Raw genomic sequence first — 72,089 nt, 5'->3', positions numbered from 1 at the left:
CCGCTGCCTGACTGGCTCCAACCTTTATAGAACCCCTAGTCAGTGAAGCCCCGCCCCCTAATCAGGGCTCAGTTTCTCTCACAGCACCTAGCCCCTCCAAGCCTCTACACATACAGATACTACCAATACAAAAACACACACAAATACCTTCTCCTCCAACAGAACTCCCACTCAAACTCCCCTGTTCACAGCTCTGTTTGCTAGCTCCTGTGCCACTGCAGCTGTCTGTGCCGCTGCCTGACTGGCTGCTAGCTTTATAGGACCCCTAGTCAGTGAAGCCCCGCCCCTAATCAGGGCTCAGCTTCTCTCACAGCACCTAGCCCCTCCAAGCCTCTACACATACAGATAATACCAATACAAAAACACACACAAATACCTTCTCCTCCAACAGAACTCCCACTCAAACGCCCCTGTTCACAGCTCTGTTTGCTAGCTCCTGTGCCACTGCAGCTGTCTGTTCCGCTGCCTGACTGGCTGCTACCTTTATAGGACCCCTAGTCAGTGAAGCCCCGCCCCCTAATCAGGGCTCAGCTTCTCTCCCAGCACAAAGCCCCTCCAAGCCTCTACACACACAGATACTACCAATACAAAACCAAACACACACAAATACCTTCTCGTCCAACAGAACTCCCACTCAAACTCCCCTGTTTAGAGCTCTGTTTGCTAGCTCCTGTGCCGCTGCAGCTGTCTGTGCCGCTGCCTGACTGGCTGCTACCTTTATAGGACCCCTAGTCAGTGAAGCCCCGCCCCCTAATCAGGGTTCAGCTTCTCTCCAAGCACAAAGCTCCGCCAAACCCCGACACATACAGATACTACCAATAAAAAACCAAACACACACAAATACCATCTCCTCCAAAAGAATCAGTGAAGCCCCGCCCCCTAATCAGGGCCCAGCTTCTCTCCCAGCACAAAGCCCCTCCAAGCCTCTACATATACAGATACTACCAATACAAAAAAACACACAAATACCTTCTCCTCCAACAGAACTCCCACTCAAACTCCCCTGTTCACAGCTCTGTTTGCTAGCTCCTGTGCCACTGCAGCTGTCTGTGCCGCTGCCTGACTGGCTGCTACCTTTATAGGACCCCTAGTCAGTGAAGCCCCGCCCCTAATCAGGGATCAGCTTCTCTCCCAGCACAAAGCCCCTCCAAGCCTCTACATATACAGATACTACCAATACAAAAAAACACACAAATACCTTCTCCTCCAACAGAACTCCCACTCAAACTCCCCTGTTCACAGCTCTGTTTGCTAGCTCCTGTGCCACTGCAGCTGTCTGTGCCGCTGCCTGACTGGCTGCTACCTTTATAGGACCCCTAGTCAGTGAAGCCCCGCCCCCTAATCAGGGCTCAGCTTCTCTCCCAGCACAAAGCCCCTCCAAGCCTCTACACATACAGATACTACCAATACAAAAAACACACACAAATACCTTCTCCTCCAACAGAACTCCCACTCAAACGCCCCTGTTTAGAGCTCTGTTTGCTAGCTCCTGTGCCGCTGCCTGACTGGCTGCTACCTTTATAGGACCCCTAGTCAGTCAAGCCCCGCCCCCTAATCAGGGCTCAGCTTCTCTCCCAGCACAAAGCCCCTCCAAGCCTCTACACATACAGATAATACCAATACAAAAACACACACAAATACGTTCTCCTCCAACAGAACTCCCACTCAAACCCCCTCTTTACAGCTCTGTTTGCTAGCTCCTGTGCCACTGCAGCTGTCTGTGCCGCTGCCTGACTGGCTGCTCCCTTTCTAGGACCCCTAATCAGTGAAGCCCCGCCCCCTAATCAGGGCCCAGCTTCTCTCCCAGCACAAAGCCCCTCCAAGCCTCTACACATACAGATAATACCAATACAAAAACACACACAAATACCTTCTCCTCCAACAGAACTCCCACTCAAACTCCCCTGTTTACAGGTCTGTTTGCTAGCTCCTGTGCCGCTGCCTGACGGGCTGCTACCTTTATAGGACCCCTAGTCAGTGAAGCCCCGCCCCCTAATCAGGGCTCAGCTTCTCTCGCAGCACCTAGCCCCTCCAAGCCTCTACACATACAGATACTACCAATACAAAAACACACACAAATACCTTCTCCTCCAACAGAACTCCCACTCAAACTCCCCTGTTCACAGCTCTGTTAGCTAGCTCCTGTGCCGCTGCAGCTGTCTGTGCCGCTGCCTGACTGGCTGCTAGCTTTATAGGACCCCTAGTCAGTGAAGCCCCGCCCCCTAATCAGGGCTCAGCTTCTCTCCCAGCACAAAGCCCCTCCAAGCCTCTACATATACAGATACTACCAATACAAAAAAACACACAAATACCTTCTCCTCCAACAGAACTCCCACTCAAACTCCCCTGCTTACAGCTCTGTTTGCTAGCTCCTGTGCCGCTGCCTGACTGGCTGCTACCTTTATAGGACCCCTAGTCAGTGAAGCCCCGCCCCCTAATCAGGGTTCAGCTTCTCTCCCAGCACAAAGCCCCTCCAAGCCTCTACATATACAGATACTACCAATACAAAAACACACACAAATACCTTCTCCTCCAACAGAACTCCCACTCAAACGCCCCTGTTCACAGCTCTGTATGCTAGCTCCTGTGCCACTGCAGCTGTCTGTTCCGCTGCCTGACTGGCTGCTACCTTTATAGGACCCCTAGTCAGTGAAGCCCCGCCCCCTAATCAGGGTTCAGCTTCTCTCCAAGCACAAAGCTCCGCCAAACCCCGACACATACAGATAATACCAATACAAAAACACACACAAATACTTTCTCCTCCAACAGAACTCCCACTCAAACTCCCCTGTTTACAGGTCTGTTTGCAAGCTCCTATGCCGCTGCCTGACGGGCTGCTACCTTTATAGGACCCCTAGTCAGTGAAGCCCCGCCCCCTAATCAGGGCTCAGCTTCTCTCGCAGCACCTAGCCCCTCCAAGGCTCTACACATACAGATACTACCAATACAAAAACACACACAAATACCTTCTCCTCCAACAGAACTCCCACTCAAACTCCCCTGTTCACAGCTCTGTTTGCTGGCTCCTGTGCCGCTGCCTGACTGGCTGCTACCTTTATAGGACCCCTAGTCAGTGAAGCCCCGCCCCCTAATCAGGGCTCAGCTTCTCTCGCAGCACCTAGCCACTGCAAGCCTCTACACATACAGATACTACCAATACAAAAACACACACAAATACCTTCTCCTCCAACAGAACTCCCACTCAAACTCCCCTGTTCACAGCTCTGTTTGCTAGCTCCTGTGCCGCTGCCTGACTGGCTGCTACCTTTATAGGACCCCTAGTCAGTGAAGCCCCGCCCCCTAATCAGGGCTCAGCTTCTCTCGCAGCACCTAGCCACTCCAAGCCTCTACACATACAGATACTACAAATACAAAAACACACACAAATACCTTCTCCTCCAACAGAACTCCCACTCAAACTCCCCTGTTCACAGCTCTGTTTGCTAGCTCCTGTGCCGCTGCCTGACTGGCTGCTACCTTTATAGGACCCCTAGTCAGTGAAGCCCCGCCCCCTAATCAGGGCTCAGCTTCTCTCCCAGCACAAAGCCCCTCCAAGCCTCTACACATACAGATACTACCAATACAAAACCAAACACACACAAATACCTTCTCGTCCAACAGAACTCCCACTCAAACTCCCCTGTTTAGAGCTCTGTTTGCTAGCTCCTGTGCCGCTGCCTGACAGGCAGCTAGCTTTATAGGACCCCTAGTCAGTGAAGCCCCGCCCCCTAATCAGGGCTCAGCTTCTCTCCCAGCACAAAGCCCCTCCAAGCCTCTACACATACAGATACTACCAATACAAAAACACACACAAATACGTTCTCCTCCAACAGAACTCCCACTCAAACTCCCCTGTTTACAGGTCTGTTTGCTAGCTCCTGTGCCGCTGCCTGACTGGCTGCTACCTTTATAGGACCCCTAGTCACTGAAGCCCCGCCCCCAAACCAGGGCTCAGCTTCTCTCCCAGCACAAAGCCCCTCCAAGCCTCTACACATACAGATACTACCAATACAAAACCAAACACACACAAATACCTTCTCCTCCAACAGAACTCCCACTCAAACTCCCCTGTTTACAGCTCTGTTTGTTAGCTCCTGTGCCGCTGCCTGACTGGCAGCTAGCTTTATAGGACCCCTAGTCAGTGAAGCCCCGCCCCTAATCAGGGCTCAGCTTCTCTCACAGCACCTAGCCCCTCCAAGCCTCTACACATACAGATAATACCAATACAAAAACACACACAAATACCTTCTCCTCCAACAGAACTCCCACTCAAACGCCCCTGTTCACAGCTCTGTTTGCTAGCTCCTGTGCCACTGCAGCTGTCTTTTCCGCTGCCTGACTGGCTGCTACCTTTATAGGACCCCTAGTCAGTGAAGCCCCGCCCCCTAATCAGGGCTCAGCTTCTCTCCCAGCACAAAGCCCCTCCAAGCCTCTACACATACAGATAATACCAATACAAAAAAACACACAAATACCTTCTCCTCCAAAAGAACTCCCACTCAAACTCCCCTGCTTACAGCTCTGTTTGCTAGCTCCTGTGCCGCTGCCTGACTGGCTCCAACCTTTATAGAACCCCTAGTCAGTGAAGCCCCGCCCCCTAATCAGGGCTCAGTTTCTCTCACAGCACCTAGCCCCTCCAAGCCTCTACACATACAGATACTACCAATACAAAAACACACACAAATACCTTCTCCTCCAACAGAACTCCCACTCAAACTCCCCTGTTCACAGCTCTGTTTGCTAGCTCCTGTGCCACTGCAGCTGTCTGTGCCGCTGCCTGACTGGCTGCTAGCTTTATAGGACCCCTAGTCAGTGAAGCCCCGCCCCTAATCAGGGCTCAGCTTCTCTCACAGCACCTAGCCCCTCCAAGCCTCTACACATACAGATAATACCAATACAAAAACACACACAAATACCTTCTCCTCCAACAGAACTCCCACTCAAACGCCCCTGTTCACAGCTCTGTTTGCTAGCTCCTGTGCCACTGCAGCTGTCTGTTCCGCTGCCTGACTGGCTGCTACCTTTATAGGACCCCTAGTCAGTGAAGCCCCGCCCCCTAATCAGGGCTCAGCTTCTCTCCCAGCACAAAGCCCCTCCAAGCCTCTACACACACAGATACTACCAATACAAAACCAAACACACACAAATACCTTCTCGTCCAACAGAACTCCCACTCAAACTCCCCTGTTTAGAGCTCTGTTTGCTAGCTCCTGTGCCGCTGCAGCTGTCTGTGCCGCTGCCTGACTGGCTGCTACCTTTATAGGACCCCTAGTCAGTGAAGCCCCGCCCCCTAATCAGGGTTCAGCTTCTCTCCAAGCACAAAGCTCCGCCAAACCCCGACACATACAGATACTACCAATAAAAAACCAAACACACACAAATACCATCTCCTCCAAAAGAATCAGTGAAGCCCCGCCCCCTAATCAGGGCCCAGCTTCTCTCCCAGCACAAAGCCCCTCCAAGCCTCTACATATACAGATACTACCAATACAAAAAAACACACAAATACCTTCTCCTCCAACAGAACTCCCACTCAAACTCCCCTGTTCACAGCTCTGTTTGCTAGCTCCTGTGCCACTGCAGCTGTCTGTGCCGCTGCCTGACTGGCTGCTACCTTTATAGGACCCCTAGTCAGTGAAGCCCCGCCCCCTAATCAGGGCTCAGCTTCTCTCCCAGCACAAAGCCCCTCCAAGCCTCTACACACACAGATACTACCAATACAAAACCAAACACACACAAATACCTTCTCGTCCAACAGAACTCCCACTCAAACTCCCCTGTTTAGAGCTCTGTTTGCTAGCTCCTGTGCCGCTGCAGCTGTCTGTGCCGCTGCCTGACTGGCTGCTACCTTTATAGGACCCCTAGTCAGTGAAGCCCCGCCCCCTAATCAGGGCTCAGCTTCTCTCCCAGCACAAAGCCCCTCCAAGCCTCTACACACACAGATACTACCAATACAAAACCAAACACACACAAATACCTTCTCGTCCAACAGAACTCCCACTCAAACTCCCCTGTTCACAGCTCTGTTTTCTAGCTCCTGTGCCGCTGCCTGACTGGCTCCTACCTTTATAGGACCCCTAGTCAGTGAAGCCCCGCCCCCTAATCAGGGCTCAGCTTCTCTCGCAGCACCTAGCCCCTCCAAGCCTCTACACATACAGATACTACCAATACAAAAACACACACAAATACGTTCTCCTCCAACAGAACTCCCACTCAAACTCCTCTGTTTACAGCTCTGTTTGCTAGCTCCTGTGCCGCTGCCTGACGGGCTGCTACCTTTATAGGACCCCTAGTCAGTGAAGCCCCGCCCCCTAATCAGGGCTCAGCTTCTCTCGCAGCACCTAGCCCCTCCAAGCCTCTACACATACAGATACTACCAATACAAAAACACACACAAATACCTTCTCCTCCAACAGAACTCCCACTCAAACTCCCCTGTTCACAGCTCTGTTTGCTAGCTCCTGTGCCGCTGCCTGACTGGCTGCTACCTTTATAGGACCCCTAGTCAGTGAAGCCCCGCCCCCGAATCAGGGCTCAGCTTCTCTCGCAGCACCTAGCCACTCCAAGCCTCTACACATACAGATACTACCAATACAAAAACACACACAAATACCTTCTCCTCCAACAGAACTCCCACTCAAACTCCCCTGTTCACAGCTCTGTTTGCTAGCTCCTGTGCCGCTGCCTGACTGGCTGCTACCTTTATAGGACCCCTAGTCAGTGAATCCCCGCCCGCTAATCAGGGCTCAGCTTCTCTCCCAGCACAAAGCCCCTCCAAGCCTCTACATATACAGATACTACCAATACAAAAAAACACACAAATACCTTCTCCTCCAACAGAACTCCCACTCAAACTCCCCTGTTCACAGCTCTGTTTGCTAGCTCCTCTGCCACTGCAGCTGTCTGTGCCGCTGCCTGACTGGCTGCTACCTTTATAGGACCCCTAGTCAGTGAAGCCCCGCCCCTAATCAGGGCTCAGCTTCTCTCACAGCACCTAGCCCCTCCAAGCCTCTACACATACAGATAATACCAATACAAAAACACACACAAATACCATCTCCTCCAACAACTCCCACTCAAACTCCCCTGTTTACAGCTCTGTTTGCTAGCTCCTGTGCCGCTGCCTGACTGGCAGCTAGCTTTATAGGACCCCTAGTCAGTGAAGCCCCGCCCCCTAATCAGGGCCCAGCTTCTCTCCCAGCACAAAGCCCCTCCAAGCCTCTACACATACAGATAATACCAATACAAAAACACACACAAATACTTTCTCCTCCAACAGAACTCCCACTCAAACTCCCCTGTTTACAGGTCTGTTTGCTAGCTCCTGTGCCGCTGCCTGACGGGCTGCTACCTTTATAGGACCCCTAGTCAGTGAAGCCCCGCCCCCTAATCAGGGCTCAGCTTCTCTCGCAGCACCTAGCCCCTCCAAGCCTCTACACATACAGATACTACCAATACAAAAACACACACAAATACCTTCTCCTCCAACAGAACTCCCACTCAAACTCCCCTGTTCACAGCTCTGTTTGCTAGCTCTTGTGCCGCTGCCTGACTGGCTGCTACCTTTATAGGACCCCTAGTCAGTGAAGCCCCGCCCCTAATCAGGGCTCAGCTTCTCTCACAGCACCTAGCCCCTCCAAGCCTCTACACATACAGATAATACCAATACAAAAACACACACAAATACCTTCTCCTCCAACAGAACTCCCACTCAAACGCCCCTGTTTAGAGCTCTGTTTGCTAGCTCCTGTGCCGCTGCAGCTGTCTGTGCCGCTGCCTGACTGGCTGCTACCTTTATAGGACCCCTAGTCAGTGAAGCCCCGCCCCCTAATCAGGGTTCAGCTTCTCTCCAAGCACAAAGCTCCGCCAAACCCCGACACATACAGATACTACCAATAAAAAACCAAACACACACAAATACCATCTCCTCCAACAACTCCCACTCAAACTCCCCTGTTTACAGCTCTGTTTGCTAGCTCCTGTGCCGCTGCCTGACTGGCAGCTAGCTTTATAGGACCCCTAGTCAGTGAAGCCCCGCCCCCTAATCAGGGCTCAGCTTCTCTCCCAGCACAAAGCCCCTCCAAGCCTCTACACATACAGATACTACCAATACAAAAAACCACACAAATACCTTCTCCTCCAAAAGAACTCCCACTCAAACTCCCCTGTTCACAGCTCTGTTTGCTAGCTCCTGTGCCGCTGCCTGACTGGCTGCTACCTTTATAGGACCCCTAGTCAGTCAAGCCCCGCCCCCTAATCAGGGCTCAGCTTCTCTCCCAGCACAAAGCCCCTCCAAGCCTCTACACATACAGATAATACCAATACAAAAACACACACAAATACGTTCTCCTCCAACAGAACTCCCACTCAAACCCCCTCTTTACAGCTCTGTTTGCTAGCTCCTGTGCCACTGCAGCTGTCTGTGCCGCTGCCTGACTGGCTGCTCCCTTTCTAGGACCCCTAATCAGTGAAGCCCCGCCCCCTAATCAGGGCCCAGCTTCTCTGCCAGCACAAAGCCCCTCCAAGCCTCTACACATACAGATAATACCAATACAAAAACACACACAAATACCTTCTCCTCCAACAGAACTCCCACTCAAACTCCCCTGTTTACAGGTCTGTTTGCTAGCTCCTGTGCCGCTGCCTGACGGGCTGCTACCTTTATAGGACCCCTAGTCAGTGAAGCCCCGCCCCCTAATCAGGGCTCAGCTTCTCTCGCAGCACCTAGCCCCTCCAAGCCTCTACACATACAGATACTACCAATACAAAAACACACACAAATACCTTCTCCTCCAACAGAACTCCCACTCAAACTCCCCTGTTCACAGCTCTGTTAGCTAGCTCCTGTGCCGCTGCAGCTGTATGTTCCGCTGCCTGACTGGCTGCTAGCTTTATAGGACCCCTAGTCAGTGAAGCCCCGCCCCCTAATCAGGGCTCAGCTTCTCTCCCAGCACAAAGCCCCTTCAAACCTCTACACATACAGGAACTACCAATACAAAAACACACACAAATACCTTCTCCTCCAACAGAACTCCCACTCCAACTCCCCTGTTTACAGCTCTGTTTGCTAGCTCCTGTGCCGCTGCAGCTGTCTGTTCCGCTGCCTGACTGGCTGCTACCTTTATAGGATCCCTAGTCAGTGAAGCCCCGCCCCCTAATCAGGGTTCAGCTTCTCTCCCAGCACAAAGCCCCTCCAAGCCTCTACATATACAGATACTACCAATACAAAAAAACACACAAATACCTTCTCCTCCAACAGAACTCCCACTCAAACTCCCCTGCTTACAGCTCTGTTTGCTAGCTCCTGTGCCGCTGCCTGACTGGCTGCTACCTTTATAGGACCCCTAGTCAGTGAAGCCCCGCCCCCTAATCAGGGTTCAGCTTCTCTCCCAGCACAAAGCCCCTCCAAGCCTCTACATATACAGATACTACCAATACAAAAACACACACAAATACCTTCTCCTCCAACAGAACTCCCACTCAAACGCCCCTGTTCACAGCTCTGTATGCTAGCTCCTGTGCCACTGCAGCTGTCTGTTCCGCTGCCTGACTGGCTGCTACCTTTATAGGACCCCTAGTCAGTGAAGCCCCGCCCCCTAATCAGGGCTCAGCTTCTCTCGCAGCACCTAGCCACTCCAAGCCTCTACACATACAGATACTACCAATACAAAAACACACACAAATACCTTCTCCTCCAACAGAACTCCCACTCAAACTCCCCTGTTTAGAGCTCTGTTTGCTAGCTCCTGTGCCGCTGCCTGACGGGCTGCTACCTTTATAGGACCCCAAGTCAGTGAAGCCCCGCCCCCTAATCAGGGCTCAGCTTCTCTCGCAGCACCTAGCCCCTCCAAGCCTCTACACATACAGATACTACCAATACAAAAACACACACAAATACCTTCTCCTCCAACAGAACTCCCACTCAAACTCCCCTGTTCACAGCTCTGTTTGCTAGCTCCTGTGCCGCTGCCTGACTGGCTGCTACCTTTATAGGACCCCTAGTCAGTGAAGCCCCGCCCCTAATCAGGGCTCAGCTTCTCTCACAGCACCTAGCCCCTCCAAGCCTCTACACATACAGATACTACCAATACAAAAACACACACAAATACCTTCTCCTCCAACAGAACTCCCACTCAAACTCCCCTGTTCACAGCTCTGTTTGCTAGCTCCTGTGCCGCTGCCTGACTGGCTGCTACCTTTATAGGACCCCTAGTCAGTGAAGCCCCGCCCCTAATCAGGGCTCAGCTTCTCTCACAGCACCTAGCCCCTCCAAGCCTCTACACATACAGATACTACCAATACAAAAACACACACAAATACCTTCTCCTCCAACAGAACTCCCACTCAAACTCCCCTGTTCACAGCTCTGTTTGCTAGCTCCTGTGCCGCTGCCTGACGGGCTGCTACCTTTATAGGACCCCAAGTCAGTGAAGCCCCGCCCCCTAATCAGGGCTCAGCTTCTCTCGCAGCACCTAGCCCCTCCAAGCCTCTACACATACAGATACTACAAATACAAAAACACACACAAATACCTTCTCCTCCAACAGAACTCCCACTCAAACTCCCCTGTTCACAGCTCTGTTTGCTAGCTCCTGTGCCGCTGCCTGACTGGCTGCTACCTTTATAGGACCCCTAGTCAGTGAAGCCCCGCCCCCTAATCAGGGCTCAGCTTCTCTCGCAGCACCTAGCCCCTCCAAGCCTCTACATATACAGATACTACCAATACAAAAAAACACACAAATACCTTCTCCTCCAACAGAACTCCCACTCAAACTCCCCTCTTTACAGCTCTGTTTGCTAGCTCCTGTGCCACTGCAGCTGTCTGTGCCGCTGCCTGACTGGCTGCTCCCTTTCTAGGGCCCCTAATCAGTGAAGCCCCGCCCCCTAATCAGGGCCCAGCTTCTCTCCCAGCACAAAGCCCCTCCAAGCCTCTACACATACAGATAATACCAATACAAAAACACACACAAATACGTTCTCCTCCAACAGAACTCCCACTCAAACTCCCCTGTTTACAGGTCTGTTTGCTAGCTCCTGTGCCGCTGCAGCTGTCTGTTCCGCTGCCTGACTGGCTGCTACCTTTATAGGATCCCTAGTCAGTGAAGCCCCGCCCCCTAATCAGGGTTCAGCTTCTCTCCCAGCACAAAGCCCCTCCAAGCCTCTACATATACAGATACTACCAATACAAAAAAACACACAAATACCTTCTCCTCCAACAGAACTCCCACTCAAACTCCGCTGCTTACAGCTCTGTTTGCTAGCTCCTGTGCCGCTGCCTGACTGGCTGCTACCTTTATAGGACCCCTCGTCAGTGAAGCCCCGCCCCCTAATCAGGGTTCAGCTTCTCTCCCAGCACAAAGCCCCTCCAAGCCTCTACATATACAGATACTACCAATACAAAAAAACACACAAATACCTTCTCCTCCAACAGAACTCCCACTCAAACTCCCCTGTTCACAGCTCTGTTTGCTAGCTCCTGTGCCACTGCAGCTGTCTGTTCCGCTGCCTGACTGGCTGCTACCTTTATAGGACCCCTCGTCAGTGAAGCCCCGCCCCCTAATCAGGGTTCAGCTTCTCTCCAAGCACAAAGCTCCGCCAAACCCCGACACATACAGATACTACCAATAAAAAACCAAACACACACAAATACCTTCTCCTCCAACAGAACTCCCACTCAAACTCCCCTGTTCACAGCTCTGTTTGCTAGCTCCTGTGCCGCTGCCTGACTGGCTGCTACCTTTATAGGACCCCTAGTCAGTGAAGACCCGCCCCCTAATCAGGGCTCAGCTTCTCTCCCAGCACAAAGCCCCTCCAAGCCTCTACACATACAGATAATACCAATACAAAAACACACACAAATACGTTCTCCTCCAACAGAACTCCCACTCAAACTCCCCTGTTTACAGGTCTGTTTGCAAGCTCCTATGCCGCTGCCTGACGGGCTGCTACCTTTATAGGACCCCTAGTCAGTGAAGCCCCGCCCCCTAATCAGGGCTCAGCTTCTCTCGCAGCACCTAACCCCTCCAAGGCTCTACACATACAGATACTACCAATACAAAAACACACACAAATACCTTCTCCTCCAACAGAACTCCCACTCAAACTCCCCTGTTCACAGCTCTGTTTGCTAGCTCCTGTGCCGCTGCCTGACTGGCTGCTACCTTTATAGGACCCCTAGTCAGTGAAGCCCCGCCCCTAATCAGGGCTCAGCTTCTCTCACAGCACCTAGCCCCTCCAAGCCTCTACACATACAGATAATACCAATACAAAAACACACACAAATACCTTCTCCTCCAACAGAACTCCCACTCAAACGCCCCTGTTCACAGCTCTGTTTGCTAGCTCCTGTGCCACTGCAGCTGTATGTTCCGCTGCCTGACTGGCTGCTACCTTTATAGGACCCCTAGTCAGTGAAGCCCCGCCCCCTAATCAGGGCTCAGCTTCTCTCCCAGCACAAAGCCCCTCCAAGCCTCTACACATACAGATACTACCAATACAAAACCAAACACACACAAATACCTTCTCGTCCAACAGAACTCCCACTCAAACTCCCCTGTTGAGAGCTCTGTTTGCTAGCTCCTGTGCCGCTGCCTGACAGGCAGCTAGCTTTATAGGACCCCTAGTCAGTGAAGCCCCGCCCCCTAATCAGGGCTCAGCTTCTCTCCCAGCACAAAGCCCCTCCAAGCCTCTACACATACAGATACTACCAATACAAAAACACACACAAATACCTTCTCCTCCAACAGAACTCCCACTCAAACTCCCCTGTTTACAGCTCTGTTTGCTAGCTCCTGTGCCGCTGCCTAACTGGCTGCTACCTTTATAGGACCCCTAGTCACTGAAGCCCCGCCCCCAAACCAGGGCTCAGCTTCTCTCCCAGCACAAAGCCCCTCCAAGCCTCTACACATACAGATACTACCAATACAAAACCAAACACACACAAATACCTTCTCCTCCAACAGAAGTCCCACTCAAACTCCCCTGCTTACAGCTCTGTTTGCTAGCTCCTGTGCCGCTGCCTGACTGGCTGCTACCTTTATAGGACCCCTAGTCAGTGAAGCCCCGCCCCCTAATCAGGGTTCAGCTTCTCTGCCAGCACAAAGCCCCTCCAAGCCTCTACACATACAGATACTACCAATACAAAACCAAACACACAGAAATACCTTCTCCTCCAACAGAACTCCCACTCAAACTCCCCTGTTTAGAGCTCTGTTTGCTAGCTCCTGTGCCGCTGCAGCTGTCTGTGCCGCTGCCTGACTGGCTGCTACATTTATAGGACCCCTAGTCAGTGAAGCCCCGCCCCCTAATCAGGGTTCAGCTTCCCTCCAAGCACAAAGCTCCGCCAAACCCCGACACATACAGATACTACCAATAAAAAACCAAACACACACAAATACCATCTCCTCCAACAGAACTCCCACTCAAACTCCCCTGTTTACAGCTCTGTTTGTTAGCTCCTGTGCCGCTGCCTGACTGGCAGCTAGCTTTATAGGACCCCTAGTCAGTGAAGCCCCGCCCCCTAATCAGGGCTCAGCTTCTCTCCCAGCACAAAGCCCCTCCAAGCCTCTACACATACAGATAATACCAATACAAAAAAACACACAAATACCTTCTCCTCCAAAAGAACTCCCACTCAAACTCCCCTGCTTACAGCTCTGTTTGCTAGCTCCTGTGCCGCTGCCTGACTGGCTCCAACCTTTATAGGACCCCTAGTCAGTGGAGCCCCGCCCCCTAATCAGGGCTCAGTTTCTCTCACAGCACCTAGCCCCTCCAAGCCTCTACACATACAGATACTACCAATACAAAAACACACACAAATACCTTCTCCTCCAACAGAACTCCCACTCAAACTCCCCTGTTCACAGCTTTGTTTGCTAGCTCCTGTGCCACTGCAGCTGTCTGTGCCGCTGCCTGACTGGCTGCTACCTTTATAGGACCCCTAGTCAGTGAAGCCCCGCCCCCTAATCAGGGCTCAGCTTCTCTCCCAGCACAAAGCCCCTCCAAGCCTCTACACACACAGATACTACCAATACAAAACCAAACACACACAAATACCTTCTCGTCCAACAGAACTCCCACTCAAACTCCCCTGTTTAGAGCTCTGTTTGCTAGCTCCTGTGCCGCTGCAGCTGTCTGTGCCGCTGCCTGACTGGCTGCTACCTTTATAGGACCCCTAGTCAGTGAAGCCCCGCCCCCTAATCAGGGTTCAGCTTCTCTCCAAGCACAAAGCTCCGCCAAACCCCGACACATACAGATACTACCAATAAAAAACCAAACACACACAAATACCATCTCCTCCAACAACTCCCACTCAAACTCCCCTGTTTACAGCTCTGTTTGCTAGCTCCTGTGCCGCTGCCTGACTGGCAGCTAGCTTTATAGGACCCCTAGTCAGTGAAGCCCCGCCCCCTAATCAGGGCTCAGCTTCTCTCCCAGCACAAAGCCCCTCCAAGCCTCTACACATACAGATACTACCAATACAAAAAACCACACAAATACCTTCTCCTCCAAAAGAACTCCCACTCAAACTCCCCTGCTTACAGCTCTGTTTGCTAGCTCCTGTGCCGCTGCCTGACTGGCTCCTACCTTTATAGGACCCCTAGTCAGTGAAGCCCCGCCCCCTAATCAGGGCTCAGCTTCTCTCGCAGCACCTAGCCCCTCCAAGCCTCTACACATACAGATACTACCAATACAAAAACACACACAAATACCTTCTCCTCCAACAGAACTCCCACTCAAACTCCCCTGTTCACAGCTCTGTTTTCTAGCTCCTGTGCCGCTGCCTGACTGGCTCCTACCTTTATAGGACCCCTAGTCAGTGAAGCCCCGCCCCCTAATCAGGGCTCAGCTTCTCTCGCAGCACCTAGCCCCTCCAAGCCTCTACACATACAGATACTACCAATACAAAAACACACACAAATACGTTCTCCTCCAACAGAACTCCCACTCAAACTCCTCTGTTTACAGCTCTGTTTGCTAGCTCCTGTGCCGCTGCCTGACGGGCTGCTACCTTTATAGGACCCCTAGTCAGTGAAGCCCCGCCCCCTAATCAGGGCTCAGCTTCTCTCGCAGCACCTAGCCCCTCCAAGCCTCTACACATACAGATACTACCAATACAAAAACACACACAAATACCTTCTCCTCCAACAGAACTCCCACTCAAACTCCCCTGTTCACAGCTCTGTTTGCTAGCTCCTGTGCCGCTGCCTGACTGGCTGCTACCTTTATAGGACCCCTAGTCAGTGAAGCCCCGCCCCCGAATCAGGGCTCAGCTTCTCTCGCAGCACCTAGCCACTCCAAGCCTCTACACATACAGATACTACCAATACAAAAACACACACAAATACCTACTCCTCCAACAGAACTCCCACTCAAACTCCCCTGTTCACAGCTCTGTTTGCTAGCTCCTGTGCCGCTGCCTGACTGGCTGCTACCTTTATAGGACCCCTAGTCAGTGAATCCCCGCCCGCTAATCAGGGCTCAGCTTCTCTCCCAGCACAAAGCCCCTCCAAGCCTCTACATATACAGATACTACCAATACAAAAAAACACACAAATACCTTCTCCTACAACAGAACTCCCACTCAAACTCCCCTGTTTAGAGCTCTGTTTGCTAGCTCCTGTGCCGCTGCAGCTGTCTGTTCCGCTGCCTGACTGGCTGCTACCTTTATAGGATCCCTAGTCAGTGAAGCCCCGCCCCCTAATCAGGGTTCAGCTTCTCTCCCAGCACAAAGCCCCTCCAAGCCTCTACATATACAGATACTACCAATACAAAAAAACACACAAATACCTTCTCCTCCAACAGAACTCCCACTCAAACTCCCCTGCTTACAGCTCTGTTTGCTAGCTCCTGTGCCGCTGCCTGACTGGCTGCTACCTTTATAGGACCCCTCGTCAGTGAAGCCCCGCCCCCTAATCAGGGTTCAGCTTCTCTCCCAGCACAAAGCCCCTCCAAGCCTCTACATATACAGATACTACCAATACAAAAAAACACACAAATACATTCTCCTCCAACAGAACTCCCACTCAAACTCCCCTGTTCACAGCTCTGTTTGCTAGCTCCTCTGCCACTGCAGCTGTCTGTGCCGCTGCCTGACTGGCTGCTACCTTTATAGGACCCCTAGTCAGTGAAGCCCCGCCCCTAATCAGGGCTCAGCTTCTCTCACAGCACCTAGCCCCTCCAAGCCTCTACACATACAGATAATACCAATACAAAAACACACACAAATACCATCTCCTCCAACAACTCCCACTCAAACTCCCCTGTTTACAGCTCTGTTTGCTAGCTCCTGTGCCGCTGCCTGACTGGCAGCTAGCTTTATAGGACCCCTAGTCAGTGAAGCCCCGCCCCCTAATCAGGGCCCAGCTTCTCTCCCAGCACAAAGCCCCTCCAAGCCTCTACACATACAGATAATACCAATACAAAAACACACACAAATACTTTCTCCTCCAACAGAACTCCCACTCAAACTCCCCTGTTTACAGGTCTGTTTGCTAGCTCCTGTGCCGCTGCCTGACGGGCTGCTACCTTTATAGGACCCCTAGTCAGTGAAGCCCCGCCCCCTAATCAGGGCTCAGCTTCTCTCGCAGCACCTAGCCCCTCCAAGCCTCTACACATACAGATACTACCAATACAAAAACACACACAAATACCTTCTCCTCCAACAGAACTCCCACTCAAACTCCCCTGTTCACAGCTCTGTTTGCTAGCTCTTGTGCCGCTGCCTGACTGGCTGCTACCTTTATAGGACCCCTAGTCAGTGAAGCCCCGCCCCCTAATCAGGGCTCAGCTTCTCTCGCAGCACCTAGCCACTCCAAGCCTCTACACATACAGATACTACCAATACAAAAACGCACACAAATACCTTCTCCTCCAACAGAACTCCCACTCAAACTCCCCTGTTCACAGCTCTGTTTGCTAGCTCCTGTGCCACTGCAGCTGTCTGTGCCGCTGCCTGACTGGCTGCTACCTTTATAGGACCCCTAGTCAGTGAAGCCCCGCCCCTAATCAGGGCTCAGCTTCTCTCACAGCACCTAGCCCCTCCAAGCCTCTACACATACAGATAATACCAATACAAAAACACACACAAATACCTTCTCCTCCAACAGAACTCCCACTCAAACGCCCCTGTTTAGAGCTCTGTTTGCTAGCTCCTGTGCCGCTGCAGCTGTCTGTGCCGCTGCCTGACTGGCTGCTACCTTTATAGGACCCCTAGTCAGTGAAGCCCCGCCCCCTAATCAGGGTTCAGCTTCTCTCCAAGCACAAAGCTCCGCCAAACCCCGACACATACAGATACTACCAATAAAAAACCAAACACACACAAATACCATCTCCTCCAACAACTCCCACTCAAACTCCCCTGTTTACAGCTCTGTTTGCTAGCTCCTGTGCCGCTGCCTGACTGGCAGCTAGCTTTATAGGACCCCTAGTCAGTGAAGCCCCGCCCCCTAATCAGGGCTCAGCTTCTCTCCCAGCACAAAGCCCCTCCAAGCCTCTACACATACAGATACTACCAATACAAAAACACACACAAATACCTTCTCCTCCAACAGAACTCCCACTCAAACTCCCCTGTTTACAGCTCTGTTTGCTAGCTCCTGTGCCGCTGCCTAACTGGCTGCTACCTTTATAGGACCCCTAGTCACTGAAGCCCCGCCCCCAAACCAGGGCTCAGCTTCTCTCCCAGCACAAAGCCCCTCCAAGCCTCTACACATACAGATACTACCAATACAAAACCAAACACACACAAATACCTTCTCCTCCAACAGAAGTCCCACTCAAACTCCCCTGCTTACAGCTCTGTTTGCTAGCTCCTGTGCCGCTGCCTGACTGGCTGCTACCTTTATAGGACCCCTAGTCAGTGAAGCCCCGCCCCCTAATCAGGGTTCAGCTTCTCTGCCAGCACAAAGCCCCTCCAAGCCTCTACACATACAGATACTACCAATACAAAACCAAACACACAGAAATACCTTCTCCTCCAACAGAACTCCCACTCAAACTCCCCTGTTTAGAGCTCTGTTTGCTAGCTCCTGTGCCGCTGCAGCTGTCTGTGCCGCTGCCTGACTGGCTGCTACATTTATAGGACCCCTAGTCAGTGAAGCCCCGCCCCCTAATCAGGGTTCAGCTTCCCTCCAAGCACAAAGCTCCGCCAAACCCCGACACATACAGATACTACCAATAAAAAACCAAACACACACAAATACCATCTCCTCCAACAGAACTCCCACTCAAACTCCCCTGTTTACAGCTCTGTTTGTTAGCTCCTGTGCCGCTGCCTGACTGGCAGCTAGCTTTATAGGACCCCTAGTCAGTGAAGCCCCGCCCCCTAATCAGGGCTCAGCTTCTCTCCCAGCACAAAGCCCCTCCAAGCCTCTACACATACAGATAATACCAATACAAAAAAACACACAAATACCTTCTCCTCCAAAAGAACTCCCACTCAAACTCCCCTGCTTACAGCTCTGTTTGCTAGCTCCTGTGCCGCTGCCTGACTGGCTCCAACCTTTATAGGACCCCTAGTCAGTGGAGCCCCGCCCCCTAATCAGGGCTCAGTTTCTCTCACAGCACCTAGCCCCTCCAAGCCTCTACACATACAGATACTACCAATACAAAAACACACACAAATACCTTCTCCTCCAACAGAACTCCTACTCAAACTCCCCTGTTCACAGCTTTGTTTGCTAGCTCCTGTGCCACTGCAGCTGTCTGTGCCGCTGCCTGACTGGCTGCTACCTTTATAGGACCCCTAGTCAGTGAAGCCCCGCCCCTAATCAGGGCTCAGCTTCTCTCACAGCACCTAGCCCCTCCAAGCCTCTACACATACAGATAATACCAATACAAAAACACACACAAATACCTTCTCCTCCAACAGAACTCCCACTCAAACGCCCCTGTTCACAGCTCTGTTTGCTAGCTCCTGTGCCACTGCAGCTGTCTGTTCCGCTGCCTGACTGGCTCCTACCTTTATAGGACCCCTAGTCAGTGAAGCCCCGCCCCCTAATCAGGGCTCAGCTTCTCTCCCAGCACAAAGCCCCTCCAAGCCTCTACACACACAGATACTACCAATACAAAACCAAACACACACAAATACCTTCTCGTCCAACAGAACTCCCACTCAAACTCCCCTGTTTAGAGCTCTGTTTGCTAGCTCCTGTGCCGCTGCAGCTGTCTGTGCCGCTGCCTGACTGGCTGCTACCTTTATAGGACCCCTAGTCAGTGAAGCCCCGCCCCCTAATCAGGGTTCAGCTTCTCTCCAAGCACAAAGCTCCGCCAAACCCCGACACATACAGATACTACCAATAAAAAACCAAACACACACAAATACCATCTCCTCCAACAACTCCCACTCAAACTCCCCTGTTTACAGCTCTGTTTGCTAGCTCCTGTGCCGCTGCCTGACTGGCAGCTAGCTTTATAGGACCCCTAGTCAGTGAAGCCCCGCCCCCTAATCAGGGCTCAGCTTCTCTCCCAGCACAAAGCCCCTCCAAGCCTCTACACATACAGATACTACCAATACAAAAAACCACACAAATACCTTCTCCTCCAAAAGAACTCCCACTCAAACTCCCCTGCTTACAGCTCTGTTTGCTAGCTCCTGTGCCGCTGCCTGACTGGCTCCTACCTTTATAGGACCCCTAGTCAGTGAAGCCCCGCCCCCTAATCAGGGCTCAGCTTCTCTCGCAGCACCTAGCCCCTCCAAGCCTCTACACATACAGATACTACCAATACAAAAACACACACAAATACCTTCTCCTCCAACAGAACTCCCACTCAAACTCCCCTGTTCACAGCTCTGTTTTCTAGCTCCTGTGCCGCTGCCTGACTGGCTCCTACCTTTATAGGACCCCTAGTCAGTGAAGCCCCGCCCCCTAATCAGGGCTCAGCTTCTCTCGCAGCACCTAGCCCCTCCAAGCCTCTACACATACAGATACTACCAATACAAAAACACACACAAATACGTTCTCCTCCAACAGAACTCCCACTCAAACTCCTCTGTTTACAGCTCTGTTTGCTAGCTCCTGTGCCGCTGCCTGACGGGCTGCTACCTTTATAGGACCCCTAGTCAGTGAAGCCCCGCCCCCTAATCAGGGCTCAGCTTCTCTCGCAGCACCTAGCCCCTCCAAGCCTCTACACATACAGATACTACCAATACAAAAACACACACAAATACCTTCTCCTCCAACAGAACTCCCACTCAAACTCCCCTGTTCACAGCTCTGTTTGCTAGCTCCTGTGCCGCTGCCTGACTGGCTGCTACCTTTATAGGACCCCTAGTCAGTGAAGCCCCGCCCCCGAATCAGGGCTCAGCTTCTCTCGCAGCACCTAGCCACTCCAAGCCTCTACACATACAGATACTACCAATACAAAAACACACACAAATACCTACTCCTCCAACAGAACTCCCACTCAAACTCCCCTGTTCACAGCTCTGTTTGCTAGCTCCTGTGCCGCTGCCTGACTGGCTGCTACCTTTATAGGACCCCTAGTCAGTGAATCCCCGCCCGCTAATCAGGGCTCAGCTTCTCTCCCAGCACAAAGCCCCTCCAAGCCTCTACATATACAGATACTACCAATACAAAAAAACACACAAATACCTTCTCCTACAACAGAACTCCCACTCAAACTCCCCTGTTTAGAGCTCTGTTTGCTAGCTCCTGTGCCGCTGCAGCTGTCTGTTCCGCTGCCTGACTGGCTGCTACCTTTATAGGATCCCTAGTCAGTGAAGCCCCGCCCCCTAATCAGGGTTCAGCTTCTCTCCCAGCACAAAGCCCCTCCAAGCCTCTACATATACAGATACTACCAATACAAAAAAACACACAAATACCTTCTCCTCCAACAGAACTCCCACTCAAACTCCCCTGCTTACAGCTCTGTTTGCTAGCTCCTGTGCCGCTGCCTGACTGGCTGCTACCTTTATAGGACCCCTCGTCAGTGAAGCCCCGCCCCCTAATCAGGGTTCAGCTTCTCTCCCAGCACAAAGCCCCTCCAAGCCTCTACATATACAGATACTACCAATACAAAAAAACACACAAATACATTCTCCTCCAACAGAACTCCCACTCAAACTCCCCTGTTCACAGCTCTGTTTGCTAGCTCCTCTGCCACTGCAGCTGTCTGTGCCGCTGCCTGACTGGCTGCTACCTTTATAGGACCCCTAGTCAGTGAAGCCCCGCCCCTAATCAGGGCTCAGCTTCTCTCACAGCACCTAGCCCCTCCAAGCCTCTACACATACAGATAATACCAATACAAAAACACACACAAATACCATCTCCTCCAACAACTCCCACTCAAACTCCCCTGTTTACAGCTCTGTTTGCTAGCTCCTGTGCCGCTGCCTGACTGGCAGCTAGCTTTATAGGACCCCTAGTCAGTGAAGCCCCGCCCCCTAATCAGGGCCCAGCTTCTCTCCCAGCACAAAGCCCCTCCAAGCCTCTACACATACAGATAATACCAATACAAAAACACACACAAATACTTTCTCCTCCAACAGAACTCCCACTCAAACTCCCCTGTTTACAGGTCTGTTTGCTAGCTCCTGTGCCGCTGCCTGACGGGCTGCTACCTTTATAGGACCCCTAGTCAGTGAAGCCCCGCCCCCTAATCAGGGCTCAGCTTCTCTCGCAGCACCTAGCCCCTCCAAGCCTCTACACATACAGATACTACCAATACAAAAACACACACAAATACCTTCTCCTCCAACAGAACTCCCACTCAAACTCCCCTGTTCACAGCTCTGTTTGCTAGCTCTTGTGCCGCTGCCTGACTGGCTGCTACCTTTATAGGACCCCTAGTCAGTGAAGCCCCGCCCCCTAATCAGGGCTCAGCTTCTCTCGCAGCACCTAGCCACTCCAAGCCTCTACACATACAGATACTACCAATACAAAAACGCACACAAATACCTTCTCCTCCAACAGAACTCCCACTCAAACTCCCCTGTTCACAGCTCTGTTTGCTAGCTCCTGTGCCACTGCAGCTGTCTGTGCCGCTGCCTGACTGGCTGCTACCTTTATAGGACCCCTAGTCAGTGAAGCCCCGCCCCTAATCAGGGCTCAGCTTCTCTCACAGCACCTAGCCCCTCCAAGCCTCTACACATACAGATAATACCAATACAAAAACACACACAAATACCTTCTCCTCCAACAGAACTCCCACTCAAACGCCCCTGTTTAGAGCTCTGTTTGCTAGCTCCTGTGCCGCTGCAGCTGTCTGTGCCGCTGCCTGACTGGCTGCTACCTTTATAGGACCCCTAGTCAGTGAAGCCCCGCCCCCTAATCAGGGTTCAGCTTCTCTCCAAGCACAAAGCTCCGCCAAACCCCGACACATACAGATACTACCAATAAAAAACCAAACACACACAAATACCATCTCCTCCAACAACTCCCACTCAAACTCCCCTGTTTACAGCTCTGTTTGCTAGCTCCTGTGCCGCTGCCTGACTGGCAGCTAGCTTTATAGGACCCCTAGTCAGTGAAGCCCCGCCCCCTAATCAGGGCTCAGCTTCTCTCCCAGCACAAAGCCCCTCCAAGCCTCTACACATACAGATACTACCAATACAAAAAACCACACAAATACCTTCTCCTCCAAAAGAACTCCCACTCAAACTCCCCTGTTCACAGCTCTGTTTGCTAGCTCCTGTGCCGCTGCCTGACTGGCTGCTACCTTTATAGGACCCCTAGTCAGTCAAGCCCCGCCCCCTAATCAGGGCTCAGCTTCTCTCCCAGCACAAAGCCCCTCCAAGCCTCTACACATACAGATAATACCAATACAAAAACACACACAAATACGTTCTCCTCCAACAGAACTCCCACTCAAACCCCCTCTTTACAGCTCTGTTTGCTAGCTCCTGTGCCACTGCAGCTGTCTGTGCCGCTGCCTGACTGGCTGCTCCCTTTCTAGGACCCCTAATCAGTGAAGCCCCGCCCCCTAATCAGGGCTCAGCTTCTCTCGCAGCACCTAGCCACTGCAAGCCTCTACACATACAGATACTACCAATACAAAAACACACACAAATACCTTCTCCTCCAACAGAACTCCCACTCAAACTCCCCTGTTCACAGCTCTGTATGCTAGCTCCTGTGCCACTGCAGCTGTCTGTTCCGCTGCCTGACTGGCTGCTACCTTTATAGGACCCCTAGTCAGTGAAGCCCCGCCCCCTAATCAGGGTTCAGCTTCTCTCCAAGCACAAAGCTCCGCCAAACCCCGACACATACAGATAATACCAATACAAAAACACACACAAATACTTTCTCCTCCAACAGAACTCCCACTCAAACTCCCCTGTTTACAGGTCTGTTTGCAAGCTCCTATGCCGCTGCCTGACGGGCTGCTACCTTTATAGGACCCCTAGTCAGTGAAGCCCCGCCCCCTAATCAGGGCTCAGCTTCTCTCGCAGCACCTAGCCCCTCCAAGGCTCTACACATACAGATACTACCAATACAAAAACACACACAAATACCTTCTCCTCCAACAGAACTCCCACTCAAACTCCCCTGTTCACAGCTCTGTTTGCTAGCTCCTGTGCCGCTGCCTGACTGGCTGCTACCTTTATAGGACCCCTAGTCAGTGAAGCCCCGCCCCCTAATCAGGGCTCAGCTTCTCTCGCAGCACCTAGCCACTCCAAGCCTCTACACATACAGATACTACCAATACAAAAACACACACAAATACCTTCTCCTCCAACAGAACTCCCACTCAAACTCCCCTGTTCACAGCTCTGTTTGCTAGCTCCTGTGCCGCTGCCTGACTGGCTGCTACCTTTATAGGACCCCTAGTCAGTGAAGCCCCGCCCCCTAATCAGGGCTCAGCTTCTCTCCCAGCACAAAGCCCCTCCAAGCCTCTACACATACAGATACTACCAATACAAAACCAAACACACACAAATACCTTCTCGTCCAACAGAACTCCCACTCAAACTCCCCTGTTTAGAGCTCTGTTTGCTAGCTCCTGTGCCGCTGCCTGACAGGCAGCTAGCTTTATAGGACCCCTAGTCAGTGAAGCCCCGCCCCCTAATCAGGGCTCAGCTTCTCTCCCAGCACAAAGCCCCTCCAAGCCTCTACACATACAGATACTACCAATACAAAAACACACACAAATACGTTCTCCTCCAACAGAACTCCCACTCAAACTCCCCTGTTTACAGGTCTGTTTGCTAGCTCCTGTGCCGCTGCCTGACTGGCTGCTACCTTTATAGGACCCCTAGTCACTGAAGCCCCGCCCCCAAACCAGGGCTCAGCTTCTCTCCCAGCACAAAGCCCCTCCAAGCCTCTACACATACAGATACTACCAATACAAAACCAAACACACACAAATACCTTCTCCTCCAACAGAACTCCCACTCAAACTCCCCTGTTTACAGCTCTGTTTGTTAGCTCCTGTGCCGCTGCCTGACTGGCAGCTAGCTTTATAGGACCCCTAGTCAGTGAAGCCCCGCCCCTAATCAGGGCTCAGCTTCTCTCACAGCACCTAGCCCCTCCAAGCCTCTACACATACAGATAATACCAATACAAAAACACACACAAATACCTTCTCCTCCAACAGAACTCCCACTCAAACGCCCCTGTTCACAGCTCTGTTTGCTAGCTCCTGTGCCACTGCAGCTGTCTTTTCCGCTGCCTGACTGGCTGCTACCTTTATAGGACCCCTAGTCAGTGAAGCCCCGCCCCCTAATCAGGGCTCAGCTTCTCTCCCAGCACAAAGCCCCTCCAAGCCTCTACACATACAGATAATACCAATACAAAAAAACACACAAATACCTTCTCCTCCAAAAGAACTCCCACTCAAACTCCCCTGCTTACAGCTCTGTTTGCTAGCTCCTGTGCCGCTGCCTGACTGGCTCCAACCTTTATAGAACCCCTAGTCAGTGAAGCCCCGCCCCCTAATCAGGGCTCAGCTTCTCTCACAGCACCTAGCCCCTCCAAGCCTCTACACATACAGATACTACCAATACAAAAACACACACAAATACCTTCTCCTCCAACAGAACTCCCACTCAAACTCCCCTGTTCACAGCTCTGTTTGCTAGCTCCTGTGCCACTGCAGCTGTCTGTGCCGCTGCCTGACTGGCTGCTAGCTTTATAGGACCCCTAGTCAGTGAAGCCCCGCCCCTAATCAGGGCTCAGCTTCTCTCACAGCACCTAGCCCCTCCAAGCCTCTACACATACAGATAATACCAATACAAAAACACACACAAATACCTTCTCCTCCAACAGAACTCCCACTCAAACGCCCCTGTTCACAGCTCTGTTTGCTAGCTCCTGTGCCACTGCAGCTGTCTGTTCCGCTGCCTGACTGGCTGCTACCTTTATAGGACCCCTAGTCAGTGAAGCCCCGCCCCCTAATCAGGGCTCAGCTTCTCTCCCAGCACAAAGCCCCTCCAAGCCTCTACACATACAGATACTACCAATACAAAAAACCACACAAATACCTTCTCCTCCAAAAGAACTCCCACTCAAACTCCCCTGTTCACAGCTCTGTTTGCTAGCTCCTGTGCCGCTGCCTGACTGGCTGCTACCTTTATAGGACCCCTAGTCAGTCAAGCCCCGCCCCCTAATCAGGGCTCAGCTTCTCTCCCAGCACAAAGCCCCTCCAAGCCTCTACACATACAGATAATACCAATACAAAAACACACACAAATACGTTCTCCTCCAACAGAACTCCCACTCAAACCCCCTCTTTACAGCTCTGTTTGCTAGCTCCTGTGCCACTGCAGCTGTCTGTGCCGCTGCCTGACTGGCTGCTCCCTTTCTAGGACCCCTAATCAGTGAAGCCCCGCCCCCTAATCAGGGCTCAGCTTCTCTCGCAGCACCTAGCCACTGCAAGCCTCTACACATACAGATACTACCAATACAAAAACACACACAAATACCTTCTCCTCCAACAGAACTCCCACTCAAACTCCCCTGTTCACAGCTCTGTATGCTAGCTCCTGTGCCACTGCAGCTGTCTGTTCCGCTGCCTGACTGGCTGCTACCTTTATAGGACCCCTAGTCAGTGAAGCCCCGCCCCCTAATCAGGGTTCAGCTTCTCTCCAAGCACAAAGCTCCGCCAAACCCCGACACATACAGATAATACCAATACAAAAACACACACAAATACTTTCTCCTCCAACAGAACTCCCACTCAAACTCCCCTGTTTACAGGTCTGTTTGCAAGCTCCTATGCCGCTGCCTGACGGGCTGCTACCTTTATAGGACCCCTAGTCAGTGAAGCCCCGCCCCCTAATCAGGGCTCAGCTTCTCTCGCAGCACCTAGCCCCTCCAAGGCTCTACACATACAGATACTACCAATACAAAAACACACACAAATACCTTCTCCTCCAACAGAACTCCCACTCAAACTCCCCTGTTCACAGCTCTGTTTGCTAGCTCCTGTGCCGCTGCCTGACTGGCTGCTACCTTTATAGGACCCCTAGTCAGTGAAGCCCCGCCCCCTAATCAGGGCTCAGCTTCTCTCGCAGCACCTAGCCACTCCAAGCCTCTACACATACAGATACTACCAATACAAAAACACACACAAATACCTTCTCCTCCAACAGAACTCCCACTCAAACTCCCCTGTTCACAGCTCTGTTTGCTAGCTCCTGTGCCGCTGCCTGACTGGCTGCTACCTTTATAGGACCCCTAGTCAGTGAAGCCCCGCCCCCTAATCAGGGCTCAGCTTCTCTCCCAGCACAAAGCCCCTCCAAGCCTCTACACATACAGATACTACCAATACAAAACCAAACACACACAAATACCTTCTCGTCCAACAGAACTCCCACTCAAACTCCCCTGTTTAGAGCTCTGTTTGCTAGCTCCTGTGCCGCTGCCTGACAGGCAGCTAGCTTTATAGGACCCCTAGTCAGTGAAGCCCCGCCCCCTAATCAGGGCTCAGCTTCTCTCCCAGCACAAAGCCCCTCCAAGCCTCTACACATACAGATACTACCAATACAAAAACACACACAAATACGTTCTCCTCCAACAGAACTCCCACTCAAACTCCCCTGTTTACAGGTCTGTTTGCTAGCTCCTGTGCCGCTGCCTGACTGGCTGCTACCTTTATAGGACCCCTAGTCACTGAAGCCCCGCCCCCAAACCAGGGCTCAGCTTCTCTCCCAGCACAAAGCCCCTCCAAGCCTCTACACATACAGATACTACCAATACAAAACCAAACACACACAAATACCTTCTCCTCCAACAGAACTCCCACTCAAACTCCCCTGTTTACAGCTCTGTTTGTTAGCTCCTGTGCCGCTGCCTGACTGGCAGCTAGCTTTATAGGACCCCTAGTCAGTGAAGCCCCGCCCCTAATCAGGGCTCAGCTTCTCTCACAGCACCTAGCCCCTCCAAGCCTCTACACATACAGATAATACCAATACAAAAACACACACAAATACCTTCTCCTCCAACAGAACTCCCACTCAAACGCCCCTGTTCACAGCTCTGTTTGCTAGCTCCTGTGCCACTGCAGCTGTCTTTTCCGCTGCCTGACTGGCTGCTACCTTTATAGGACCCCTAGTCAGTGAAGCCCCGCCCCCTAATCAGGGCTCAGCTTCTCTCCCAGCACAAAGCCCCTCCAAGCCTCTACACATACAGATAATACCAATACAAAAAAACACACAAATACCTTCTCCTCCAAAAGAACTCCCACTCAAACTCCCCTGCTTACAGCTCTGTTTGCTAGCTCCTGTGCCGCTGCCTGACTGGCTCCAACCTTTATAGAACCCCTAGTCAGTGAAGCCCCGCCCCCTAATCAGGGCTCAGCTTCTCTCACAGCACCTAGCCCCTCCAAGCCTCTACACATACAGATACTACCAATACAAAAACACACACAAATACCTTCTCCTCCAACAGAACTCCCACTCAAACTCCCCTGTTCACAGCTCTGTTTGCTAGCTCCTGTGCCACTGCAGCTGTCTGTGCCGCTGCCTGACTGGCTGCTAGCTTTATAGGACCCCTAGTCAGTGAAGCCCCGCCCCTAATCAGGGCTCAGCTTCTCTCACAGCACCTAGCCCCTCCAAGCCTCTACACATACAGATAATACCAATACAAAAACACACACAAATACCTTCTCCTCCAACAGAACTCCCACTCAAACGCCCCTGTTCACAGCTCTGTTTGCTAGCTCCTGTGCCACTGCAGCTGTCTGTTCCGCTGCCTGACTGGCTGCTACCTTTATAGGACCCCTAGTCAGTGAAGCCCCGCCCCCTAATCAGGGCTCAGCTTCTCTCCCAGCACAAAGCCCCTCCAAGCCTCTACACACACAGATACTACCAATACAAAACCAAACACACACAAATACCTTCTCGTCCAACAGAACTCCCACTCAAACTCCCCTGTTTAGAGCTCTGTTTGCTAGCTCCTGTGCCGCTGCAGCTGTCTGTGCCGCTGCCTGACTGGCTGCTACCTTTATAGGACCCCTAGTCAGTGAAGCCCCGCCCCCTAATCAGGGTTCAGCTTCTCTCCAAGCACAAAGCTCCGCCAAACCCCGACACATACAGATACTACCAATAAAAAACCAAACACACACAAATACCATCTCCTCCAAAAGAATCAGTGAAGCCCCGCCCCCTAATCAGGGCCCAGCTTCTCTCCCAGCACAAAGCCCCTCCAAGCCTCTACATATACAGATACTACCAATACAAAAAAACACACAAATACCTTCTCCTCCAACAGAACTCCCACTCAAACTCCCCTGTTCACAGCTCTGTTTGCTAGCTCCTGTGCCACTGCAGCTGTCTGTGCCGCTGCCTGACTGGCTGCTACCTTTATAGGACCCCTAGTCAGTGAAGCCCCGCCCCTAATCTGGGATCAGCTTCTCTCCCAGCACAAAGCCCCTCCAAGCCTCTACATATACAGATACTACCAATACAAAAAAACACACAAATACCTTCTCCTCCAACAGAACTCCCACTCAAACTCCCCTGTTCACAGCTCTGTTTGCTAGCTCCTGTGCCACTGCAGCTGTCTGTGCCGCTGCCTGACTGGCTGCTACCTTTATAGGACCCCTAGTCAGTGAAGCCCCGCCCCCTAATCAGGGCTCAGCTTCTCTCCCAGCACAAAGCCCCTCCAAGCCTCTACACATACAGATACTACCAATACAAAAAACACACACAAATACCTTCTCCTCCAACAGAACTCCCACTCAAACGCCCCTGTTTAGAGCTCTGTTTGCTAGCTCCTGTGCCGCTGCCTGACTGGCTGCTACCTTTATAGGACCCCTAGTCAGTCAAGCCCCGCCCCCTAATCAGGGCTCAGCTTCTCTCCCAGCACAAAGCCCCTCCAAGCCTCTACACATACAGATAATACCAATACAAAAACACACACAAATACGTTCTCCTCCAACAGAACTCCCACTCAAACCCCCTCTTTACAGCTCTGTTTGCTAGCTCCTGTGCCACTGCAGCTGTCTGTGCCGCTGCCTGACTGGCTGCTCCCTTTCTAGGACCCCTAATCAGTGAAGCCCCGCCCCCTAATCAGGGCCCAGCTTCTCTCCCAGCACAAAGCCCCTCCAAGCCTCTACACATACAGATACTACCAATACAAAACCAAACACACACAAATACCTTCTCCTCCAACAGAACTCCCACTCAAACTCCCCTGTTTACAGGTCTGTTTGCTAGCTCCTGTGCCGCTGCCTGACGGGCTGCTACCTTTATAGGACCCCTAGTCAGTGAAGCCCCGCCCCCTAATCAGGGCTCAGCTTCTCTCGCAGCACCTAGCCCCTCCAAGCCTCTACACATACAGATACTACCAATACAAAAACACACACAAATACCTTCTCCTCCAACAGAACTCCCACTCAAACTCCCCTGTTCACAGCTCTGTTAGCTAGCTCCTGTGCCGCTGCAGCTGTCTGTGCCGCTGCCTGACTGGCTGCTAGCTTTATAGGACCCCTAGTCAGTGAAGCCCCGCCCCCTAATCAGGGCTCAGCTTCTCTCCCAGCACAAAGCCCCTCCAAGCCTCTACATATACAGATACTACCAATACAAAAAAACACACAAATACCTTCTCCTCCAACAGAACTCCCACTCAAACTCCCCTGCTTACAGCTCTGTTTGCTAGCTCCTGTGCCGCTGCCTGACTGGCTGCTACCTTTATAGGACCCCTAGTCAGTGAAGCCCCGCCCCCTAATCAGGGTTCAGCTTCTCTCCCAGCACAAAGCCCCTCCAAGCCTCTACATATACAGATACTACCAATACAAAAACACACACAAATACCTTCTCCTCCAACAGAACTCCCACTCAAACGCCCCTGTTCACAGCTCTGTATGCTAGCTCCTGTGCCACTGCAGCTGTCTGTTCCGCTGCCTGACTGGCTGCTACCTTTATAGGACCCCTAGTCAGTGAAGCCCCGCCCCCTAATCAGGGTTCAGCTTCTCTCCAAGCACAAAGCTCCGCCAAACCCCGACACATACAGATAATACCAATACAAAAACACACACAAATACTTTCTCCTCCAACAGAACTCCCACTCAAACTCCCCTGTTTACAGGTCTGTTTGCAAGCTCCTATGCCGCTGCCTGACGGGCTGCTACCTTTATAGGACCCCTAGTCAGTGAAGCCCCGCCCCCTAATCAGGGCTCAGCTTCTCTCGCAGCACCTAGCCCCTCCAAGGCTCTACACATACAGATACTACCAATACAAAAACACACACAAATACCTTCTCCTCCAACAGAACTCCCACTCAAACTCCCCTGTTCACAGCTCTGTTTGCTAGCTCCTGTGCCGCTGCCTGACTGGCTGCTACCTTTATAGGACCCCTAGTCAGTGAAGCCCCGCCCCCTAATCAGGGCTCAGCTTCTCTCGCAGCACCTAGCCACTGCAAGCCTCTACACATACAGATACTACCAATACAAAAACACACACAAATACCTTCTCCTCCAACAGAACTCCCACTCAAACTCCCCTGTTCACAGCTCTGTTTGCTAGCTCCTGTGCCGCTGCCTGACTGGCTGCTACCTTTATAGGACCCCTAGTCAGTGAAGCCCCGCCCCCTAATCAGGGCTCAGCTTCTCTCGCAGCACCTAGCCACTCCAAGCCTCTACACATACAGATACTACAAATACAAAAACACACACAAATACCTTCTCCTCCAACAGAACTCCCACTCAAACTCCCCTGTTCACAGCTCTGTTTGCTAGCTCCTGTGCCGCTGCCTGACTGGCTGCTACCTTTATAGGACCCCTAGTCAGTGAAGCCCCGCCCCCTAATCAGGGCTCAGCTTCTCTCCCAGCACAAAGCCCCTCCAAGCCTCTACACATACAGATACTACCAATACAAAAACACACACAAATACGTTCTCCTCCAACAGAACTCCCACTCAAACTCCCCTGTTTACAGGTCTGTTTGCTAGCTCCTGTGCCGCTGCCTGACTGGCTGCTACCTTTATAGGACCCCTAGTCACTGAAGCCCCGCCCCCAAACCAGGGCTCAGCTTCTCTCCCAGCACAAAGCCCCTCCAAGCCTCTACACATACAGATACTACCAATACAAAACCAAACACACACAAATACCTTCTCCTCCAACAGAACTCCCACTCAAACTCCCCTGTTTACAGCTCTGTTTGTTAGCTCCTGTGCCGCTGCCTGACTGGCAGCTAGCTTTATAGGACCCCTAGTCAGTGAAGCCCCGCCCCTAATCAGGGCTCAGCTTCTCTCACAGCACCTAGCCCCTCCAAGCCTCTACACATACAGATAATACCAATACAAAAACACACACAAATACCTTCTCCTCCAACAGAACTCCCACTCAAACGCCCCTGTTCACAGCTCTGTTTGCTAGCTCCTGTGCCACTGCAGCTGTCTTTTCCGCTGCCTGACTGGCTGCTACCTTTATAGGACCCCTAGTCAGTGAAGCCCCGCCCCCTAATCAGGGCTCAGCTTCTCTCCCAGCACAAAGCCCCTCCAAGCCTCTACACATACAGATAATACCAATACAAAAAAACACACAAATACCTTCTCCTCCAAAAGAACTCCCACTCAAACTCCCCTGCTTACAGCTCTGTTTGCTAGCTCCTGTGCCGCTGCCTGACTGGCTCCAACCTTTATAGAACCCCTAGTCAGTGAAGCCCCGCCCCCTAATCAGGGCTCAGTTTCTCTCACAGCACCTAGCCCCTCCAAGCCTCTACACATACAGATACTACCAATACAAAAACACACACAAATACCTTCTCCTCCAACAGAACTCCCACTCAAACTCCCCTGTTCACAGCTCTGTTTGCTAGCTCCTGTGCCACTGCAGCTGTCTGTGCCGCTGCCTGACTGGCTGCTAGCTTTATAGGACCCCTAGTCAGTGAAGCCCCGCCCCTAATCAGGGCTCAGCTTCTCTCACAGCACCTAGCCCCTCCAAGCCTCTACACATACAGATAATACCAATACAAAAACACACACAAATACCTTCTCCTCCAACAGAACTCCCACTCAAACGCCCCTGTTCACAGCTCTGTTTGCTAGCTCCTGTGCCACTGCAGCTGTCTGTTCCGCTGCCTGACTGGCTGCTACCTTTATAGGACCCCTAGTCAGTGAAGCCCCGCCCCCTAATCAGGGCTCAGCTTCTCTCCCAGCACAAAGCCCCTCCAAGCCTCTACACACACAGATACTACCAATACAAAACCAAACACACACAAATACCTTCTCGTCCAACAGAACTCCCACTCAAACTCCCCTGTTTAGAGCTCTGTTTGCTAGCTCCTGTGCCGCTGCAGCTGTCTGTGCCGCTGCCTGACTGGCTGCTACCTTTATAGGACCCCTAGTCAGTGAAGCCCCGCCCCCTAATCAGGGTTCAGCTTCTCTCCAAGCACAAAGCTCCGCCAAACCCCGACACATACAGATACTACCAATAAAAAACCAAACACACACAAATACCATCTCCTCCAAAAGAATCAGTGAAGCCCCGCCCCCTAATCAGGGCCCAGCTTCTCTCCCAGCACAAAGCCCCTCCAAGCCTCTACACATACAGATACTACCAATACAAAACCAAACACACACAAATACCTTCTCCTACAACAGAACTCCCACTCAAACTCCCCTGTTTAGAGCTCTGTTTGCTAGCTCCTGTGCCGCTGCAGCTGTCTGTGCCGCTGCCTGACTGGCTGCTAGCTTTATAGGACCCCTAGTCAGTGAAGCCCCTCCCCCTAATCAGGGCTCAGCTTCTCTCCCAGCACAAAGCCCCTCCAAGCCTCTACATATACAGATACTACCAATACAAAAAAACACACAAATACCTTCTCCTCCAACAGAACTCCCACTCAAACTCCCCTGTTCACAGCTCTGTTTGCTAGCTCCTGTGCCACTGCAGCTGTCTGTTCCGCTGCCTGACTGGCTGCTACCTTTATAGGACCCCTAGTCAGTGAAGCCCCGCCCCCTAATCAGGGTTCAGCTTCTCTCCAAGCACAAAGCTCCGCCAAACCCCGACACATACAGATACTACCAATAAAAAACCAAACACACACAAATACCATCTCCTCCAACAACTCCCACTCAAACTCCCCTGTTTACAGCTCTGTTTGCTAGCTCCTGTGCCGCTGCCTGACGGGCTGCTACCTTTATAGGACCCCTAGTCAGTGAAGCCCCGCCCCCTAATCAGGGCTCAGCTTCTCTCGCAGCACCTAGCCCCTCCAAGCCTCTACACATACAGATACTACCAATACAAAAACACACACAAATACCTTCTCCTCCAACAGAACTCCCACTCAAACTCCCCTGTTCACAGCTCTGTTTGCTAGCTCCTGTGCCGCTGCCTGACTGGCTGCTACCTTTATAGGACCCCTAGTCAGTGAAGCCCCGCCCCCTAATCAGGGCTCAGCTTCTCTCGCAGCACCTAGCCACTCCAAGCCTCTACACATACAGATACTACCAATACAAAAACACACACAAATACCTTCTCCTCCAACAGAACTCCCACTCAAACGCCCCTGTTCACAGCTCTGTTTGCTAGCTCCTGTGCCACTGCAGCTGTCTTTTCCGCTGCCTGACTGGCTGCTACCTTTATAGGACCCCTAGTCAGTGAAACCCCGCCCCCTAATCAGGGCTCAGCTTCTCTCCCAGCACAAAGCCCCTCCAAGCCTCTACACATACAGATAATACCAATACAAAAAAACACACAAATACCTTCTCCTCCAAAAGAACTCCCACTCAAACTCCCCTGCTTACAGCTCTGTTTGCTAGCTCCTGTGCCGCTGCCTGACTGGCTCCAACCTTTATAGAACCCCTAGTCAGTGAAGCCCCGCCCCCTAATCAGGGCTCAGTTTCTCTCACAGCACCTAGCCCCTCCAAGCCTCTACACATACAGATACTACCAATACAAAAACACACACAAATACCTTCTCCTCCAACAGAACTCCCACTCAAACTCCCCTGTTCACAGCTCTGTTTGCTAGCTCCTGTGCCACTGCAGCTGTCTGTGCCGCTGCCTGACTGGCTGCTAGCTTTATAGGACCCCTAGTCAGTGAAGCCCCGCCCCTAATCAGGGCTCAGCTTCTCTCACAGCACCTAGCCCCTCCAAGCCTCTACACATACAGATAATACCAATACAAAAACACACACAAATACCTTCTCCTCCAACAGAACTCCCACTCAAACGCCCCTGTTCACAGCTCTGTTTGCTAGCTCCTGTGCCACTGCAGCTGTCTGTTCCGCTGCCTGACTGGCTGCTACCTTTATAGGACCCCTAGTCAGTGAAGCCCCGCCCCCTAATCAGGGCTCAGCTTCTCTCCCAGCACAAAGCCCCTCCAAGCCTCTACACACACAGATACTACCAATACAAAACCAAACACACACAAATACCTTCTCGTCCAACAGAACTCCCACTCAAACTCCCCTGTTTAGAGCTCTGTTTGCTAGCTCCTGTGCCGCTGCAGCTGTCTGTGCCGCTGCCTGACTGGCTGCTACCTTTATAGGACCCCTAGTCAGTGAAGCCCCGCCCCCTAATCAGGGTTCAGCTTCTCTCCAAGCACAAAGCTCCGCCAAACCCCGACACATACAGATACTACCAATAAAAAACCAAACACACACAAATACCATCTCCTCCAAAAGAATCAGTGAAGCCCCGCCCCCTAATCAGGGCCCAGCTTCTCTCCCAGCACAAAGCCCCTCCAAGCCTCTACACATACAGATACTACCAATACAAAACCAAACACACACAAATACCTTCTCCTACAACAGAACTCCCACTCAAACTCCCCTGTTTAGAGCTCTGTTTGCTAGCTCCTGTGCCGCTGCAGCTGTCTGTGCCGCTGCCTGACTGGCTGCTAGCTTTATAGGACCCCTAGTCAGTGAAGCCCCTCCCCCTAATCAGGGCTCAGCTTCTCTCCCAGCACAAAGCCCCTCCAAGCCTCTACATATACAGATACTACCAATACAAAAAAACACACAAATACCTTCTCCTCCAACAGAACTCCCACTCAAACTCCCCTGTTCACAGCTCTGTTTGCTAGCTCCTGTGCCACTGCAGCTGTCTGTGCCGCTGCCTGACTGGCTGCTACCTTTATAGGACCCCTAGTCAGTGAAGCCCCGCCCCTAATCAGGGCTCAGCTTCTCTCACAGCACCTAGCCCCTCCAAGCCTCTACACATACAGATAATACCAATACAAAAACACACACAAATACCTTCTCCTCCAACAGAACTCCCACTCAAACGCCCCTGTTCACAGCTCTGTTTGCTAGCTCCTGTGCCACTGCAGCTGCCTGTTCCGCTGCCTGACTGGCTGCTACCTTTATAGGACCCCTAGTCAGTGAAGCCCCGCCCCCTAATCAGGGTTCAGCTTCTCTCCAAGCACAAAGCTCCGCCAAACCCCGACACATACAGATACTACCAATAAAAAACCAAACACACACAAATACCATCTCCTCCAACAACTCCCACTCAAACTCCCCTGTTTACAGCTCTGTTTGCTAGCTCCTGTGCCGCTGCCTGACGGGCTGCTACCTTTATAGGACCCCTAGTCAGTGAAGCCCCGCCCCCTAATCAGGGCTCAGCTTCTCTCGCAGCACCTAGCCCCTCCAAGCCTCTACACATACAGATACTACCAATACAAAAACACACACAAATACCTTCTCCTCCAACAGAACTCCCACTCAAACTCCCCTGTTCACAGCTCTGTTTGCTAGCTCCTGTGCCGCTGCCTGACTGGCTGCTACCTTTATAGGACCCCTAGTCAGTGAAGCCCCGCCCCCTAATCAGGGCTCAGCTTCTCTCGCAGCACCTAGCCACTCCAAGCCTCTACACATACAGATACTACCAATACAAAAACACACACAAATACCTTCTCCTCCAACAGAACTCCCACTCAAACTCCCCTGTTCAGAGCTCTGTTTGCTAGCTCCTGTGCCGCTGCCTGACTGGCTGCTACCTTTATAGGACCCCTAGTCAGTGAAGCCCCGCCCCCTAATCAGGGCTCAGCTTCTCTCCCAGCACAAAGCCCCTCCAAGCCTCTACACATACAGATACTACCAATACAAAAACACACACAAATACTTTCTCCTCCAACAGAACTCCCACTCAAACTCCCCTGTTTACAGGTCTGTTAGCTAGCTCCTGTGCCGCTGCCTGACTGGCTGCTACCTTTATAGGACCCCTAGTCACTGAAGCCCCGCCCCCAAACCAGGGCTCAGCTTCTCTCCCAGCACAAAGCCCCTCCAAGCCTCTACACATACAGATACTACCAATACAAAACCAAACACACACAAATACCTTCTCCTCCAACAGAACTCCCACTCAAACTCCCCTGTTTACAGCTCTGTTTGTTAGCTCCTGTGCCGCTGCCTGACTGGCAGCTAGCTTTATAGGACCCCTAGTCAGTGAAGCCCCGCCCCTAATCAGGGCTCAGCTTCTCTCACAGCACCTAGCCCCTCCAAGCCTCTACACATACAGATAATACCAATACAAAAACACACACAAATACCTTCTCCTCCAACAGAACTCCCACTCAAACTCCCCTGTTCACAGCTCTGTTTGCTAGCTCCTGTGCCACTGCAGCTGTCTTTTCCGCTGCCTGACTGGCTGCTACCTTTATAGGACCCCTAGTCAGTGAAGCCCCGCCCCCTAATCAGGGCTCAGCTTCTCTCCCAGCACAAAGCCCCTCCAAGCCTCTACACATACAGATAATACCAATACAAAAAAACCCACAAATACCTTCTCCTCCAACAGAACTCCCACTCAAACTCCCCTGTTCACAGCTCTGTTTGCTAGCTCCTGTGCCACTGCAGCTGTCTGTGCCGCTGCCTGACTGGCTGCTAGCTTTATAGGACCCCTAGTCAGTGAAGCCCCGCCCCCTAATCAGGGCTCAGCTTCTCTCCCAGCACAAAGCCCCTTCAAACCTCTACACATACAGATACTACCAATACAAAAAAACACACAAATACCTTCTCCTCCAACAGAACTCCCACTCAAACTCCCCTGCTTACAGCTCTGTTTGCTAGCTCCTGTGCCGCTGCCTGACTGGCTGCTACCTTTATAGGACCCCTAGTCAGTGAAGCCCCGCCCCCTAATCAGGGTTCAGCTTCTCTCCCAGCACAAAGCCCCTCCAAGCCTCTACATATACAGATACTACCAATACAAAAACACACACAAATACCTTCTCCTCCAACAGAACTCCCACTCAAACGCCCCTGTTCACAGCTCTGTATGCTAGCTCCTGTGCCACTGCAGCTGTCTGTTCCGCTGCCTGACTGGCTGCTACCTTTATAGGACCCCTAGTCAGTGAAGCCCCGCCCCCTAATCAGGGTTCAGCTTCTCTCCAAGCACAAAGCTCCGCCAAACCCCGACACATACAGATAATACCAATACAAAAACACACACAAATACTTTCTCCTCCAACAGAACTCCCACTCAAACTCCCCTGTTTACAGGTCTGTTTGCAAGCTCCTATGCCGCTGCCTGACGGGCTGCTACCTTTATAGGACCCCTAGTCAGTGAAGCCCCGCCCCCTAATCAGGGCTCAGCTTCTCTCGCAGCACCTAGCCCCTCCAAGGCTCTACACATACAGATACTACCAATACAAAAACACACACAAATACCTTCTCCTCCAACAGAACTCCCACTCAAACTCCCCTGTTCACAGCTCTGTTTGCTAGCTCCTGTGCCGCTGCCTGACTGGCTGCTACCTTTATAGGACCCCTAGTCAGTGAAGCCCCGCCCCCTAATCAGGGCTCAGCTTCTCTCGCAGCACCTAGCCACTGCAAGCCTCTACACATACAGATACTACCAATACAAAAACACACACAAATACCTTCTCCTCCAACAGAACTCCCACTCAAACTCCCCTGTTCACAGCTCTGTTTGCTAGCTCCTGTGCCGCTGCCTGACTGGCTGCTACCTTTATAGGACCCCTAGTCAGTGAAGCCCCGCCCCCTAATCAGGGCTCAGCTTCTCTCGCAGCACCTAGCCACTCCAAGCCTCTACACATACAGATACTACAAATACAAAAACACACACAAATACCTTCTCCTCCAACAGAACTCCCACTCAAACTCCCCTGTTCACAGCTCTGTTTGCTAGCTCCTGTGCCGCTGCCTGACTGGCTGCTACCTTTATAGGACCCCTAGTCAGTGAAGCCCCGCCCCCTAATCAGGGCTCAGCTTCTCTCCCAGCACAAAGCCCCTCCAAGCCTCTACACATACAGATACTACCAATACAAAACCAAACACACACAAATACCTTCTCGTCCAACAGAACTCCCACTCAAACTCCCCTGTTTAGAGCTCTGTTTGCTAGCTCCTGTGCCGCTGCCTGACAGGCAGCTAGCTTTATAGGACCCCTAGTCAGTGAAGCCCCGCCCCCTAATCAGGGCTCAGCTTCTCTCCCAGCACAAAGCCCCTCCAAGCCTCTACACATACAGATACTACCAATACAAAAACACACACAAATACGTTCTCCTCCAACAGAACTCCCACTCAAACTCCCCTGTTTACAGGTCTGTTTGCTAGCTCCTGTGCCGCTGCCTGACTGGCTGCTACCTTTATAGGACCCCTAGTCACTGAAGCCCCGCCCCCAAACCAGGGCTCAGCTTCTCTCCCAGCACAAAGCCCCTCCAAGCCTCTACACATACAGATACTACCAATACAAAACCAAACACACACAAATACCTTCTCCTCCAACAGAACTCCCACTCAAACTCCCCTGTTTACAGCTCTGTTTGTTAGCTCCTGTGCCGCTGCCTGACTGGCAGCTAGCTTTATAGGACCCCTAGTCAGTGAAGCCCCGCCCCTAATCAGGGCTCAGCTTCTCTCACAGCACCTAGCCCCTCCAAGCCTCTACACATACAGATAATACCAATACAAAAACACACACAAATACCTTCTCCTCCAACAGAACTCCCACTCAAACGCCCCTGTTCACAGCTCTGTTTGCTAGCTCCTGTGCCACTGCAGCTGTCTTTTCCGCTGCCTGACTGGCTGCTACCTTTATAGGACCCCTAGTCAGTGAAGCCCCGCCCCCTAATCAGGGCTCAGCTTCTCTCCCAGCACAAAGCCCCTCCAAGCCTCTACACATACAGATAATACCAATACAAAAAAACACACAAATACCTTCTCCTCCAAAAGAACTCCCACTCAAACTCCCCTGCTTACAGCTCTGTTTGCTAGCTCCTGTGCCGCTGCCTGACTGGCTCCAACCTTTATAGAACCCCTAGTCAGTGAAGCCCCGCCCCCTAATCAGGGCTCAGTTTCTCTCACAGCACCTAGCCCCTCCAAGCCTCTACACATACAGATACTACCAATACAAAAACACACACAAATACCTTCTCCTCCAACAGAACTCCCACTCAAACTCCCCTGTTCACAGCTCTGTTTGCTAGTTCCTGTGCCACTGCAGCTGTCTGTGCCGCTGCCTGACTGGCTGCTAGCTTTATAGGACCCCTAGTCAGTGAAGCCCCGCCCCTAATCAGGGCTCAGCTTCTCTCACAGCACCTAGCCCCTCCAAGCCTCTACACATACAGATAATACCAATACAAAAACACACACAAATACCTTCTCCTCCAACAGAACTCCCACTCAAACGCCCCTGTTCACAGCTCTGTTTGCTAGCTCCTGTGCCACTGCAGCTGTCTGTTCCGCTGCCTGACTGGCTGCTACCTTTATAGGACCCCTAGTCAGTGAAGCCCCGCCCCCTAATCAGGGCTCAGCTTCTCTCCCAGCACAAAGCCCCTCCAAGCCTCTACACACACAGATACTACCAATACAAAACCAAACACACACAAATACCTTCTCGTCCAACAGAACTCCCACTCAAACTCCCCTGTTTAGAGCTCTGTTTGCTAGCTCCTGTGCCGCTGCAGCTGTCTGTGCCGCTGCCTGACTGGCTGCTACCTTTATAGGACCCCTAGTCAGTGAAGCCCCGCCCCCTAATCAGGGTTCAGCTTCTCTCCAAGCACAAAGCTCCGCCAAACCCCGACACATACAGATACTACCAATAAAAAACCAAACACACACAAATACCATCTCCTCCAAAAGAATCAGTGAAGCCCCGCCCCCTAATCAGGGCCCAGCTTCTCTCCCAGCACAAAGCCCCTCCAAGCCTCTACACATACAGATACTACCAATACAAAACCAAACACACACAAATACCTTCTCCTACAACAGAACTCCCACTCAAACTCCCCTGTTTAGAGCTCTGTTTGCTAGCTCCTGTGCCGCTGCAGCTGTCTGTGCCGCTGCCTGACTGGCTGCTAGCTTTATAGGACCCCTAGTCAGTGAAGCCCCTCCCCCTAATCAGGGCTCAGCTTCTCTCCCAGCACAAAGCCCCTCCAAGCCTCTACATATACAGATACTACCAATACAAAAAAACACACAAATACCTTCTCCTCCAACAGAACTCCCACTCAAACTCCCCTGTTCACAGCTCTGTTTGCTAGCTCCTGTGCCACTGCAGCTGTCTGTGCCGCTGCCTGACTGGCTGCTACCTTTATAGGACCCCTAGTCAGTGAAGCCCCGCCCCTAATCAGGGCTCAGCTTCTCTCACAGCACCTAGCCCCTCCAAGCCTCTACACATACAGATAATACCAATACAAAAACACACACAAATACCTTCTCCTCCAACAGAACTCCCACTCAAACGCCCCTGTTCACAGCTCTGTTTGCTAGCTCCTGTGCCACTGCAGCTGTCTGTTCCGCTGCCTGACTGGCTGCTACCTTTATAGGACCCCTAGTCAGTGAAGCCCCGCCCCCTAATCAGGGTTCAGCTTCTCTCCAAGCACAAAGCTCCGCCAAACCCCGACACATACAGATACTACCAATAAAAAACCAAACACACACAAATACCATCTCCTCCAACAACTCCCACTCAAACTCCCCTGTTTACAGCTCTGTTTGCTAGCTCCTGTGCCGCTGCCTGACGGGCTGCTACCTTTATAGGACCCCTAGTCAGTGAAGCCCCGCCCCCTAATCAGGGCTCAGCTTCTCTCGCAGCACCTAGCCCCTCCAAGCCTCTACACATACAGATACTACCAATACAAAAACACACACAAATACCTTCTCCTCCAACAGAACTCCCACTCAAACTCCCCTGTTCACAGCTCTGTTTGCTAGCTCCTGTGCCGCTGCCTGACTGGCTGCTACCTTTATAGGACCCCTAGTCAGTGAAGCCCCGCCCCCTAATCAGGGCTCAGCTTCTCTCGCAGCACCTAGCCACTCCAAGCCTCTACACATACAGATACTACCAATACAAAAACACACACAAATACCTTCTCGTCCAACAGAACTCCCACTCAAACTCCCCTGTTTAGAGCTCTGTTTGCTAGCTCCTGTGCCGCTGCCTGACAGGCAGCTAGCTTTATAGGACCCCTAGTCAGTGAAGCCCCGCCCCCTAATCAGGGCTCAGCTTCTCTCCCAGCACAAAGCCCCTCCAAGCCTCTACACATACAGATACTACCAATACAAAAACACACACAAATACGTTCTCCTCCAACAGAACTCCCACTCAAACTCCCCTGTTTACAGGTCTGTTTGCTAGCTCCTGTGCCGCTGCCTGACTGGCTGCTACCTTTATAGGACCCCTAGTCACTGAAGCCCCGCCCCCAAACCAGGGCTCAGCTTCTCTCCCAGCACAAAGCCCCTCCAAGCCTCTACACATACAGATACTACCAATACAAAACCAAACACACACAAATACCTTCTCCTCCAACAGAACTCCCACTCAAACTCCCCTGTTTACAGCTCTGTTTGTTAGCTCCTGTGCCGCTGCCTGACTGGCAGCTAGCTTTATAGGACCCCTAGTCAGTGAAGCCCCGCCCCTAATCAGGGCTCAGCTTCTCTCACAGCACCTAGCCCCTCCAAGCCTCTACACATACAGATAATACCAATACAAAAACACACACAAATACCTTCTCCTCCAACAGAACTCCCACTCAAACGCCCCTGTTCACAGCTCTGTTTGCTAGCTCCTGTGCCACTGCAGCTGTCTTTTCCGCTGCCTGACTGGCTGCTACCTTTATAGGACCCCTAGTCAGTGAAGCCCCGCCCCCTAATCAGGGCTCAGCTTCTCTCCCAGCACAAAGCCCCTCCAAGCCTCTACACATACAGATAATACCAATACAAAAAAACACACAAATACCTTCTCCTCCAAAAGAACTCCCACTCAAACTCCCCTGCTTACAGCTCTGTTTGCTAGCTCCTGTGCCGCTGCCTGACTGGCTCCAACCTTTATAGAACCCCTAGTCAGTGAAGCCCCGCCCCCTAATCAGGGCTCAGTTTCTCTCACAGCACCTAGCCCCTCCAAGCCTCTACACATACAGATACTACCAATACAAAAACACACACAAATACCTTCTCCTCCAACAGAACTCCCACTCAAACTCCCCTGTTCACAGCTCTGTTTGCTAGCTCCTGTGCCACTGCAGCTGTCTGTGCTGCTGCCTGACTGGCTGCTAGCTTTATAGGACCCCTAGTCAGTGAAGCCCCGCCCCTAATCAGGGCTCAGCTTCTCTCACAGCACCTAGCCCCTCCAAGCCTCTACACATACAGATAATACCAATACAAAAACACACACAAATACCTTCTCCTCCAACAGAACTCCCACTCAAACGCCCCTGTTCACAGCTCTGTTTGCTAGCTCCTGTGCCACTGCAGCTGTCTGTTCCGCTGCCTGACTGGCTGCTACCTTTATAGGACCCCTAGTCAGTGAAGCCCCGCCCCCTAATCAGGGCTCAGCTTCTCTCCCAGCACAAAGCCCCTCCAAGCCTCTACACACACAGATACTACCAATACAAAACCAAACACACACAAATACCTTCTCGTCCAACAGAACTCCCACTCAAACTCCCCTGTTTAGAGCTCTGTTTGCTAGCTCCTGTGCCGCTGCAGCTGTCTCTGCCGCTGCCTGACTGGCTGCTACCTTTATAGGACCCCTAGTCAGTGAAGCCCCGCCCCCTAATCAGGGTTCAGCTTCTCTCCAAGCACAAAGCTCCGCCAAACCCCGGCACATACAGATACTACCAATAAAAAACCAAACACACACAAATACCATCTCCTCCAAAAGAATCAGTGAAGCCCCGCCCCCTAATCAGGGCCCAGCTTCTCTCCCAGCACAAAGCCCCTCCAAGCCTCTACACATACAGATACTACCAATACAAAACCAAACACACACAAATACCTTCTCCTACAACAGAACTCCCACTCAAACTCCCCTGTTTAGAGCTCTGTTTGCTAGCTCCTGTGCCGCTGCAGCTGTCTGTGCCGCTGCCTGACTGGCTGCTAGCTTTATAGGACCCCTAGTCAGTGAAGCCCCTCCCCCTAATCAGGGCTCAGCTTCTCTCCCAGCACAAAGCCCCTCCAAGCCTCTACATATAGAGATACTACCAATACAAAAAAACACACAAATACCTTCTCCTCCAACAGAACTCCCACTCAAACTCCCCTGTTCACAGCTCTGTTTGCTAGCTCCTGTGCCACTGCAGCTGTCTGTGCCGCTGCCTGACTGGCTGCTACCTTTATAGGACCCCTAGTCAGTGAAGCCCCGCCCCTAATCAGGGCTCAGCTTCTCTCACAGCACCTAGCCCCTCCAAGCCTCTACACATACAGATAATACCAATACAAAAACACACACAAATACCTTCTCCTCCAACAGAACTCCCACTCAAACGCCCCTGTTCACAGCTCTGTTTGCTAGCTCCTGTGCCACTGCAGCTGTCTGTTCCGCTGCCTGACTGGCTGCTACCTTTATAGGACCCCTAGTCAGTGAAGCCCCGCCCCCTAATCAGGGTTCAGCTTCTCTCCAAGCACAAAGCTCCGCCAAACCCCGACACATACAGATACTACCAATAAAAAACCAAACACACACAAATACCATCTCCTCCAACAACTCCCACTCAAACTCCCCTGTTTACAGCTCTGTTTGCTAGCTCCTGTGCCGCTGCCTGACGGGCTGCTACCTTTATAGGACCCCTAGTCAGTGAAGCCCCGCCCCCTAATCAGGGCTCAGCTTCTCTCGCAGCACCTAGCCCCTCCAAGCCTCTACACATACAGATACTACCAATACAAAAACACACACAAATACCTTCTCCTCCAACAGAACTCCCACTCAAACTCCCCTGTTCACAGCTCTGTTTGCTAGCTCCTGTGCCGCTGCCTGACTGGCTGCTACCTTTATAGGACCCCTAGTCAGTGAAGCCCCGCCCCCTAATCAGGGCTCAGCTTCTCTCGCAGCACCTAGCCACTCCAAGCCTCTACACATACAGATACTACCAATACAAAAACACACACAAATACCTTCTCCTCCAACAGAACTCCCACTCAAACTCCCCTGTTCAGAGCTCTGTTTGCTAGCTCCTGTGCCGCTGCCTGACTGGCTGCTACCTTTATAGGACCCCTAGTCAGTGAAGCCCCGCCCCCTAATCAGGGCTCAGCTTCTCTCCCAGCACAAAGCCCCTCCAAGCCTCTACACATACAGATACTACCAATACAAAAACACACACAAATACTTTCTCCTCCAACAGAACTCCCACTCAAACTCCCCTGTTTACAGGTCTGTTTGCTAGCTCCTGTGCCGCTGCCTGACTGGCTGCTACCTTTATAGGACCCCTAGTCACTGAAGCCCCGCCCCCAAACCAGGGCTCAGCTTCTCTCCCAGCACAAAGCCCCTCCAAGCCTCTACACATACAGATACTACCAATACAAAACCAAACACACACAAATACCTTCTCCTCCAACAGAACTCCCACTCAAACTCCCCTGTTTACAGCTCTGTTTGTTAGCTCCTGTGCCGCTGCCTGACTGGCAGCTAGCTTTATAGGACCCCTAGTCAGTGAAGCCCCGCCCCTAATCAGGGCTCAGCTTCTCTCGCAGCACCTAGCCCCTCCAAGCCTCTACACATACAGATAATACCAATACAAAAACACACACAAATACCTTCTCCTCCAACAGAACTCCCACTCAAACGCCCCTGTTCACAGCTCTGTTTGCTAGCTCCTGTGCCACTGCAGCTGTCTTTTCCGCTGCCTGACTGGCTGCTACCTTTATAGGACCCCTAGTCAGTGAAGCCCCGCCCCCTAATCAGGGCTCAGCTTCTCTCCCAGCACAAAGCCCCTCCAAGCCTCTACACATACAGATAATACCAATACAAAAAAACACACAAATACCTTCTCCTCCAAAAGAACTCCCACTCAAACTCCCCTGCTTACAGCTCTGTTTGCTAGCTCCTGTGCCGCTGCCTGACTGGCTCCAACCTTTATAGAACCCCTAGTCAGTGAAGCCCCGCCCCCTAATCAGGGCTCAGTTTCTCTCACAGCACCTAGCCCCTCCAAGCCTCTACACATACAGATACTACCAATACAAAAACACACACAAATACCTTCTCCTCCAACAGAACTCCCACTCAAACTCCCCTGTTCACAGCTCTGTTTGCTAGCTCCTGTGCCACTGCAGCTGTCTGTGCCGCTGCCTGACTGGCTGCTAGCTTTATAGGACCCCTAGTCAGTGAAGCCCCGCCCCTAATCAGGGCTCAGCTTCTCTCACAGCACCTAGCCCCTCCAAGCCTCTACACATACAGATAATACCAATACAAAAACACACACAAATACCTTCTCCTCCAACAGAACTCCCACTCAAACGCCCCTGTTCACAGCTCTGTTTGCTAGCTCCTGTGCCACTGCAGCTGTCTGTTCCGCTGCCTGACTGGCTGCTACCTTTATAGGACCCCTAGTCAGTGAAGCCCCGCCCCCTAATCAGGGCTCAGCTTCTCTCCCAGCACAAAGCCCCTCCAAGCCTCTACACACACAGATACTACCAATACAAAACCAAACACACACAAATACCTTCTCGTCCAACAGAACTCCCACTCAAACTCCCCTGTTTAGAGCTCTGTTTGCTAGCTCCTGTGCCGCTGCAGCTGTCTGTGCCGCTGCCTGACTGGCTGCTACCTTTATAGGACCCCTAGTCAGTGAAGCCCCGCCCCCTAATCAGGGTTCAGCTTCTCTCCAAGCACAAAGCTCCGCCAAACCCCGACACATACAGATACTACCAATAAAAAACCAAACACACACAAATACCATCTCCTCCAAAAGAATCAGTGAAGCCCCGCCCCCTAATCAGGGCCCAGCTTCTCTCCCAGCACAAAGCCCCTCCAAGCCTCTACACATACAGATACTACCAATACAAAACCAAACACACACAAATACCTTCTCCTACAACAGAACTCCCACTCAAACTCCCCTGTTTAGAGCTCTGTTTGCTAGCTCCTGTGCCGCTGCAGCTGTCTGTGCCGCTGCCTGACTGGCTGCTAGCTTTATAGGACCCCTAGTCAGTGAAGCCCCTCCCCCTAATCAGGGCTCAGCTTCTCTCCCAGCACAAAGCCCCTCCAAGCCTCTACATATACAGATACTACCAATACAAAAAAACACACAAATACCTTCTCCTCCAACAGAACTCCCACTCAAACTCCCCTGTTCACAGCTCTGTTTGCTAGCTCCTGTGCCACTGCAGCTGTCTGTGCCGCTGCCTGACTGGCTGCTACCTTTATAGGACCCCTAGTCAGTGAAGCCCCGCCCCTAATCAGGGCTCAGCTTCTCTCACAGCACCTAGCCCCTCCAAGCCTCTACACATACAGATAATACCAATACAAAAACACACACAAATACCTTCTCCTCCAACAGAACTCCCACTCAAACGCCCCTGTTCACAGCTCTGTTTGCTAGCTCCTGTGCCACTGCAGCTGTCTGTTCCGCTGCCTGACTGGCTGCTACCTTTATAGGACCCCTAGTCAGTGAAGCCCCGCCCCCTAATCAGGGTTCAGCTTCTCTCCAAGCACAAAGCTCCGCCAAACCCCGACACATACAGATACTACCAATAAAAAACCAAACACACACAAATACCATCTCCTCCAACAACTCCCACTCAAACTCCCCTGTTTACAGCTCTGTTTGCTAGCTCCTGTGCCGCTGCCTGACGGGCTGCTACCTTTATAGGACCCCTAGTCAGTGAAGCCCCGCCCCCTAATCAGGGCTCAGCTTCTCTCGCAGCACCTAGCCCCTCCAAGCCTCTACACATACAGATACTACCAATACAAAAACACACACAAATACCTTCTCCTCCAACAGAACTCCCACTCAAACTCCCCTGTTCACAGCTCTGTTTGCTAGCTCCTGTGCCGCTGCCTGACTGGCTGCTACCTTTATAGGACCCCTAGTCAGTGAAGCCCCGCCCCCTAATCAGGGCTCAGCTTCTCTCGCAGCACCTAGCCACTCCAAGCCTCTACACATACAGATACTACCAATACAAAAACACACACAAATACCTTCTCCTCCAACAGAACTCCCACTCAAACTCCCCTGTTCAGAGCTCTGTTTGCTAGCTCCTGTGCCGCTGCCTGACTGGCTGCTACCTTTATAGGACCCCTAGTCAGTGAAGCCCCGCCCCCTAATCAGGGCTCAGCTTCTCTCCCAGCACAAAGCCCCTCCAAGCCTCTACACATACAGATACTACCAATACAAAAACACACACAAATACTTTCTCCTCCAACAGAACTCCCACTCAAACTCCCCTGTTTACAGGTCTGTTTGCTAGCTCCTGTGCCGCTGCCTGACTGGCTGCTACCTTTATAGGACCCCTAGTCACTGAAGCCCCGCCCCCAAACCAGGGCTCAGCTTCTCTCCCAGCACAAAGCCCCTCCAAGCCTCTACACATACAGATACTACCAATACAAAACCAAACACACACAAATACCTTCTCCTCCAACAGAACTCCCACTCAAACTCCCCTGTTTACAGCTCTGTTTGTTAGCTCCTGTGCCGCTGCCTGACTGGCAGCTAGCTTTATAGGACCCCTAGTCAGTGAAGCCCCGCCCCTAATCAGGGCTCAGCTTCTCTCACAGCACCTAGCCCCTCCAAGCCTCTACACATACAGATAATACCAATACAAAAACACACACAAATACCTTCTCCTCCAACAGAACTCCCACTCAAACGCCCCTGTTCACAGCTCTGTTTGCTAGCTCCTGTGCCACTGCAGCTGTCTTTTCCGCTGCCTGACTGGCTGCTACCTTTATAGGACCCCTAGTCAGTGAAGCCCCGCCCCCTAATCAGGGCTCAGCTTCTCTCCCAGCACAAAGCCCCTCCAAGCCTCTACACATACAGATAATACCAATACAAAAAAACCCACAAATACCTTCTCCTCCAACAGAACTCCCACTCAAACTCCCCTGTTCACAGCTCTGTTTGCTAGCTCCTGTGCCACTGCAGCTGTCTGTGCCGCTGCCTGACTGGCTGCTAGCTTTATAGGACCCCTAGTCAGTGAAGCCCCGCCCCCTAATCAGGGCTCAGCTTCTCTCCCAGCACAAAGCCCCTTCAAACCTCTACACATACAGGAACTACCAATACAAAAACACACACAAATACCTTCTCCTCCAACAGAACTCCCACTCCAACTCCCCTGTTTACAGCTCTGTTTGCTAGCTCCTGTGCCGCTGCAGCTGTCTGTTCCGCTGCCTGACTGGCTGCTACCTTTATAGGATCCCTAGTCAGTGAAGCCCCGCCCCCTAATCAGGGTTCAGCTTCTCTCCCAGCACAAAGCCCCTCCAAGCCTCTACATATACAGATACTACCAATACAAAAAAACACACAAATACCTTCTCCTCCAACAGAACTCCCACTCAAACTCCCCTGCTTACAGCTCTGTTTGCTAGCTCCTGTGCCGCTGCCTGACTGGCTGCTACCTTTATAGGACCCCTAGTCAGTGAAGCCCCGCCCCCTAATCAGGGTTCAGCTTCTCTCCCAGCACAAAGCCCCTCCAAGCCTCTACATATACAGATACTACCAATACAAAAACACACACAAATACCTTCTCCTCCAACAGAACTCCCACTCAAACGCCCCTGTTCACAGCTCTGTATGCTAGCTCCTGTGCCACTGCAGCTGTCTGTTCCGCTGCCTGACTGGCTGCTACCTTTATAGGACCCCTAGTCAGTGAAGCCCCGCCCCCTAATCAGGGTTCAGCTTCTCTCCAAGCACAAAGCTCCGCCAAACCCCGACACATACAGATAATACCAATACAAAAACACACACAAATACTTTCTCCTCCAACAGAACTCCCACTCAAACTCCCCTGTTTACAGGTCTGTTTGCTAGCTCCTGTGCCGCTGCCTGACTGGCTGCTACCTTTATAGGACCCCTAGTCACTGAAGCCCCGCCCCCAAACCAGGGCTCAGCTTCTCTCCCAGCACAAAGCCCCTCCAAGCCTCTACACATACAGATACTACCAATACAAAACCAAACACACACAAATACCTTCTCCTACAACAGAACTCCCACTCAAACTCCCCTGTTTAGAGCTCTGTTTGCTAGCTCCTGTGCCGCTGCAGCTGTCTGTGCCGCTGCCTGACTGGCTGCTAGCTTTATAGGACCCCTAGTCAGTGAAGCCCCGCCCCCTAATCAGGGCTCAGCTTCTCTCCCAGCACAAAGCCCCTTCAAACCTCTACAGATACAGGAACGACCAATACAAAAACACACACAAATACCTTCTCCTCCAACAGAACTCCCACTCAAACTCCCCTGTTTACAGCTCTGTTTGCTAGCTTCTGTGCCGCTGCAGCTGTCTGTTCCGCTGCCTGACTGGCTGCTACCTTTATAGGACCCCTAGTCAGTGAAGCCCCGCCCCCTAATCAGGGTTCAGCTTCTCTCCCAGCACAAAGCCCCTCCAAGCCTCTACATATACAGATACTACCAATACAAAAAACCACACAAATACCTTCTCCTCCAACAGAACTCCCACTCAAACTCCCCTGCTTACAGCTCTGTTTGCTAGCTCCTGTGCCGCTGCCTGACTGGCTGCTCCCTTTCTAGGACCCCTAATCAGTGAAGCCCCGCCCCCTAATCAGGGCCCAGCTTCTCTCCCATCACAAAGCCCCTCCAAGCCTCTACACATACAGATAATACCAATACAAAAACACACACAAATACCTTCTCCTCCAAAAGAACTCCCACTCAAACTCCCCTGCTTACAGCTCTGTTTGCTAGCTCCTGTGCCGCTGCCTGACTGGCTGCTACCTTTATAGGACCCCTAGTCAGTGAAGCCCCGCCCCCTAATCAGGGCTCAGCTTCTCTCGCAGCACCTAGCCCCTCCAAGCCTCTACACATACAGATACTACCAATACAAAAACACACACAAATACCTTCTCCTCCAACAGAACTCCCACTCAAACTCCCCTGTTCACAGCTCTGTTTGCTAGCTCCTGTGCCGCTGCTTGACTGGCTGCTCCCTTTCTAGGACCCCTAATCAGTGAAGCCCCGCCCCCTAATCAGGGCTCAGCTTCTCTCCCATCACAAAGCCCCTCCAAGCCTCAACACATACAGATAATACCAATACAAAAACACACACAAATACCTTCTCCTCCAAAAGAACTCCCACTCAAACCCCCCTGTTTACACCTCAGTTTGCTAGCTCCTGTGCCGCTGCAGCTGTCTGTGCCGCTGCCTGACTGGCTGCTCCCTTTATAGGACACCTAGTCAGTGAAGCCCCGCCCCCTAATCAGGGCCCAGCTTCTCTCCCAGCACAAAGCCCCTCCAAGCCTCTACACATACAGATAATACCAATACAAAAACACACACTAATACCTTCTCCTCCAACAGAACTCCCACTCAAACTCCCCTGTTCACAGCTCTGTTTGCTAGCTCCTGTGCCGCTGCCTGACTGGCTGCTACCTTTATAGGACCCCTCGTCAGTGAAGCCCCGCCCCCTAATCAGGGCTCAGCTTCTCTCGCAGCACCTAGCCCCTCCAAGCCTCTACACATACAGATACTACCAATACAAAAACACACACAAATACCTTCTCCTCCAACAGAACTCCCACTCAAACTCCCCTGTTTAGAGCTCTGTTTGCTAGCTCCTGTGCCGCTGCAGCTGTCTGTGCCGCTGCCTGACTGGCTGCTAGCTTTATAGGACCCCTAGTCAGTGAAGCCCCTCCCCCTAATCAGGGCTCAGCTTCTCTCCCAGCACAAAGCCCCTCCAAGCCTCTACATATACAGATACTACCAATACAAAAAAACACACAAATACCTTCTCCTCCAACAGAACTCCCACTCAAACTCCCCTGTTCACAGCTCTGTTTGCTAGCTCCTGTGCCACTGCAGCTGTCTGTGCCGCTGCCTGACTGGCTGCTACCTTTATAGGACCCCTAGTCAGTGAAGCCCCGCCCCTAATCAGGGCTCAGCTTCTCTCACAGCACCTAGCCCCTCCAAGCCTCTACACATACAGATAATACCAATACAAAAACACACACAAATACCTTCTCCTCCAACAGAACTCCCACTCAAACGCCCCTGTTCACAGCTCTGTTTGCTAGCTCCTGTGCCACTGCAGCTGCCTGTTCCGCTGCCTGACTGGCTGCTACCTTTATAGGACCCCTAGTCAGTGAAGCCCCGCCCCCTAATCAGGGTTCAGCTTCTCTCCAAGCACAAAGCTCCGCCAAACCCCGACACATACAGATACTACCAATAAAAAACCAAACACACACAAATACCATCTCCTCCAACAACTCCCACTCAAACTCCCCTGTTTACAGCTCTGTTTGCTAGCTCCTGTGCCGCTGCCTGACGGGCTGCTACCTTTATAGGACCCCTAGTCAGTGAAGCCCCGCCCCCTAATCAGGGCTCAGCTTCTCTCGCAGCACCTAGCCCCTCCAAGCCTCTACACATACAGATACTACCAATACAAAAACACACACAAATACCTTCTCCTCCAACAGAACTCCCACTCAAACTCCCCTGTTCACAGCTCTGTTTGCTAGCTCCTGTGCCGCTGCCTGACTGGCTGCTACCTTTATAGGACCCCTAGTCAGTGAAGCCCCGCCCCCTAATCAGGGCTCAGCTTCTCTCGCAGCACCTAGCCACTCCAAGCCTCTACACATACAGATACTACCAATACAAAAACACACACAAATACCTTCTCCTCCAACAGAACTCCCACTCAAACTCCCCTGTTCACAGCTCTGTTTGCTAGCTCCTGTGCCGCTGCCTGACTGGCTGCTACCTTTATAGGACCCCTAGTCAGTGAAGCCCCGCCCCCTAATCAGGGCTCAGCTTCTCTCCCAGCACAAAGCCCCTCCAAGCCTCTACACATACAGATACTACCAATACAAAAACACACACAAATACTTTCTCCTCCAACAGAACTCCCACTCAAACTCCCCTGTTTACAGGTCTGTTAGCTAGCTCCTGTGCCGCTGCCTGACTGGCTGCTACCTTTATAGGACCCCTAGTCACTGAAGCCCCGCCCCCAAACCAGGGCTCAGCTTCTCTCCCAGCACAAAGCCCCTCCAAGCCTCTACACATACAGATACTACCAATACAAAACCAAACACACACAAATACCTTCTCCTCCAACAGAACTCCCACTCAAACTCCCCTGTTTACAGCTCTGTTTGTTAGCTCCTGTGCCGCTGCCTGACTGGCAGCTAGCTTTATAGGACCCCTAGTCAGTGAAGCCCCGCCCCTAATCAGGGCTCAGCTTCTCTCACAGCACCTAGCCCCTCCAAGCCTCTACACATACAGATAATACCAATACAAAAACACACACAAATACCTTCTCCTCCAACAGAACTCCCACTCAAACTCCCCTGTTCACAGCTCTGTTTGCTAGCTCCTGTGCCACTGCAGCTGTCTTTTCCGCTGCCTGACTGGCTGCTACCTTTATAGGACCCCTAGTCAGTGAAGCCCCGCCCCCTAATCAGGGCTCAGCTTCTCTCCCAGCACAAAGCCCCTCCAAGCCTCTACACATACAGATAATACCAATACAAAAAAACCCACAAATACCTTCTCCTCCAACAGAACTCCCACTCAAACTCCCCTGTTCACAGCTCTGTTTGCTAGCTCCTGTGCCACTGCAGCTGTCTGTGCCGCTGCCTGACTGGCTGCTAGCTTTATAGGACCCCTAGTCAGTGAAGCCCCGCCCCCTAATCAGGGCTCAGCTTCTCTCCCAGCACAAAGCCCCTTCAAACCTCTACACATACAGGAACTACCAATACAAAAACACACACAAATACCTTCTCCTCCAACAGAACTCCCACTCCAACTCCCCTGTTTACAGCTCTGTTTGCTAGCTCCTGTGCCGCTGCAGCTGTCTGTTCCGCTGCCTGACTGGCTGCTACCTTTATAGGATCCCTAGTCAGTGAAGCCCCGCCCCCTAATCAGGGTTCAGCTTCTCTCCCAGCACAAAGCCCCTCCAAGCCTCTACATATACAGATACTACCAATACAAAAAAACACACAAATACCTTCTCCTCCAACAGAACTCCCACTCAAACTCCCCTGCTTACAGCTCTGTTTGCTAGCTCCTGTGCCGCTGCCTGACTGGCTGCTACCTTTATAGGACCCCTAGTCAGTGAAGCCCCGCCCCCTAATCAGGGTTCAGCTTCTCTCCCAGCACAAAGCCCCTCCAAGCCTCTACATATACAGATACTACCAATACAAAAACACACACAAATACCTTCTCCTCCAACAGAACTCCCACTCAAACGCCCCTGTTCACAGCTCTGTATGCTAGCTCCTGTGCCACTGCAGCTGTCTGTTCCGCTGCCTGACTGGCTGCTACCTTTATAGGACCCCTAGTCAGTGAAGCCCCGCCCCCTAATCAGGGTTCAGCTTCTCTCCAAGCACAAAGCTCCGCCAAACCCCGACACATACAGATAATACCAATACAAAAACACACACAAATACTTTCTCCTCCAACAGAACTCCCACTCAAACTCCCCTGTTTACAGGTCTGTTTGCAAGCTCCTATGCCGCTGCCTGACGGGCTGCTACCTTTATAGGACCCCTAGTCAGTGAAGCCCCGCCCCCTAATCAGGGCTCAGCTTCTCTCGCAGCACCTAGCCCCTCCAAGGCTCTACACATACAGATACTACCAATACAAAAACACACACAAATACCTTCTCCTCCAACAGAACTCCCACTCAAACTCCCCTGTTCACAGCTCTGTTTGCTAGCTCCTGTGCCGCTGCCTGACTGGCTGCTACCTTTATAGGACCCCTAGTCAGTGAAGCCCCGCCCCCTAATCAGGGCTCAGCTTCTCTCGCAGCACCTAGCCACTGCAAGCCTCTACACATACAGATACTACCAATACAAAAACACACACAAATACCTTCTCCTCCAACAGAACTCCCACTCAAACTCCCCTGTTCACAGCTCTGTTTGCTAGCTCCTGTGCCGCTGCCTGACTGGCTGCTACCTTTATAGGACCCCTAGTCAGTGAAGCCCCGCCCCCTAATCAGGGCTCAGCTTCTCTCGCAGCACCTAGCCACTCCAAGCCTCTACACATACAGATACTACAAATACAAAAACACACACAAATACCTTCTCCTCCAACAGAACTCCCACTCAAACTCCCCTGTTCACAGCTCTGTTTGCTAGCTCCTGTGCCGCTGCCTGACTGGCTGCTACCTTTATAGGACCCCTAGTCAGTGAAGCCCCGCCCCCTAATCAGGGCTCAGCTTCTCTCCCAGCACAAAGCCCCTCCAAGCCTCTACACATACAGATACTACCAATACAAAACCAAACACACACAAATACCTTCTCGTCCAACAGAACTCCCACTCAAACTCCCCTGTTTAGAGCTCTGTTTGCTAGCTCCTGTGCCGCTGCCTGACAGGCAGCTAGCTTTATAGGACCCCTAGTCAGTGAAGCCCCGCCCCCTAATCAGGGCTCAGCTTCTCTCCCAGCACAAAGCCCCTCCAAGCCTCTACACATACAGATACTACCAATACAAAAACACACACAAATACGTTCTCCTCCAACAGAACTCCCACTCAAACTCCCCTGTTTACAGGTCTGTTTGCTAGCTCCTGTGCCGCTGCCTGACTGGCTGCTACCTTTATAGGACCCCTAGTCACTGAAGCCCCGCCCCCAAACCAGGGCTCAGCTTCTCTCCCAGCACAAAGCCCCTCCAAGCCTCTACACATACAGATACTACCAATACAAAACCAAACACACACAAATACCTTCTCCTCCAACAGAACTCCCACTCAAACTCCCCTGTTTACAGCTCTGTTTGTTAGCTCCTGTGCCGCTGCCTGACTGGCAGCTAGCTTTATAGGACCCCTAGTCAGTGAAGCCCCGCCCCTAATCAGGGCTCAGCTTCTCTCACAGCACCTAGCCCCTCCAAGCCTCTACACATACAGATAATACCAATACAAAAACACACACAAATACCTTCTCCTCCAACAGAACTCCCACTCAAACGCCCCTGTTCACAGCTCTGTTTGCTAGCTCCTGTGCCACTGCAGCTGTCTTTTCCGCTGCCTGACTGGCTGCTACCTTTATAGGACCCCTAGTCAGTGAAGCCCCGCCCCCTAATCAGGGCTCAGCTTCTCTCCCAGCACAAAGCCCCTCCAAGCCTCTACACATACAGATAATACCAATACAAAAAAACACACAAATACCTTCTCCTCCAAAAGAACTCCCACTCAAACTCCCCTGCTTACAGCTCTGTTTGCTAGCTCCTGTGCCGCTGCCTGACTGGCTCCAACCTTTATAGAACCCCTAGTCAGTGAAGCCCCGCCCCCTAATCAGGGCTCAGTTTCTCTCACAGCACCTAGCCCCTCCAAGCCTCTACACATACAGATACTACCAATACAAAAACACACACAAATACCTTCTCCTCCAACAGAACTCCCACTCAAACTCCCCTGTTCACAGCTCTGTTTGCTAGTTCCTGTGCCACTGCAGCTGTCTGTGCCGCTGCCTGACTGGCTGCTAGCTTTATAGGACCCCTAGTCAGTGAAGCCCCGCCCCTAATCAGGGCTCAGCTTCTCTCACAGCACCTAGCCCCTCCAAGCCTCTACACATACAGATAATACCAATACAAAAACACACACAAATACCTTCTCCTCCAACAGAACTCCCACTCAAACGCCCCTGTTCACAGCTCTGTTTGCTAGCTCCTGTGCCACTGCAGCTGTCTGTTCCGCTGCCTGACTGGCTGCTACCTTTATAGGACCCCTAGTCAGTGAAGCCCCGCCCCCTAATCAGGGCTCAGCTTCTCTCCCAGCACAAAGCCCCTCCAAGCCTCTACACACACAGATACTACCAATACAAAACCAAACACACACAAATACCTTCTCGTCCAACAGAACTCCCACTCAAACTCCCCTTTTTAGAGCTCTGTTTGCTAGCTCCTGTGCCGCTGCAGCTGTCTGTGCCGCTGCCTGACTGGCTGCTACCTTTATAGGACCCCTAGTCAGTGAAGCCCCGCCCCCTAATCAGGGTTCAGCTTCTCTCCAAGCACAAAGCTCCGCCAAACCCCGACACATACAGATACTACCAATAAAAAACCAAACACACACAAATACCATCTCCTCCAAAAGAATCAGTGAAGCCCCGCCCCCTAATCAGGGCCCAGCTTCTCTCCCAGCACAAAGCCCCTCCAAGCCTCTACACATACAGATACTACCAATACAAAACCAAACACACACAAATACCTTCTCCTACAACAGAACTCCCACTCAAACTCCCCTGTTTAGAGCTCTGTTTGCTAGCTCCTGTGCCGCTGCAGCTGTCTGTGCCGCTGCCTGACTGGCTGCTAGCTTTATAGGACCCCTAGTCAGTGAAGCCCCTCCCCCTAATCAGGGCTCAGCTTCTCTCCCAGCACAAAGCCCCTCCAAGCCTCTACATATACAGATACTACCAATACAAAAAAACACACAAATACCTTCTCCTCCAACAGAACTCCCACTCAAACTCCCCTGTTCACAGCTCTGTTTGCTAGCTCCTGTGCCACTGCAGCTGTCTGTGCCGCTGCCTGACTGGCTGCTACCTTTATAGGACCCCTAGTCAGTGAAGCCCCGCCCCTAATCAGGGCTCAGCTTCTCTCACAGCACCTAGCCCCTCCAAGCCTCTACACATACAGATAATACCAATACAAAAACACACACAAATACCTTCTCCTCCAACAGAACTCCCACTCAAACGCCCCTGTTCACAGCTCTGTTTGCTAGCTCCTGTGCCACTGCAGCTGTCTGTTCCGCTGCCTGACTGGCTGCTACCTTTATAGGACCCCTAGTCAGTGAAGCCCCGCCCCCTAATCAGGGTTCAGCTTCTCTCCAAGCACAAAGCTCCGCCAAACCCCGACACATACAGATACTACCAATAAAAAACCAAACACACACAAATACCATCTCCTCCAACAACTCCCACTCAAACTCCCCTGTTTACAGCTCTGTTTGCTAGCTCCTGTGCCGCTGCCTGACGGGCTGCTACCTTTATAGGACCCCTAGTCAGTGAAGCCCCGCCCCCTAATCAGGGCTCAGCTTCTCTCGCAGCACCTAGCCCCTCCAAGCCTCTACACATACAGATACTACCAATACAAAAACACACACAAATACCTTCTCCTCCAACAGAACTCCCACTCAAACTCCCCTGTTCACAGCTCTGTTTGCTAGCTCCTGTGCCGCTGCCTGACTGGCTGCTACCTTTATAGGACCCCTAGTCAGTGAAGCCCCGCCCCCTAATCAGGGCTCAGCTTCTCTCGCAGCACCTAGCCACTCCAAGCCTCTACACATACAGATACTACCAATACAAAAACACACACAAATACCTTCTCGTCCAACAGAACTCCCACTCAAACTCCCCTGTTTAGAGCTCTGTTTGCTAGCTCCTGTGCCGCTGCCTGACAGGCAGCTAGCTTTATAGGACCCCTAGTCAGTGAAGCCCCGCCCCCTAATCAGGGCTCAGCTTCTCTCCCAGCACAAAGCCCCTCCAAGCCTCTACACATACAGATACTACCAATACAAAAACACACACAAATACGTTCTCCTCCAACAGAACTCCCACTCAAACTCCCCTGTTTACAGGTCTGTTTGCTAGCTCCTGTGCCGCTGCCTGACTGGCTGCTACCTTTATAGGACCCCTAGTCACTGAAGCCCCGCCCCCAAACCAGGGCTCAGCTTCTCTCCCAGCACAAAGCCCCTCCAAGCCTCTACACATACAGATACTACCAATACAAAACCAAACACACACAAATACCTTCTCCTCCAACAGAACTCCCACTCAAACTCCCCTGTTTACAGCTCTGTTTGTTAGCTCCTGTGCCGCTGCCTGACTGGCAGCTAGCTTTATAGGACCCCTAGTCAGTGAAGCCCCGCCCCTAATCAGGGCTCAGCTTCTCTCACAGCACCTAGCCCCTCCAAGCCTCTACACATACAGATAATACCAATACAAAAACACACACAAATACCTTCTCCTCCAACAGAACTCCCACTCAAACGCCCCTGTTCACAGCTCTGTTTGCTAGCTCCTGTGCCACTGCAGCTGTCTTTTCCGCTGCCTGACTGGCTGCTACCTTTATAGGACCCCTAGTCAGTGAAGCCCCGCCCCCTAATCAGGGCTCAGCTTCTCTCCCAGCACAAAGCCCCTCCAAGCCTCTACACATACAGATAATACCAATACAAAAAAACACACAAATACCTTCTCCTCCAAAAGAACTCCCACTCAAACTCCCCTGCTTACAGCTCTGTTTGCTAGCTCCTGTGCCGCTGCCTGACTGGCTCCAACCTTTATAGAACCCCTAGTCAGTGAAGCCCCGCCCCCTAATCAGGGCTCAGTTTCTCTCACAGCACCTAGCCCCTCCAAGCCTCTACACATACAGATACTACCAATACAAAAACACACACAAATACCTTCTCCTCCAACAGAACTCCCACTCAAACTCCCCTGTTCACAGCTCTGTTTGCTAGCTCCTGTGCCACTGCAGCTGTCTGTGCTGCTGCCTGACTGGCTGCTAGCTTTATAGGACCCCTAGTCAGTGAAGCCCCGCCCCTAATCAGGGCTCAGCTTCTCTCACAGCACCTAGCCCCTCCAAGCCTCTACACATACAGATAATACCAATACAAAAACACACACAAATACCTTCTCCTCCAACAGAACTCCCACTCAAACGCCCCTGTTCACAGCTCTGTTTGCTAGCTCCTGTGCCACTGCAGCTGTCTGTTCCGCTGCCTGACTGGCTGCTACCTTTATAGGACCCCTAGTCAGTGAAGCCCCGCCCCCTAATCAGGGCTCAGCTTCTCTCCCAGCACAAAGCCCCTCCAAGCCTCTACACACACAGATACTACCAATACAAAACCAAACACACACAAATACCTTCTCGTCCAACAGAACTCCCACTCAAACTCCCCTGTTTAGAGCTCTGTTTGCTAGCTCCTGTGCCGCTGCAGCTGTCTCTGCCGCTGCCTGACTGGCTGCTACCTTTATAGGACCCCTAGTCAGTGAAGCCCCGCCCCCTAATCAGGGTTCAGCTTCTCTCCAAGCACAAAGCTCCGCCAAACCCCGGCACATACAGATACTACCAATAAAAAACCAAACACACACAAATACCATCTCCTCCAAAAGAATCAGTGAAGCCCCGCCCCCTAATCAGGGCCCAGCTTCTCTCCCAGCACAAAGCCCCTCCAAGCCTCTACACATACAGATACTACCAATACAAAACCAAACACACACAAATACCTTCTCCTACAACAGAACTCCCACTCAAACTCCCCTGTTTAGAGCTCTGTTTGCTAGCTCCTGTGCCGCTGCAGCTGTCTGTGCCGCTGCCTGACTGGCTGCTAGCTTTATAGGACCCCTAGTCAGTGAAGCCCCTCCCCCTAATCAGGGCTCAGCTTCTCTCCCAGCACAAAGCCCCTCCAAGCCTCTACATATAGAGATACTACCAATACAAAAAAACACACAAATACCTTCTCCTCCAACAGAACTCCCACTCAAACTCCCCTGTTCACAGCTCTGTTTGCTAGCTCCTGTGCCACTGCAGCTGTCTGTGCCGCTGCCTGACTGGCTGCTACCTTTATAGGACCCCTAGTCAGTGAAGCCCCGCCCCTAATCAGGGCTCAGCTTCTCTCACAGCACCTAGCCCCTCCAAGCCTCTACACATACAGATAATACCAATACAAAAACACACACAAATACCTTCTCCTCCAACAGAACTCCCACTCAAACGCCCCTGTTCACAGCTCTGTTTGCTAGCTCCTGTGCCACTGCAGCTGTCTGTTCCGCTGCCTGACTGGCTGCTACCTTTATAGGACCCCTAGTCAGTGAAGCCCCGCCCCCTAATCAGGGTTCAGCTTCTCTCCAAGCACAAAGCTCCGCCAAACCCCGACACATACAGATACTACCAATAAAAAACCAAACACACACAAATACCATCTCCTCCAACAACTCCCACTCAAACTCCCCTGTTTACAGCTCTGTTTGCTAGCTCCTGTGCCGCTGCCTGACGGGCTGCTACCTTTATAGGACCCCTAGTCAGTGAAGCCCCGCCCCCTAATCAGGGCTCAGCTTCTCTCGCAGCACCTAGCCCCTCCAAGCCTCTACACATACAGATACTACCAATACAAAAACACACACAAATACCTTCTCCTCCAACAGAACTCCCACTCAAACTCCCCTGTTCACAGCTCTGTTTGCTAGCTCCTGTGCCGCTGCCTGACTGGCTGCTACCTTTATAGGACCCCTAGTCAGTGAAGCCCCGCCCCCTAATCAGGGCTCAGCTTCTCTCGCAGCACCTAGCCACTCCAAGCCTCTACACATACAGATACTACCAATACAAAAACACACACAAATACCTTCTCCTCCAACAGAACTCCCACTCAAACTCCCCTGTTCAGAGCTCTGTTTGCTAGCTCCTGTGCCGCTGCCTGACTGGCTGCTACCTTTATAGGACCCCTAGTCAGTGAAGCCCCGCCCCCTAATCAGGGCTCAGCTTCTCTCCCAGCACAAAGCCCCTCCAAGCCTCTACACATACAGATACTACCAATACAAAAACACACACAAATACTTTCTCCTCCAACAGAACTCCCACTCAAACTCCCCTGTTTACAGGTCTGTTTGCTAGCTCCTGTGCCGCTGCCTGACTGGCTGCTACCTTTATAGGACCCCTAGTCACTGAAGCCCCGCCCCCAAACCAGGGCTCAGCTTCTCTCCCAGCACAAAGCCCCTCCAAGCCTCTACACATACAGATACTACCAATACAAAACCAAACACACACAAATACCTTCTCCTCCAACAGAACTCCCACTCAAACTCCCCTGTTTACAGCTCTGTTTGTTAGCTCCTGTGCCGCTGCCTGACTGGCAGCTAGCTTTATAGGACCCCTAGTCAGTGAAGCCCCGCCCCTAATCAGGGCTCAGCTTCTCTCGCAGCACCTAGCCCCTCCAAGCCTCTACACATACAGATAATACCAATACAAAAACACACACAAATACCTTCTCCTCCAACAGAACTCCCACTCAAACGCCCCTGTTCACAGCTCTGTTTGCTAGCTCCTGTGCCACTGCAGCTGTCTTTTCCGCTGCCTGACTGGCTGCTACCTTTATAGGACCCCTAGTCAGTGAAGCCCCGCCCCCTAATCAGGGCTCAGCTTCTCTCCCAGCACAAAGCCCCTCCAAGCCTCTACACATACAGATAATACCAATACAAAAAAACACACAAATACCTTCTCCTCCAAAAGAACTCCCACTCAAACTCCCCTGCTTACAGCTCTGTTTGCTAGCTCCTGTGCCGCTGCCTGACTGGCTCCAACCTTTATAGAACCCCTAGTCAGTGAAGCCCCGCCCCCTAATCAGGGCTCAGTTTCTCTCACAGCACCTAGCCCCTCCAAGCCTCTACACATACAGATACTACCAATACAAAAACACACACAAATACCTTCTCCTCCAACAGAACTCCCACTCAAACTCCCCTGTTCACAGCTCTGTTTGCTAGCTCCTGTGCCACTGCAGCTGTCTGTGCCGCTGCCTGACTGGCTGCTAGCTTTATAGGACCCCTAGTCAGTGAAGCCCCGCCCCTAATCAGGGCTCAGCTTCTCTCACAGCACCTAGCCCCTCCAAGCCTCTACACATACAGATAATACCAATACAAAAACACACACAAATACCTTCTCCTCCAACAGAACTCCCACTCAAACGCCCCTGTTCACAGCTCTGTTTGCTAGCTCCTGTGCCACTGCAGCTGTCTGTTCCGCTGCCTGACTGGCTGCTACCTTTATAGGACCCCTAGTCAGTGAAGCCCCGCCCCCTAATCAGGGCTCAGCTTCTCTCCCAGCACAAAGCCCCTCCAAGCCTCTACACACACAGATACTACCAATACAAAACCAAACACACACAAATACCTTCTCGTCCAACAGAACTCCCACTCAAACTCCCCTGTTTAGAGCTCTGTTTGCTAGCTCCTGTGCCGCTGCAGCTGTCTGTGCCGCTGCCTGACTGGCTGCTACCTTTATAGGACCCCTAGTCAGTGAAGCCCCGCCCCCTAATCAGGGTTCAGCTTCTCTCCAAGCACAAAGCTCCGCCAAACCCCGACACATACAGATACTACCAATAAAAAACCAAACACACACAAATACCATCTCCTCCAAAAGAATCAGTGAAGCCCCGCCCCCTAATCAGGGCCCAGCTTCTCTCCCAGCACAAAGCCCCTCCAAGCCTCTACACATACAGATACTACCAATACAAAACCAAACACACACAAATACCTTCTCCTACAACAGAACTCCCACTCAAACTCCCCTGTTTAGAGCTCTGTTTGCTAGCTCCTGTGCCGCTGCAGCTGTCTGTGCCGCTGCCTGACTGGCTGCTAGCTTTATAGGACCCCTAGTCAGTGAAGCCCCTCCCCCTAATCAGGGCTCAGCTTCTCTCCCAGCACAAAGCCCCTCCAAGCCTCTACATATACAGATACTACCAATACAAAAAAACACACAAATACCTTCTCCTCCAACAGAACTCCCACTCAAACTCCCCTGTTCACAGCTCTGTTTGCTAGCTCCTGTGCCACTGCAGCTGTCTGTGCCGCTGCCTGACTGGCTGCTACCTTTATAGGACCCCTAGTCAGTGAAGCCCCGCCCCTAATCAGGGCTCAGCTTCTCTCACAGCACCTAGCCCCTCCAAGCCTCTACACATACAGATAATACCAATACAAAAACACACACAAATACCTTCTCCTCCAACAGAACTCCCACTCAAACGCCCCTGTTCACAGCTCTGTTTGCTAGCTCCTGTGCCACTGCAGCTGTCTGTTCCGCTGCCTGACTGGCTGCTACCTTTATAGGACCCCTAGTCAGTGAAGCCCCGCCCCCTAATCAGGGTTCAGCTTCTCTCCAAGCACAAAGCTCCGCCAAACCCCGACACATACAGATACTACCAATAAAAAACCAAACACACACAAATACCATCTCCTCCAACAACTCCCACTCAAACTCCCCTGTTTACAGCTCTGTTTGCTAGCTCCTGTGCCGCTGCCTGACGGGCTGCTACCTTTATAGGACCCCTAGTCAGTGAAGCCCCGCCCCCTAATCAGGGCTCAGCTTCTCTCGCAGCACCTAGCCCCTCCAAGCCTCTACACATACAGATACTACCAATACAAAAACACACACAAATACCTTCTCCTCCAACAGAACTCCCACTCAAACTCCCCTGTTCACAGCTCTGTTTGCTAGCTCCTGTGCCGCTGCCTGACTGGCTGCTACCTTTATAGGACCCCTAGTCAGTGAAGCCCCGCCCCCTAATCAGGGCTCAGCTTCTCTCGCAGCACCTAGCCACTCCAAGCCTCTACACATACAGATACTACCAATACAAAAACACACACAAATACCTTCTCCTCCAACAGAACTCCCACTCAAACTCCCCTGTTCAGAGCTCTGTTTGCTAGCTCCTGTGCCGCTGCCTGACTGGCTGCTACCTTTATAGGACCCCTAGTCAGTGAAGCCCCGCCCCCTAATCAGGGCTCAGCTTCTCTCCCAGCACAAAGCCCCTCCAAGCCTCTACACATACAGATACTACCAATACAAAAACACACACAAATACTTTCTCCTCCAACAGAACTCCCACTCAAACTCCCCTGTTTACAGCTCTGTTTGTTAGCTCCTGTGCCGCTGCCTGACTGGCAGCTAGCTTTATAGGACCCCTAGTCAGTGAAGCCCCGCCCCTAATCAGGGCTCAGCTTCTCTCACAGCACCTAGCCCCTCCAAGCCTCTACACATACAGATAATACCAATACAAAAACACACACAAATACCTTCTCCTCCAACAGAACTCCCACTCAAACGCCCCTGTTCACAGCTCTGTTTGCTAGCTCCTGTGCCACTGCAGCTGTCTTTTCCGCTGCCTGACTGGCTGCTACCTTTATAGGACCCCTAGTCAGTGAAGCCCCGCCCCCTAATCAGGGCTCAGCTTCTCTCCCAGCACAAAGCCCCTCCAAGCCTCTACACATACAGATAATACCAATACAAAAAAACCCACAAATACCTTCTCCTCCAACAGAACTCCCACTCAAACTCCCCTGTTCACAGCTCTGTTTGCTAGCTCCTGTGCCACTGCAGCTGTCTGTGCCGCTGCCTGACTGGCTGCTAGCTTTATAGGACCCCTAGTCAGTGAAGCCCCGCCCCCTAATCAGGGCTCAGCTTCTCTCCCAGCACAAAGCCCCTTCAAACCTCTACACATACAGGAACTACCAATACAAAAACACACACAAATACCTTCTCCTCCAACAGAACTCCCACTCCAACTCCCCTGTTTACAGCTCTGTTTGCTAGCTCCTGTGCCGCTGCAGCTGTCTGTTCCGCTGCCTGACTGGCTGCTACCTTTATAGGATCCCTAGTCAGTGAAGCCCCGCCCCCTAATCAGGGTTCAGCTTCTCTCCCAGCACAAAGCCCCTCCAAGCCTCTACATATACAGATACTACCAATACAAAAAAACACACAAATACCTTCTCCTCCAACAGAACTCCCACTCAAACTCCCCTGCTTACAGCTCTGTTTGCTAGCTCCTGTGCCGCTGCCTGACTGGCTGCTACCTTTATAGGACCCCTAGTCAGTGAAGCCCCGCCCCCTAATCAGGGTTCAGCTTCTCTCCCAGCACAAAGCCCCTCCAAGCCTCTACATATACAGATACTACCAATACAAAAACACACACAAATACCTTCTCCTCCAACAGAACTCCCACTCAAACGCCCCTGTTCACAGCTCTGTATGCTAGCTCCTGTGCCACTGCAGCTGTCTGTTCCGCTGCCTGACTGGCTGCTACCTTTATAGGACCCCTAGTCAGTGAAGCCCCGCCCCCTAATCAGGGTTCAGCTTCTCTCCAAGCACAAAGCTCCGCCAAACCCCGACACATACAGATAATACCAATACAAAAACACACACAAATACTTTCTCCTCCAACAGAACTCCCACTCAAACTCCCCTGTTTACAGGTCTGTTTGCTAGCTCCTGTGCCGCTGCCTGACTGGCTGCTACCTTTATAGGACCCCTAGTCACTGAAGCCCCGCCCCCAAACCAGGGCTCAGCTTCTCTCCCAGCACAAAGCCCCTCCAAGCCTCTACACATACAGATACTACCAATACAAAACCAAACACACACAAATACCTTCTCCTACAACAGAACTCCCACTCAAACTCCCCTGTTTAGAGCTCTGTTTGCTAGCTCCTGTGCCGCTGCAGCTGTCTGTGCCGCTGCCTGACTGGCTGCTAGCTTTATAGGACCCCTAGTCAGTGAAGCCCCGCCCCCTAATCAGGGCTCAGCTTCTCTCCCAGCACAAAGCCCCTTCAAACCTCTACAGATACAGGAACGACCAATACAAAAACACACACAAATACCTTCTCCTCCAACAGAACTCCCACTCAAACTCCCCTGTTTACAGCTCTGTTTGCTAGCTTCTGTGCCGCTGCAGCTGTCTGTTCCGCTGCCTGACTGGCTGCTACCTTTATAGGACCCCTAGTCAGTGAAGCCCCGCCCCCTAATCAGGGTTCAGCTTCTCTCCCAGCACAAAGCCCCTCCAAGCCTCTACATATACAGATACTACCAATACAAAAAACCACACAAATACCTTCTCCTCCAACAGAACTCCCACTCAAACTCCCCTGCTTACAGCTCTGTTTGCTAGCTCCTGTGCCGCTGCCTGACTGGCTGCTCCCTTTCTAGGACCCCTAATCAGTGAAGCCCCGCCCCCTAATCAGGGCCCAGCTTCTCTCCCATCACAAAGCCCCTCCAAGCCTCTACACATACAGATAATACCAATACAAAAACACACACAAATACCTTCTCCTCCAAAAGAACTCCCACTCAAACTCCCCTGCTTACAGCTCTGTTTGCTAGCTCCTGTGCCGCTGCCTGACTGGCTGCTACCTTTATAGGACCCCTAGTCAGTGAAGCCCCGCCCCCTAATCAGGGCTCAGCTTCTCTCGCAGCACCTAGCCCCTCCAAGCCTCTACACATACAGATACTACCAATACAAAAACACACACAAATACCTTCTCCTCCAACAGAACTCCCACTCAAACTCCCCTGTTCACAGCTCTGTTTGCTAGCTCCTGTGCCGCTGCTTGACTGGCTGCTCCCTTTCTAGGACCCCTAATCAGTGAAGCCCCGCCCCCTAATCAGGGCCCAGCTTCTCTCCCATCACAAAGCCCCTCCAAGCCTCAACACATACAGATAATACCAATACAAAAACACACACAAATACCTTCTCCTCCAAAAGAACTCCCACTCAAACCCCCCTGTTTACACCTCAGTTTGCTAGCTCCTGTGCCGCTGCAGCTGTCTGTGCCGCTGCCTGACTGGCTGCTCCCTTTATAGGACACCTAGTCAGTGAAGCCCCGCCCCCTAATCAGGGCCCAGCTTCTCTCCCAGCACAAAGCCCCTCCAAGCCTCTACACATACAGATAATACCAATACAAAAACACACACTAATACCTTCTCCTCCAACAGAACTCCCACTCAAACTCCCCTGTTCACAGCTCTGTTTGCTAGCTCCTGTGCCGCTGCCTGACTGGCTGCTACCTTTATAGGACCCCTCGTCAGTGAAGCCCCGCCCCCTAATCAGGGCTCAGCTTCTCTCGCAGCACCTAGCCCCTCCAAGCCTCTACACATACAGATACTACCAATACAAAAACACACACAAATACCTTCTCCTCCAACAGAACTCCCACTCAAACTCCCCTGTTCACAGCTCTGTTTGCTAGCTCCTGTGCCGCTGCCTGACTGGCTGCTACCTTTATAGGACCCCTAGTCAGTGAAGCCCCGCCCCCTAAGAAGGGCTCAGCTTCTCTCCCAGCACAAAGGCCCTCCAAGCCTCTACACATACAGATAATACCAATACAAAAACACACACAAATACGTTCTCCTCCAACAGAACTCCCACTCAAACTCCCGTTTACAGCTCTGTTTGCTAGCTCCTGTGCCGCTGCAGCTGTCTGTTCCGCTGCCTGACTGGCTGCTACCTTTATAGGACCCCTAGTCAGTGAAGCCCCGCCCCCTAATTAGGGTTCAGCTTCTCTCCAAGCACAAAGCCCCGCCAAACCCCTTCACATACAGATACTACCAATAAAAAACCAAACACACATAAATACCTTCTCCTCCAACAGAACTCCCACTCAAACTCCCCTGCTTACAGCTCTGTTTGCTAGCTCCTGTGCCGCTGTCTGACTGGCTCCTACCTTTATAGGACCCCTAGTCAGTGAAGCCCCGCCCCCTGATCAGGGCTCAGCTTCTCTCCCAGCACAAAGCCCCTCCAAGCCTCTACATATACAGATACTACCAATACAAAAAAATACACAAATACCTTCTCCTCCAACAGAACTCCCACTCAAACTCCCCTGTTTACAGATCTGTTTGCTAGCTCCTGTGCCGCTGCCTGACTGGCTGCTACCTTTATAGGACCGCTAGTCAGTGAAGCCCCGCCCCCTAATCAGGGCTCAGCTTCTGTCCCAGCACAAAGCCCGTACACAAACAGATACTACCAATACAAAACCGAACACACACAAATACCTTCTCCTCCAACAGAACTCCCACTCAAACTGCCCTGTTTACAGGTCTGTTTGCTAGCTCCTGTGCCGCTGCCTGACTGGCTGGTACCTTTATAGGACCCCTAGTCAGTGAAGCCCCGCCCCCTAATCAGGGCTCAGCTTCTCTCCCAGCACAGAGCCCCTCCAAGCCTCTACACATACAGATAATACGAATACAAAAACACACACAAATACCTTCTCCTCCAACAGAACTCCCACTCAAACTCCCCTGTTTACAGCTCTGTTTGCTAGCTCCTGTGCCGCTGCCTGACTGGCTGCTACCTTTATAGGACCCCTAGTCACTGAAGCCCCGCCCCCTAATCAGGGCTCAGCTTCTCTCGCAGCACCTAGCCCCTCCAAGCCTCTACACATACAGATACTACCAATACAAAAACACACACAAATACCTTCTCCTCCAACAGAACTCGCACTCAAACTCCCCTGTTTACAACTCTGTTTGCAAGCTCCTCTGCCGCTGCAGCTCTCTGTGCCACTGCCTGACTGGCTCCTACCTTTATAGGACCCCTAGTCAGTGAAGCCCCGCCCCCTGATCAGGGCTCAGCTTCTCTCCCAGCACAAAGCCCCTGCACATACAGATACTACCAATGCAAAACCAAACACACACAAATACCTTCTCCTCCAACAGAACTCCCACTCAAACTCCCCTCTTTACAGCTCTGTTTGCTAGCTCCTGTGCCACTGCAGCTGTCTGTGCCGCTGCCTGACTGGCTGCTCCCTTTCTAGGACCCCTAATCAGTGAAGCCCCGCCCCCTAATCAGGGCCCAGCTTCTCTCCCAGCACAAAGCCCGTCCAAGCCTCTACACATACAGATAATACCAATACAAAAACACACACAAATACCTTCTCCTCCAACAGAACTCCCACTCAAACTCCCCTGTTCACAGCTCTGTTTGCTAGCTCCTGTGCCGCTGCCTGACTGGCTGCTACCTTTATAGGACCCCTAGTCAGTGAAGCCCCGCCCCCTAATCAGGGCTCAGCTTCTCTCGCAGCACCTAGCCACTCCAAGCCTCTACACATACAGATACTACCAATACAAAAACACACACAAATACCTTCTCGTCCAACAGAACTCCCACTCAAACTCCCCTGTTTAGAGCTCTGTTTGCTAGCTCCTGTGCCGCTGCCTGACAGGCAGCTAGCTTTATAGGACCCCTAGTCAGTGAAGCCCCGCCCCCTAATCAGGGCTCAGCTTCTCTCCCAGCACAAAGCCCCTCCAAGCCTCTACACATACAGATACTACCAATACAAAAACACACACAAATACGTTCTCCTCCAACAGAACTCCCACTCAAACTCCCCTGTTTACAGGTCTGTTTGCTAGCTCCTGTGCCGCTGCCTGACTGGCTGCTACCTTTATAGGACCCCTAGTCACTGAAGCCCCGCCCCCAAACCAGGGCTCAGCTTCTCTCCCAGCACAAAGCCCCTCCAAGCCTCTACACATACAGATACTACCAATACAAAACCAAACACACACAAATACCTTCTCCTCCAACAGAACTCCCACTCAAACTCCCCTGTTTACAGCTCTGTTTGTTAGCTCCTGTGCCGCTGCCTGACTGGCAGCTAGCTTTATAGGACCCCTAGTCAGTGAAGCCCCGCCCCTAATCAGGGCTCAGCTTCTCTCACAGCACCTAGCCCCTCCAAGCCTCTACACATACAGATAATACCAATACAAAAACACACACAAATACCTTCTCCTCCAACAGAACTCCCACTCAAACGCCCCTGTTCACAGCTCTGTTTGCTAGCTCCTGTGCCACTGCAGCTGTCTTTTCCGCTGCCTGACTGGCTGCTACCTTTATAGGACCCCTAGTCAGTGAAGCCCCGCCCCCTAATCAGGGCTCAGCTTCTCTCCCAGCACAAAGCCCCTCCAAGCCTCTACACATACAGATAATACCAATACAAAAAAACACACAAATACCTTCTCCTCCAAAAGAACTCCCACTCAAACTCCCCTGCTTACAGCTCTGTTTGCTAGCTCCTGTGCCGCTGCCTGACTGGCTCCAACCTTTATAGAACCCCTAGTCAGTGAAGCCCCGCCCCCTAATCAGGGCTCAGTTTCTCTCACAGCACCTAGCCCCTCCAAGCCTCTACACATACAGATACTACCAATACAAAAACACACACAAATACCTTCTCCTCCAACAGAGCTCCCACTCAAACTCCCCTGTTCACAGCTCTGTTTGCTAGCTCCTGTGCCACTGCAGCTGTCTGTGCTGCTGCCTGACTGGCTGCTAGCTTTATAGGACCCCTAGTCAGTGAAGCCCCGCCCCTAATCAGGGCTCAGCTTCTCTCACAGCACCTAGCCCCTCCAAGCCTCTACACATACAGATAATACCAATACAAAAACACACACAAATACCTTCTCCTCCAACAGAACTCCCACTCAAACGCCCCTGTTCACAGCTCTGTTTGCTAGCTCCTGTGCCACTGCAGCTGTCTGTTCCGCTGCCTGACTGGCTGCTACCTTTATAGGACCCCTAGTCAGTGAAGCCCCGCCCCCTAATCAGGGCTCAGCTTCTCTCCCAGCACAAAGCCCCTCCAAGCCTCTACACACACAGATACTACCAATACAAAACCAAACACACACAAATACCTTCTCGTCCAACAGAACTCCCACTCAAACTCCCCTGTTTAGAGCTCTGTTTGCTAGCTCCTGTGCCGCTGCAGCTGTCTGTGCCGCTGCCTGACTGGCTGCTACCTTTATAGGACCCCTAGTCAGTGAAGCCCCGCCCCCTAATCAGGGTTCAGCTTCTCTCCAAGCACAAAGCTCCGCCAAACCCCGACACATACAGATACTACCAATAAAAAACCAAACACACACAAATACCATCTCCTCCAAAAGAATCAGTGAAGCCCCGCCCCCTAATCAGGGCCCAGCTTCTCTCCCAGCACAAAGCCCCTCCAAGCCTCTACACATACAGATACTACCAATACAAAACCAAACACACACAAATACCTTCTCCTACAACAGAACTCCCACTCAAACTCCCCTGTTTAGAGCTCTGTTTGCTAGCTCCTGTGCCGCTGCAGCTGTCTGTGCCGCTGCCTGACTGGCTGCTAGCTTTATAGGACCCCTAGTCAGTGAAGCCCCTCCCCCTAATCAGGGCTCAGCTTCTCTCCCAGCACAAAGCCCCTCCAAGCCTCTACATATAGAGATACTACCAATACAAAAAAACACACAAATACCTTCTCCTCCAACAGAACTCCCACTCAAACTCCCCTGTTCACAGCTCTGTTTGCTAGCTCCTGTGCCACTGCAGCTGTCTGTGCCGCTGCCTGACTGGCTGCTACCTTTATAGGACCCCTAGTCAGTGAAGCCCCGCCCCTAATCAGGGCTCAGCTTCTCTCACAGCACCTAGCCCCTCCAAGCCTCTACACATACAGATAATACCAATACAAAAACACACACAAATACCTTCTCCTCCAACAGAACTCCCACTCAAACGCCCCTGTTCACAGCTCTGTTTGCTAGCTCCTGTGCCACTGCAGCTGTCTGTTCCGCTGCCTGACTGGCTGCTACCTTTATAGGACCCCTAGTCAGTGAAGCCCCGCCCCCTAATCAGGGTTCAGCTTCTCTCCAAGCACAAAGCTCCGCCAAACCCCGACACATACAGATACTACCAATAAAAAACCAAACACACACAAATACCATCTCCTCCAACAACTCCCACTCAAACTCCCCTGTTTACAGCTCTGTTTGCTAGCTCCTGTGCCGCTGCCTGACGGGCTGCTACCTTTATAGGACCCCTAGTCAGTGAAGCCCCGCCCCCTAATCAGGGCTCAGCTTCTCTCGCAGCACCTAGCCCCTCCAAGCCTCTACACATACAGATACTACCAATACAAAAACACAC

This window comes from Lepidochelys kempii, chromosome 25 (assembly GCF_965140265.1).
Source record: "Lepidochelys kempii isolate rLepKem1 chromosome 25, rLepKem1.hap2, whole genome shotgun sequence".
NCBI lineage: Eukaryota > Metazoa > Chordata > Testudines > Cheloniidae > Lepidochelys > Lepidochelys kempii.
The sequence above is the reverse complement of the archived record's forward strand: the minus strand, read 5'-3'. Positions refer to the sequence as shown.